The following is a 72,089-nucleotide window of genomic DNA, read 5'->3' on the forward strand; positions in this document are numbered from 1 at the left end:
CTAGATGACTTAATATTAATACTTTGGGCGGTGTTAACATTTGCCTCTTGCTTGTGATTTACTAGAAAAACATATTGAACTATATTGCAAACTTTTGTCATTTATAGAAATAGAAATTAAGTTTATTGAGTAGGATCAAGTCCAGTAAATTCGAGACCAAATAAATCCCACACGTTATGTGTGGATGTCTTCAATACGCTGGAGAACATCAACTATTTCATGATATGATGCCTACTAGTTTGTCATCAGATTGTAACACATTTTAACTAAACTCAGTAAATGCAAGCCTAAATAAATACTGAGTAAAATGAAAGATGATACTGAAGTTATTGATAAATTTCTTTAATCAGTAGAGACTTTTCATTTTATGCTGGTTTTCAGGAGTAAAATATTTTTCAAGCAACAGCCTGAAATACTCAGCCAAGAAGTGATCCAGTGACAACACTGGATGTACAGTGAAGTTCACAGTAGCTGCTTTTTTGACATTTGCACATTTTTAGCTCAGACACTGTTTGCGGTTCATGTAGTGGAATAAGTTCTTGTTCCTTTCTACTTAATAACCCTGGGGTTTCTAGCAGTGATACCTTTGAGAAGAATGTTGTGGTTGAAACTTTCAATTGCCATACTAATGCATCTCTGGTACTCATTGTAGAACTACTGTGCAATTGGAGGGAAGATAGTAACAGCTATTATTTTTAGCAGACATCTATTTGCCAAGCAAAGTGCTGATGACTAAATAATATGTTACACATGTACTGGTCCAGATTCTGCTTGTCTTTTGCAATCAAAGCTCTCCTTGATGCGCCTAGGAGAACTGAGAATGCAAGCATAGCCAATTCATTTCCCTAAACACTGAAGGACATATTTTTCTACTTTTCTACCCATTGAGTATGAATGTAACCGGGAAATAATATTTGTAAGACCAGTCACAGAGTAAAAACCATTTACTGAAAGTGAAAATTTTTCCCTTATATTTATAAAATAATAGTTCAGGCAGAAAAAGGTATTAAAACTATGAATACTCAAAACCTTCACAAAAAACAGTAACAATCCATATTATCACCTAAAAGTAAGGATGTCACAAATCCACTGCCACTCACTGTGGCAGTCAGATACTGTCAGTATCTGAGCTCAGTAACTGATTGCCATTTCTTCAATATCCACTATATCTGTCAATTTACATGTGCCAGTGGTCTTATTCATTCTTCTAAATGGAATCCAAGGACTACATCTAAATTAAATCAAACAGTATTCCCATAAGAAAGAAATCAACAGCCTCCACTATTTAAATTGCCAGAATAGTTCCTGGGATAGCTGTGTCCAAGGCCAACTAGCAATCTCCCAAGTAATTCCAGGGTGCAATCCAGGAAGAAGCATAGTCCAGAGACCACTGCAGTTTGGATTCAGCCACCATATTTTGGAGGCTGAAAACAGTAGAGATGCAGACTGTTTGATGCCAGTTTGCTTCAGTACCAAAGCATGGTCCTGTGCACAGGGATTTACTTGTATAGGCATAGCCAGCGAGAACCATGTCAGATCACAGCCTCTGTGACCTCACCCATGCACAGTGAATGTAAATGCAGTTCTTTCACCAAGAATTTCAGGATACAGGATATGACAGTCCAAATAGCATCACCCACAAGCATGAGGTTCTTTGTATTACTAGAGCAATACAAGAAGTTCCAATAACCCTCCTAATTTTCACTACAAGGGGTCTTTCACCAGAAAGCCCTCTCACCCTGACATCTGGGTTTGAGTTATGGTCCTGTGATTCATTCACTAGAGGCAACTCCATTATAGGAGGAGTGGAGTCTTTTTTTTTCTTCTATAGGAGTCATGGAGACTTTTCTCTCCTAACATCCAGACGGTTGTTGTTACAGTCAGGGGTGATCTAGCCTTCAGCTCTCACTTCTGCTTCTCTGACGCCAGTTCTGTGAGACATGTTATGAGTGTAAATGACAACATACTGTGGTTTCTTATGCTTGAGAGTGGGCTGTTAAAATGTATATATTCACCAATTTTTTCCTTTTGCTTGTGGAATTAAGCTAAAGACATATACACAGTTTCTTTGAGTTTCCACAGTAAGCAATTTCAGCACATAAGCCGTGTTCCTTCCTGGTCAAAATTTCCATCTGTGGCTTAGTTTCAGAAGCTGGAAGACAAGCAGTTGTTTTGCAAGGCAGGGCTGTTGACGTCAAAGCTGTGTTTGAGGCAGGTCTGGAGTGCAGCTTGAGATTATAACTTCCCTTATACTTTGGTCCTCTTGAGAAAAGTTGTAGTTAGATAAAAGACAGTTGATTATTTGATGTGGTTATAGATGTGTTTGTGTTCCCTGGTAAGTCTGATTCGTAGCCACTCACAATCATCTGGAAATAGTAAGATTTAAGACCTGGAGATAAGTGGGGTGGAAATTTGAAAAATGACCACATGCAATTCATTTTGGTGTCCTTCAACAATGTTAAGTTTTATAGATCCTATATCCGCATTTGACTTACCTATCTCGAAGGACACATCATGCACTTTTACATTCACTGCTCCCTTTTCCAAAAATTGCAGTTCCATGGAACAGCAAATGAGTAATAAAAAGGTAGAGGAAATATTTAATTAAAAAGACCCAAAGCTGGGACTACTGAAGTGTGGTGTGAACCATAAAAAGGGCAGATACACCTCTGATTTCTGGCTGTGCACACATGGTAAGCAATGCAGAAGCTAATCAAGCCACAGTTAGGAAGCATACAGGATCTCCTCCGTGGTGCATAGGGGATTAATCATTAATTTTTGTAAATGGAAAACTGCAACTTCTAGATTTGCAGCTCTTAGGTCTGCATCTTTTAGATTTGCCATTGTCAAATGTTTTATTTTCAAAGTGAAACATTTATTCTGAATCAAGGAAACTTAAAACTTAATTTGCCAATACCCGAGTCCGTTAACTAAGGACAACATCAGGCAGACAATAGAAGGAAGGAAAGGTTGAGGGGGTTCTGGTTTTTGTGGTTTTTGTGGTGGGTTCTTTACTGCTAAGACAGAGAAGACAGAAGCTGCTAGAGAAGTAGAAGAGATCTGGAAAACTGTGGAGATAATGAAGATTATCTGCACACAACAGTTGTGGGTTGAAAGATACCACTGGGCATTCAACAGGAGTTTGTGCCATATCAGGTCATCTGATAGGCCTTAAGGAAGAGAAGATCCAGAAATATATCTGGAGTCCACAGTGAAGCTGAGAGGCACATCATAGAGAAGAGGAAAGGAAACACAAGATTTGCAGATACATGTTGATGAGAAGACCTGAAAAACTGCTCTGTGAGTGGTAACAGTAATCTGTCAGATAACCAGGAGGAAAACACAGAAGAAAAATGAGAATTATTAGCACATTTCCTTCATTGTACAATAAAAGAAGAATCAAAAGATGGAAGAGAAAGGAGATTCTGTATGAAGAAGTAGATAAGAAATATGATGGAGCTAGTCAATGGTCACAGCTTAAGTAGAAATGATTATATTTACGAGATCATCAGGAAGAACAAAAGGTTGAGTGATACTCAGAAAGATGGGAGAATAAAAAATATGAAACTTAAAATCCATGCTAAGAAAAGGCTGGTCTGCCTTACAGAGGTGCCCTTGTTAAAGATTTATGGATGTATAATGGCAGAGAGCAGAAGGGTAGAACTGAAAGGTGAATGCAGTGTTAGTTTTGAGCCTCGGAAAAGTAGACCACCAGGCAAAAAGATCCTTGTGGGACCAGGAAAAGTCCGCAACCCATTCTTCACTTTGGGAATCATAGAATAGTTAGGGTTGGAAAGGACCTTAAGATCATCTAGTTCCCTGGCAAGGTTCCCGTTAAAACAGATGTGAATTGATTGTATCATTTTAAAGAAAATATTCACAGAAGTGCTGTAAATCAAATTTCAAAAACTAGTCATGTGGCATGAGGAGCCACCACTGATCCATCAGAAGAATTTTTTAGAATGTGGATCTGTGGGGCAGGCAGATGGTCAGAGAGAAGCTGAATGACTTCAGTGAATTTTCCAGGACGTTCAAGTCCAGATGATCTAGAGCACAGTGACAGAATGTGAGAGATCTGGAAAATCTGTTGCTCCAAATGATCTCCTACCCATCACTCTACTATTAAAACACACAAATTACACGGCTTATGCCAGGCAGAAGATCATGATCTGAAAACCGATCAAGATTAGCATCTGTTCTTGAAAAACCTTTGCATGTAGTAGCACAGATTTTTGATGCTGTTTTAAAAGATGTCAGCCTCTGAGTAATAAATACTGGAGTCTGGCTTTCAGAGAACAGGGCTTACAAACTGTGGTAAGGTCATAGATGGTACAAATACACTCAGTATTTGCCCTTTCACCGAAGAAGCTAGTAACTAACTGAACCATACGAGATTCTTTAAGATCACTGAGGACCATGGTGCAAGCTTATGAGAGCCAGCCTGGGAGGCATTGGCAAGATACACAACATCTGCGTTTGGAGACAATAAGACACACAGACCCTTGGACAAGCTGAGATCTTTATTCTCTCCCACTAATAACATTCTCAATAGGGTGCAGGTGCCTCCTGTTATTCTGAAGAATTCCATCTAGCTTCTCCTGCCAGGACTTAAGAAGCCAAATATACACAAAGTGTATCTACCCAGTGCATGCTATTACAGCCTGTAATGGTTGCAGAATGGTGGTGGATTATTCACTGGGAAGGCTGGAGGCAAGAAGGCATCATTTCCAGAGTCACTTGAATGCCAATATTATAAACACTACACATATGATGATGACCTGCTTTACCTTTTTGCAACATATGGGAAACTGGAGGTAATTTTTTTAAATGTTGGAATAATAACTGGAGACTGATGAACTCATTAGCTGATCTGAAAATCTGGAAAGGGCTCCCAAAGGCAATGCAGTCCTAGTTCAAGAGACTAGGGAAATTATGAAAGTCACACTGGAACTTTAGTGTATAGTAATGACGAATTTTTCAGGATGACTTTATGGTCAAATAGCATTTTTATAGCACCTTTTGTTATTGAAATTCTTCAAATTTTTTTCCTGCTCTCTTTTTCTGCCTTCACAGAAAAGCATGAGAAGGACAAAAAGCAACAACACCTGTTTTATTACATGAAATGTAACACATACACTTCTTTCTCCTCTGCATATATACAAAGTAAATACAGCCCATATGGCATTCTGAGTATGTATGTGTTCACATTCATGCCACACATAGTTATCCTTTCAAGAAGTCACCTGCTAACTTACATGCTATTCTGCAGACTGGAAGTGCTTCTGCTGTTACAATACTGCACTGAAGAAGATGCTGATCTGTAGGGCAGATGTTATTCCTGGTAAATTCTAAGTCTGGTAGTGTATAAAACATTGATTTTTCTGCTGAGTTAAGTATTGATTTAATTTGAGCTTTTTCTGCCTGCAATTCTGAGATCATGGAACACTATTTCTGAGGACTGTACATATTGCTTGGTGGTTCGTAATATTTCAGTAGTGTCTTGAGGCTTTCTGTTTCATTGCAATTGCATTTACAGCAATAAATTGTTCAACAAACACTGAATTTTATTAAACTGGAAAAATATGTGATAAAGAAAGCTAAACAAGCCTACAGTCAGCTGTGCCAAAAGCAAACAAGTGTTTTCTTTTAAATGCTAAAATAATGTGCAAATGAGGCTTGGCAAAACTAAAATGCAGAATAATTCCAAAACTGAAGTGTGTATAAAATTAAAGTTCAAGAAAAGAATAGTCACACCATCCAGCTGCAGTTCCACTACAGAAGGGATTCATCATTCCATGGGTACGGAAATCCTCAGCCATTTTTTCCTATCTTTGGCCACAGTGTATGGCTCCTTCAATATGGTTAACTTAAGTGAGAGACTAGATCTCTGTCCCTGAGCTGGAGCAGATGATCCTCCTTTTTTAAAGCTCTTTTGTGGTTAATTTTCACCTACCTGTACTTACTAATTGAGAACCAGAAAACTGTTGTACCAGCACAATTGAGGGCAACACTGTGTTTTCAGGGATAAGACAACAGGTCTGGACAAGAGAGCCAACTTTGTATACCAGCCTCGCTGCCTAATCTTACAGACGGCATAAGTATGGTCTACCCAGAAGAGTGAACAAATGTGAAAGAAGAGGAGACAGCCTTGGCTCCACAGTTGCTGAGCTTCTTCAGCACCCATGGAATGGCCATCAGGGTTCATCCTTTGGCCATCTGAAGCATCAGTGCCATATTGATGTTGGTTGGCAGGCAGCTCACCCCACAAAACTCCATGTATTTTCAGTGTGAAGCAAAAATAATTAATTCAGTGTTCTGTTTTAAATTAAGTACATGTAGTTTCTGCTCCTTTCTGTGTGTATCCTGTCTTGAGTATTACATAGCTACAGTTTGCATTTTACGTTTTTATCATGCCTACAAGCTAGGTAATTCAGAGGTGAGCATGAGAAGACAAAGCAATTGCAGTCATATCAGAAGGTAAGTTGTTTTCTTCTTTTTCATACAAATAGTATAGGAAGGCATAGAAACATGAAATCCACCCCCTAATGCAATTGCTCCTATTTTGTCTGGTTTTAATACCCTTCAGTGACAAAGACTCCACAATCTGCCCAAGCAGTCTTTTACAGCACTTAATTATCTTCTTTTTTTTTCCTTGGTGTCCTATCATGAAGGATAGCAGTTTTCCTGTAAGCAGGACATGGTTATGGCTGATATAAAGATCTCTTTCACTGTCAGGGCTCCATTGCTGTCTTTCAAGCTGATCATCTTTTTAGGAACATAAACTTTTCACAGGCTCCTGGCTGGCAAAGCATGGTGGCACTTCACACCAGTGAAGAACTTTCTTCAAATACACTCTTTTACAAGTCTGGTGACTGTAAAACATATACATTAACAAAGTGGGCATGACTATCTCCTTAACTCAATAACTAGATGTATAAAAACTGGCAAATGTCACTTCATTACAGTGGTAAGAGAAAGAAAAAACATCACCAGGCAAAGAAAAAAGACTCTCAGGAGCTCTTTGTGTTGAGAACCTTGATGACTCATTCCCTAGGAAAGGGAGACTTGCGAAAAGCACTTTCTCATTTTCAGTGGCTGTAGCATGGCGCAAGCAAGGATAGGATATACTCCTCTGGGGGGAGTTTATCTAACTAAACACAGACCTTGTTGTCCTGGGTTCAGCAGTAGCAGTCAGTTTTTTTTTCTCCTTCTTAGTAGCTGTTGCAGCGCTGTGTTTTTGACTTTTGGCCTGGGAACAAAAACTGATAACACCGATGTTTAGACTGACCAAGGACTGTGTGAGTCTCATGCTCTGCCAGGGAGGAGGAGGGGCCGGGAGGAAGCAGGGACAGGACACCTGACCCAGACTGGCCAAGGAGGTATTCCATACCACAGCACGTCATGCCAGGGGATGTAACTGGGAGCTACCCGGAAGGGCACGTCTCTTTTGCGGTCGGGCTGTCTTTTCCGGCGGGCGGTATCGTATTCTCTTCCCTTGTTATTTCTCTTGTCGTTGTTATTATTGGTGGCAGCAGTAATGATTTGTGTTATACCTTAGCTGCTGGACTGTCTTTATCTCAACCCATGGGAGCTGCATTCTTTTGATTCTCCTCCCCGTCCCTCCAGAAGCGGAGGGAAGAAAGGTGGGGGGGGGGGCAGTAGACTGCGTGGTTCTGATTTACAGCTTGGGCTTAAACCACGACAATTGTCAATGAAGGCATCTGCAGCTGAGCCAGTGCTCTTGATTCCCTTTACAGTTAATGGAAAGAAAGAGTTGGTTTTAGGTTGTGACTTAGGTGATGCCTTGCACACCTACTTTTGGGTGGGATGCACCCCAGAAATGCGTAATTTGCTCCACTGACTACAAATTGAACCCGAGATAGACAGCTTGTATGTAGACATTTAGACTGTATGCATTTAAAGTGAAGTGAGATGAACCCTTCTGCTGCTGACTTTTAACATGAACAGTTTCCATGGTAGAAGTCTTATTATTTGCAGGCAAAATCACAGCCTTGTTTTGATTAACTTTTTTTTTTTCCCTGAAGCTGCAGTCCATTAACATTCACTCATGCAGATTGTAATGGTGTATTGTATATTCTTTTTAAATCTTATGTAAAAGCTCCAGTGTGTAACAATGTCATGGTAATTAGAATCACAGTTTAGACTATTCTGAGGCATTTTCTGCTTGGCTTGTGCTTTTAAAATGTTATTTCTTTTCATTTGGCAGCCACACTGCCAAGGATACAGCTAGGTGAGGGAGATGTGTAAATCATCAACTAAAGTTTCTATCCCAGTGACACCCCAGGAAAGTCAGAATCCTCCTTAACTCTGTTTTCATTATCAATCCATAAGAAAACTTCAAGATCAAGCAAAGAGGGCAGAAACAGAGACTGCCTGGTAGCTCAGGGTGCAGCTGAGGCTACACTACCAAAAGCATCTGCAGAGAAACTCCCCAGGCCACCTTATGGAGCAGGTTGAGAGCATGTAGCTCTGCTTGCTGAGGGATACCTACTACTGAAGTGTCCAGGTTCTACCACTGCTCTTCTAGTCTGCTTCTGCCTTCAAAAAGAAGCCCCAGGCTGAAGAACTGGATGAAGCAATCAGTAGATTAGTGTTAGAGAACCAGCAAGTACCTCATTCAGGTTTTTGTAGCAGGGTATTTCCTCAAGGCCCTGTAATGAATTTCTTTTGATTCCCAGTTGAGCTGTTTATGTCTTTGTTGTGCTCATGGCTTTGGCAGAATAAAAGCACAGCTGAGGAGGCTGCTGCCAATACCAATGTGAGTTACTACTGCAACGGTGGTGTTCAATGTAGCTCCTCCAGACATGCCTTGTCCTTTGGATATGAACTCTACTTTTCTAACCAATGACTTGGAGTGTGAGAGCAGTTGGTTTGACTGCTAAAAATTCAGCTAGCTGGCAGTGTGGAAACTCATAAATGTTGGCCAAGCAACCTGGAACGGTTTGAAAGGAAAATGAGTGATTAAATGACAAATAACAAGATATACATTGCCACTAAGTTTCTAAGAAGCAGGAGAAGGACTGGAATACCTAGAAAAATTAATGTGGAAGTTTGACACCTCACAAACCTATCCTAATTGCAGCAGGACCTGGCAGTGTAAGTTGCGAGCAGCACATAGAATAAATGTGTGTGAGTACTGAATAGCAATATGGTTAAATCCAGGAACAAGGACTTTCAAATCGGACAACTGGATTGTGCATGAATATAGGTAAGTGCTTTGTTTTGCTTTAGCAGCTTAGCTAAGTTACATCAGCTCCCTGTATTTTGATTTTCTCATCTCTAACAATGAGATGAGAAATAGGTAGACAGGTTTCTTATTCTCCTCAGTACAAGGAGAAGCCTTGGTCAAAGAACCACATTGGAAGTAATTTCTGCCTCTGCTGAAGTGAGAATGAATTAGCTACCACCGACCAGCTGTCACCATTATTTTGCCTTGACAGGTATGATAACCAGCCCCTGTTTCCAATAGGGTTTACCTTTCCTTTTAAGGGTAGGAACACCTTAAAACACTTTATTCATGAATAAAACATGCTGCCCTACAAAGAAACCATTTCCCCTCCAAGTCCAGTGATTGTCCTGACAAATTCATCTCAGAAACATTGCAAAAATAATGAGACATAGCTGAACACAAGGACAGAACTTGGAAAAAGAACGAAGTTAATAAATAAGGATTGGGGGAAAGCACAGGAGAATTCTTTGTGAGACAGACACATCATTTAGAAATGAGAAGATCTTTAAATGGTCAAGATGTCAGGAGGGTATTAAAAAAACATTCTGAGAGCAGACTTCAGCCCAGGACAAGTACGGCAATTCCCTTAAGTTCAGTACAATTTATTTCAAGTCAGTCAAAAAGACCCCAAATGTATATGACACACTACTGCAGCTATGAGGAGATGAGTAACTGGGCTGGGAGCTGGAGAGGTGAGTGCAGGCCTACAGGCATACAGCTGTCTGCGGTGTCCCCCATCACCCTTGAAGGAAGTCCCTGCTCAGCTGCAGAACCCTGGCCCCAAGACCTCCCTCTGGCTCTTCCCCATCCCCTTCCCCTACAGCTGATGGCTCAGGAGCATTGGAACGCCCGCTGCCCTGGGAGAGGGGCCCTCTCCGGTCCCACTGCTTCTCGTCCTTGTTTCTTGTGCAAGAGAGAAGCACTCATCCCGGCAGGCACGTGGGCAAGACATTTATTTCTCCTGGTCTGTCCTTAGAGGGGTATTGCTGCTTGTTTCAGGCAAGCACAAAACTGCCAAACCCTGCTTAAGGAGAGTGGTGCATTCATGCTGCTCAGGGAGCAGAACTGGAATTGGATGAAAACTGTGGCATTAGGTCAGACGGTAATTCACACACATCGCTCCCTCCTGCGCCTGGCAGTGCTGCCGAGGAGGACTGGGGTGGCAGGGCCTGACTGTGCCCATCTCCCTGCAGGGCTGGCCCCATTCTTGGCATCCACCCATAGGCAAAGAGGCCAGTGGGTATGTGGCTTGGCCCAGCCAGATGCCCCTCCTCAGCTCCCCACCTGCCCTGGCAAAGACTACCCCTCACTGCACATTTGTTCACTTTAGCTAGAGCAAATAACAGCTTCCAGCACCAAATCTAAGCCTCTGTGGCAGATTACTATTAATGTATTCTTACATTTAATTAATGCCCACAGGATCTACTTAACACTCTATGGAACACAGATCCAAGCTTCTGAGTTCATATGATAAGGTAGTATGTGCTTAAATTTTAGGTTCTGCTAGCTGAATATATGCAAGCTTGATACTGCTGCCCCAAAACAGCTTTCTGCATGCTTAAGTAAGAATTTCCATAGAGTTCTAGAGCCTACTAGGTGATGAACATGAATGTCTCTATTTCTGCCACAGCTCATGCACAGAACTTCCATGCCTTGCTATATTGGTAAACTGTAAATCAAATTACTGTGTTCTTCTTTCTTGGTAGGTGTCATTTCTCTGAACAGCAATTCTGACTGAATTATTATTGAACTGACTGATGGGTTTCATAATAAAAGAGAACAGTTTTTTAATAGGAAACTGAGCAAAAAAGGGTATTTATTTGTTTGGTTGTTTTTTCTTTTTCATTTGGTAATATGTAGAACTAGCTGTGCTACCTACGAAAAACTCATGGTGAATTTTCTGCACTTTCAAATAGCCCCCTCAAAACACCTTGCATTTACCATTATTATGTGAGATTTGGACCACTGCATTTCTGGTTGGTTCCTGCAGAAGTGGCACAAGAGCCAAATATGACAGATCGAAAAAAAGAGATTTCACATAACTATTCCCTTTTTAGAGCATTTAAAGCGTTATTAACAAAACACTTCAAACTTTGAATTAAGTGATTGGAGCTCCTTGGCATTAGAAAACAGCCTTGAAAACCACTGTTTTAGTTTCCAAGAAGAAAAAGCTTAATACCAAAAACATTTCTGTTTCCAACTATAACAATATCTGGCATAATGGGATGTTGTAACAGTAATTCCCATCTCTTGGTGAGTGTGGATGGTTTTCTCCTCCACAGTAACAGCAGAGGAACGCAGTGGAAGGGTCAATTTTGAGCTCGGCAGAACACGGTGTATGTGATTTTAGGCAAGTCGTTCAAAACAACGTCCAAAAAAGGCAGCAGGCAACACATTGCATAACTTCAGGATCCAGTCTTCTCTTACAGCGCAGGTGAAGGGCTGCATGTCTTAGGAAGTGATCCAGCATGACCAGGGAGCTGTCTAAACCTAGCTAGGAGAGATCTGAGTTATCACTGACAGCAGTAACTGGAGCGGGCGCCTGTGAGGTACCATCTCCTGCCTTCTGCCGAGACAGAAAGCTGTGGGCAGGTGCAGAGGCACAGAGCTGGATGTCCAGGGAAGGGAAAGTCCAAGCCTCTCCCAAACACTTCAAACTCACATTTCTCAAGTTTCGGTTCCTTCTGCATTAGGTGATAGCTGACAGGGATTTTAAACAGACCAAAATTGGGGATTTATATGCTTAAAAGTTCTGTCTGCATCCCACATTAGGCATTACAGCTAGCTCAGCAATTCAGCAGCACTGAACCCTGAAAGCTAATTTCTCATTTTACCTCAGCTATTTCACTGTTACCCTGTAATGCGCAGAGCAGGTGTGTACTAAATCCTTTACGGATCTGGCACATAACCATTCTGCATTCTTCCCTTTACTTTTAAAAGAGGAGCAATAGTTCCCTACTCACAGTAGCATTGCAAGAGTAAATACATAAATGCTTTTGGAAGTGTTCAGATAACACAGACACTGGCACTGTAAAACTAGTTTGAAGTACAAGGTCTAAATAATTCAGTAGCTCAGAAGATCAAAAAACACTTTCAAGGGAAGAAAAATAAGGCACACAGTCTTTCTAGACCACCACTTTAATTCCAGTTGAGGCCTTTCAGCTGATGAACTCTACATGCAATTACGCTAGAGTGTATTAAAAACTAGTAGTTTATTCTAGTCAGAGGAAGCAACACAGAAAATACAGAAACAGTTTTCTTGATACTATGGCACATTTGTTGACTGAGCTAAGGAATTAATTTTGAGTATGGAGTCTGAGGCATTTCCAGAAGAGGTCTTGTGAGAGTTGAGTGTCAGACAATTAAGTTTCTGGTGATATTTTCTAAAGACCGGTTCCTTTAGCATACATGAAGTTAAAAACTCACCATCATCTTCTTAACAGCTTTAAGCAGAGATACCTTTATTTCTTAATGACCAGGTAGTATTGAAATCAGGAGCCAGCTTTACTAAAAAACCCTTCATCTCCATGACTTGCGGTCAGCAGAAGCCATGGTGTTGAAAAACACATGTTACAGAGGAGACAGGGGTGGGCACAGCAGGCAGCAGGACCCTGACCTGGCAGCAGGCTCTTTAGAAAAGACAGGCCTGGCAGGCAGGGAGGCGGAGTTGCCATTTATGTTAGGGATAGGCTGGAGAGTATGGAACTCTGTCTGGGGATGGGTGAGCAGTCGACAGAGAGCTTGTGGGTCAAGGTTAAAGGGAGAGCAGCGATGGGGGACATTACTGTGGGGATCTGTTACAGACCGCCTGATCAAGAGGAATCTGTGGATGAAGCACTCTAAAGACAGATAGGAACAGCCTCACACTCACAGGCCCTTGTTCTTATGGAAGACTTCAACCACCCTGACATCTGTTGGAGTGAAGGTACGGCCCGGCACAAGCAATCCAGGAGGTTCCTCGATTGTGTGGAAGACAACTTCCTTCTGCAAGTAATAGAGGAGCCGACAAGGAGAGGTGCCATGCTTGACCTCGTGCTTACCGACAGGGAAGGGCTGGTTGGAAATGTGACACTCCAGGGCAGCCTTGGTTGCAGCGATCATGAGATGGTCAAGTTCCAGATCCTCAGGACAGTGAGAAGAGCGTGCAGCAAGCTCACTGCCCTGGACTTCAAGAGAGCAGACTTTGGCCTCTTCAGGAGCCTGCTTAGTAAGGTTCCATGGGACACAGCCCTAGAGGGCAGGGAGGCCCTAGACTCTTGGTTGTTATTCAAGGATCACCTGCTCCAAGCTCAGGAGTGTTGCATCCCAACTAGAAGGAAGTGCAGCAGGAGGGCCAGGAGGCCTCCTTGGATGGATAAGGAGCTGCTGAGGAAAATTCAAAGGAAAAAAGAGGCTTATAAAAGGTGGAAGCAGGGACAGGCGGTCTGGGAAGAATACAGGGATGCTGTCCGAGAAGCTAGGGACCAGGTGAGGAAAGCTAAGGCCCAGTTAGAATTGAACTTGGCTAGGGATGTTAAGGATAACAGAAAGGGATTCTATAGGTACATAGCGAATAAAAGATAGACCAGGGACAACGTAGGCCCCCTCTGGAAGCTATTGGGAGAACTGGCTACCCAGGATTTGGAGAAGGCTGAGGTTCTTAATGACTTCTTTGCCTCGGTCTTCACTGGCAAAGGCTCTGATTGCACCACCCAAGTCTTGGAAGGCGAACACAGGGACTGTGAGAATGAAGACCCTAGGCCCACTGTAGGAGAGGATCTGGTTCGAGACCATCTTAAAAACCTAAATGCACACAAGTCCATGGGACCTGACGAAATCCATCCACGGGTCCTGAAGGAGCTGGTGAATGAAGTTGCTAAGCCACTGGCCATCATATTTGAAAAATCATGGCAGTCAGGTGAAGTTCCCGACGACTGGAAAAAGGGAAATATAACCCCCATTTTCAAGAAGGGGAAAATGGATGACCCCGGGAATTACAGACCAGTCAGTCTCGCCTCTGTGCCTGGCAAAATCTTGGAGCAGATTCTCCTGGAAGGCATGCTAAGGCACATGAAAAACAAGGAGGTGGTTGGTGACAGCCAGCATGGCTTCACTAAGGGGAAATCCTGCCTGACAAATTTGGTGGCCTTCTATGGTGGGGCTACGGAACTGATGGACAGGGGTAGAGCTGTTGACATCATCTACCTGGGCTTGTGCAAAGCGTTCGACACTGTCCCACACGACATCCTTGACTCTAAATTGGAGAGACATCAATTTGATGGGTGGACCACTCGGTGGATAAAGAACTGGCTGGATGGCTGCACGCAAAGAGTTGTGGTCAATGGCTCAATGTCCAGCTGGAGACCGGTAACGAGTGGTGTCCCTCAGGGATCGGTGTTGGGACCGGTCTTGTTCAACATCTTTGTCGGTGACATGGACAGTGGGATTGAGTGCGCCCTCAGCAAGTTTGCCGATGACACCAAGCTGTGTGGTTCGGTTGATACGCCGGAGGGAAGGGATGCCATCCAGAGGGACCTCGACACACTTGTGAGACGGGCTGATGCCAACCTGATGAAGTTTAACCATGCCAAGTGCAAGGTCCTACACCTGGGTCGGAGCAATCCCAGGCACAGCTACAGGTTGGGCAAAGAGATTCAGAGCAGCCCTGCGGAGAAGGACTTGGGGGTGTTGGTCAATGAGAAAATGAACATGAGCCGGCTTCAGTGTGCGCTCGCAGCCCAGAAAGCCAACCGTATCCTGGGCTGCATCAAGAGGAGCGTGACCAGCAGGTCAAAGGAGGTGATCCTCCCCTCTACTCTGCTCTCATGAGACCTCACTTGGAGTATTGTGTGCAGTTCTGGTGTCCTCAACATAAAAAGGACATGGAGCTGTTGGAACAAGTCCAGAGGAGGGCCACGAGGATGATCAGGGGACTGGAGCACCTCCCGTATGGAGACAGGCTGAGAAAGTTGGGTCTGTTCAGCCTGGAGAAGAGAAGGCTGCGTGGAGACCTCATAGCAGCCTTCCAGTATCTGAAGGGGGCCTACAAGGATGCTGGGGAGGGACTCTTCATCAGGGACTGTAGTGATAGGACAAGGGGTGATGGGTTCAAACTTCAACAGGGGAAGTTTAGATTGGATCTAAGGAAGAAATTCTTTATTGTGAGGGTGGTGAGGCACTGGAATGGGTTGCCCAGGGAGGTTGTGAATGCTCCATCCCTGGTGGTGTTCAAGGCCAGGCTGGGCAAGGCCTTGGGTGGCATGGTTTAGTGTGAGATGTCCCTGCCCAAGGCAGGGGGGTTGGAACTAGATGATCTTAAGGTCCTTTCCAACCCTAACTATTCTATGATTCTATGACCCTGCTCTGTGCTCTAGGACCCTCAGCGCTTCTCTGACACACATCTAATTTGTGGAATGTGATGGCCACATACAGTTGCCATAGCAAAAAGATGAGTAATGGATGGTTCATCCCTGATGGCTCATCCCCATCTCAAGGATACCGAGGGCCTGACAGGCACCGGCAGCTACCAAGCTGAACACAAATGAAAGCAGGCACCTCCTCACAGGCATGTATTCACATTGTGCCATGCAAAGTGGACGTGGAAAGTGTATGTGGGTTGTAATACAGGAGAAATCAATCTATCGGCCTCAGTGCCATCTCTGGTTTAAGCTCTGTGCACTGCAATTCAGCCCAGCCAGGCCTCTCTGGCCGCGGGCAGGACCAGCGCAGGGTAACGGGTTTAAGCTCCCGCCTGGGGCGTTAGCGTGACGAACAGAACCGGACGTTGTGAACTCGCGGCATCCCCGGCAGCATTGCGCGAGGCGAGCCCGCTTCCCCGCCCGCCCCGCCGCCAATGAGGGCCAGGGCCGTCACGGCAGCGCGTCACGTGGGCGGCCGCCAAGATGGCGAAGGTGTCGGAGATGTACGACGTGACTTGGGAAGGTAACAACGCGCCCGCCGTGGCCGGGCCCGGCCCGACTGACAAACCCCTGGGCGCAGGGTGAGGGTGGCCGAGCCCCCTCAGCCCCGTTGTGCGGCGGGGACGAGCAGGCCGCCGCTTTCTCCAGGCAGCCGGAGCCGGGCGGTGGCGGGGCCCTGGCTTGGTCGGTGGCTCCGCGGGCTGTGGGTGGCCGGGCGCACAAGCGGAGCTGGCGGCCCGTGCTCAGCCCCGCGGTGACCGCGGCTCCGCCGGTGGTGACGCGCACAGAGCCCGGAGAACGGAGCCGCCGGCGACTGCCCCCATGGCTGGGGGTCCATTTCCCTGCGGAATGGGGGTGTCTCTCCACACACACCGGTGCGGCGGGGCCCAGCAGCTGCCTCTGCTCCGTGCTGACGGAGCCGCGTTTCTCTAGAGCCCGACGGCGGGTTCTCTCGGCCTGGCTTCCGACCCCACAAATACTGATGTAGCGCGTACAAGAACGTAGGGCTTCTTGTTTGGTTCAGCAGTTTGTGTCAGTTCACCTCCGGAAGCGCCCGAAAATTACCTGATGTTTTCCAGAAATTCCATGGTTTGCGTTTGTTCAGAGCTCTCCCAGGAGCTCTGAACTGACATGAAAGCTCTTGAAAATCCTGCTCCCCCACTCTTTGTAGCATTCACATGTTTAATCCTAATGATTAATTATAGCAGTACATTTTGAGGTTTACCTGACATTCCCAGTGGCTCTTCTCTCATAAGCAGTACATGTACAGATAACGAGTTCATTCAGCACTCAAGCCTATTACCTGTCTCCTATCAAGAACAAATTCATGCTTCTCCATTAGCTAGGTGGTCCCACATGTTACAAACATACTGTAGAGAAGATAATGCAGAGAAGCTGTGTGATCTTTGTTTATATATATATAGTTTATATATATATAGTTTATATATATATATTCTGCCAGTCTGTGAAGAAATAAATGAGAAAATAATTCCCAGATTATAGATTATTGGTTAGTTTAGGTTTATAGATTGTGGATAAGAGGAGGAACATTGTAAAATACATGGGATGTATTTTAGCAGATGCCAGTAGCTTGCCCATCAGAAATAGTGGCCATACTGTCTTTCCTGCATCTTTTTTGTAGGACTCTGAAGCAAGACAAAATGGAATTTCAGCTACTTAGTTTTCAGGTCAAATTGCATTAATCTCAGAAAATATTTTAGCGCGTGTTGAAGAAAATAGTGTTGTAGCTGAATGGTTAAGGATGAAGAATAGGGCTTTCTTGTCAGTATGTTTTGTGATCGGTTTACAGGTAGTTTTGCTCTGAAATCTGGTTGCATCACTGTGATGTCATTCGAATAACATAGGACTTTGGGAAAAGCTTGGTTGCTTGTTTGTATGTCTCTTGTGAGGAGGTACAGCGGTAGTGAAGCTCAGTTTGGGTAGAGTGCAGGCAGGCCACTGTTTGGGCAGGGAAGTTGTATGGAGTGTTCCTGATGTTATTGTTGGGCTTTCTCAGAAGTTGCCCTAAAACGGCTTGTGTAAAGAACTTTTGCAGTTTTTATTTTGCTTGAACATACATTTTTGTAAAACCCAGAGATTTACTTTTTTGTTTTGTTTTTAACCTGTTGTTCTCAGGTGTCAGAGATTAGAAAGATAAATGAGATTTTTCATGGGATAGGTGCATGCATTGTGGGTATGTTTCTGTACGTTTAGCCCTAGATTGTTTTAGCTGAGAGTATTGCAGAGTTGGTGTCTTTAACTTCTAGTGTAAAGGCTGGGTATAGAGTGCTCAAGTTTGCTGGATTGGGACTTGGCTAATTCATACTGGAGATGAACATCCTACTCTTAGAAATAACCGAGATATTCTATTTCCAAGAGTCTTGATGGACATCTGTGGCATTGTGCTATGTGCAATAGTTTCTGCATATTGAAAGAGAAATTTTTGGGGACCAGCTGGGGAGTTTTGCCATATCAGCTTCTCAGTTGGTATATGCCATTTTACGTCCAATTATAGGAATTGGGGTGTAGGGGAAGATCTGTGTCGGTACAAGGGGTTGTGTCTGCTTTAGAAGGATGTGTTTGAAAAATTTTGTATTTTTTCCTCGATTTTAAGAGATGCAGAATATAGTGAAAATGAGTGGAGTCCTGCAACAGACCATGCGGAGACTCTTCTCAGGAGGAAGGCTTAAGTTTCTTCAGTTTTGTGGATCATTAAATTAGTATTGTGGTTTTTTTTCTTCTACCTTTTACTTAAAATGAGGTATTTCTACAACCAACAAGTCTCTCAATAAAGCCACATTAATGAGAACATTTATTTTACCTTGTTTTTCTGTCATCAGCTGATACACTGTTCTCTGTTCTGCAGTTTTTTTCCATCACTGTAAATTCTGTGCTTGGGTGATGAATGCTAGATGTGCATTCTGTTAATACATGATTCAGACACTTTTCCATTTGGAATCACACTGTAATGGAGGCATTGATAATTTCCAAGTAAATGAGTGGGTAGAAATCAGACAGCTTATTTATTTTTATGCATTTAGCTTGTCAGCTTTCGTGAATGTGTGTGTTCTCTCACATTCTTTCTGTCTAACTTTGGATTTCCACGGACCATCATGTGTCTAGAACCATTTTACTTTACCCATGCATATGAAATGTAACCCTGTGGTGGTTTTGGTTGAATTTCAAAATACAAAATGTAGCACAATAACAGTCTTATGAGCGATCTGAGATGGCTTCAGGTAGATGGAAGAAAGTTCGATGCTTAATTTTTAGCTTTCAGTTATGTTAACTATGTGTTTTGAAGTGCAAGAAAAACTGACAGTGTTTAGATCTGTGGTTGTGTTTGGTTTTCCAGCTGTTTTTTTAGTTTGTTAAAAAATATTGGTAATAGTTATCGTGGTACCTTCATATTAGTAAAGCCACTATCTAGTAATGAAACCTATTTTCCGTAAGTTTCTTCAAAATTTATTCTTGCATGTGGAGCATCTACATGTATATAAATGCATATGTGTATATAAAATCAGATTCTTAGCAATTTCCTCATCCAGAGGATAAATAAAACCTGGGCTAGGTAGTGCTCTCTAGCTGACTTCATGAGTATGAGCTGGCTGTCTTGGATATCTGATCCATAGTAAAATGTAAACTTGAAACACAAATCCTAATGCTAAAATAAACTGTCTTTTTTATCTGACCTAGATAAACAGTGGTAATTTTTATACCTTTGGGCACTTCCCTGATGTAGACAGCCTTCACTTCCATGTCTGCCTTTCTTGAGGCTCCTTTCCATAGGAATGTGTAGATTGTTTTTTAAGAGTGGAAGCTCGCAGCATTTTGCTTACCCTGATAAACATTAGCAGTGATTGAATTATCATGGTTTTAATAATACTTCAACTGAAAATTTCTTCAGTAAAATTTATCCACCTGGAGCAGAAAAGCAATTTTAGTACTGTTTGTAAATGTAAGTGTGAAACTACTTGGGAGAAATCTCTTGTAGCGTATTTTTCCTCAGCAGGGGGAATGTCCATTAACTTTTATTGTTTATTGGATAACTAGGTATAAGGGCTTTTTACTGTATATATTAATAACCTGAGAGACCATAAACTTGGAAGTTGAATCGATAATATTAGAGCATGAGCAAAGTTTGTGGGACATCGTTTCGGAAGTCTGGTATAGCTATCTGTTCTCTAGTAGTTTTCTAGTATCTGTAGAAGTCACTTTCTTAAATCTAGTGCTCTCTCTACCTGTTCTCCATATGCATATTTTCTGGAAATAAAATTAAAATTCCATTAGTGTCTGGAAGTCTCAATATTTTCTTTTTATTTATTTCTCCCTTTTGCTCCAGATATGCGTGATAAAATGAGGAAATGGAGGGAAGAAAACTACCGGAACAGTGAACAGATAGTGGATGTTGGAGAAGAGTTAATTAATGAATATGCATCTAAACTTGGAGATGACAGTAAGTAAACAGTCATTATTTTCAAAACTTCCATTGTCTGATTTTGTTTTCTCTTTTTAGTCTCTATTTTGTACTTATGTGTTGCCTTTCTGTATCTACTTATGTTGATGGAATGTATATTACTTTCCGAGTCTAATAGGCTGCCAGAATTCCTAGATTTTATTTCTTTCCCACATATGGGCTGCAGTGAAAATAGATGGAAAAACTCTTTACTATAGGCATAAAATAAGTGTAATAAAGTGCTGTCAAGACTGAATAGGTTTGCATATTAATCTTACATGGGTTTTTACTTTAATGCTCATTCTTCTTTTTTTCTCTTTTTTATATTCCAGGCAATTTAATATAGATATTCTTTAATACATTTCTCTTGTTGTGCTTTAATTTTATTAACTGCTGTTATATAGGCACAAGGGGATTTTGGCAGCCACAGGAGTGCATTCTATTTACTAATAACGGTTACAGTATTGCGTATGATTAACTTTATTCATTTATTAACTTGGTCAGTTAGTTTAGTAAACGAACTTTAATTTCAAATCCCTAACTCCATGTTCATGGAGTTAAAATCCACATAGTTATTTCACGAAGACTGCCTCCCTCAGGTGAGGAATCTTTCAGTATTGATTTTGGGGTTCTGAAAATAGAATTTGTTTTATATCGATGCTTTGCTTTGGTTCTGTCTTGTACCCTCTCAGCTGCAATTGTGTTCTGGACTTCTTTCCATTCTAAGGGGCTTGGCCACTGCAAATGTTGTACTTTTTTTGGATATAAATACATGGGTTGTCTACCCAAAGTATCACGTGTTGAAGACACCTCTGCACGTAGCAGTGAGTCATGAAGTGCTCTTTGAGGTCCAGTGTTTGAAGGAGATACTGCACTTGTGTGGGGGTCTTGCATTGTAGCTGTGAGAAGCATGCTTGGTTTTAGACTGGGTAAGCTTAATACACCCACCTACAAGAGAATTGTTGTAGGTTGCTACTGCTTTAGAAGAACTTTGAGAGCTAACTTTGATTTTACTTTCTTCTTACCATGTTGCTTAGTAATTTATGAGAGTTGTATTTTAGTAAGGAATTGTTGAGGAATTTGATATTCCTCTCAGATCTTGCTGATGCCTTTTTGAAACACTGTTCTCAGTAATAAGGGCTGAGTTATTTCTTTCTTGTCAGGGTTGGGTTTGTCCTTCTTTTCAAGTGTCATGGATATATGTTATCTATATTTTGTCTGTATCTGTGTATGTATTTTTACATTCCTAGAAAAAATGGATACATTACATAATAAAGATAGAATATGTATTTTACAAATAGTTCCAATGAAGAGGGTTGACAGGCAAATTAATGCCTGTTTTTTTTCTTTTATATACCTAGCAAGAAATAGTATTTTCTTAAAAAAGTAGTGAAAATTCTCATCATAGAAACTACGTTTTAAAATGAGAGGACTTTTGTTATTGCTATTTCTATATTGTATTGTATTTTTATTTTAGATTTTTGTTTTGGAAGACATTTGTTTCTGTTTCATTTCTGTAACATATTGAGTGCACCTGATTAGATTTGCATGAGTTCAAAGCACTTAGTACTTCTAATACTTGCATCGCGTGTTTCCCTCTACCATAACCTTTCTTTTCTGCAGCTTGTAAAGCCATGCTGTTAAGTTCTTTACATTCAAGAACTTGGTAGGCCTAGAACAGAAATAATGTAATCTGTCATTGATTTAGAGAAGTTGTTCAACTCCAGGAAGAAGACGACATTTGTGGGACTTCAGCAGTGAAACAGTTAAGGGAAATTTGTTTTCTTTTTAGCCCAAATGGCTGTTCTCCAGGTCTGATCAGAGAGCAAGTCCTAATGGGGATCTGTTTAGAAGACTGCAGCTCTAGTGTTAGGAAAAGTAGAGAATTAGAGCCTTTTTGCCTTTCAAGATGTCAAAAGGTACTTTGTTACTAAAAGCAATAAAATTGCTTCAATGCCTTTTTAATTAATTCCAGCAGTTTCTTAAAATGTCTCTGTTTCAGTAGTGATCCACGGGAGTAGAAGGGAGAAAATACACAGACAGAATTCATTAATCTTATTTACATTGTAGGTGTTTCCCATTATCTTAAAAAAAATCACTTATCTGCATGTAATGTCTTTTTTGTGTCCAGTTTGGATAATATATGAACAAGTGATGATTGCTGCCCTGGACTGCAGTCGAGATGATTTGGCATTGGTAAGTTTTCAAGTTGACTTTTCTCTTCAAACCTTAAAGTTTTCCTCCTGAGTGTCTCTTGCAGCTAGTTCCTTGGACAGTTACAGGATATTCTGAACTTCATAGCTTGGACTTCTAGCATATCTATTGAGAAGTACATTGCTGGGAAGAAACTACCACCACCTACCTCTTCTCATGTGTAAATTTTGTTTAGACAGATCATGTCTCTTCCAATAGCCATGAAAATATTTACAGTTACTCCAGTATGGGCTAGATGTCAAGAATAATATTGAAGTTTCCATGTTGTACAGAGAATGTTTGTTTATTGGAAACCTCTCAAGTTATATTGGAGTTTTTGAGTGTTTTGAAGTAAAACGTCCTGTCATGCATGTCATATTATGTGTTGTATTGGCTATCATCAAAGAAAGTCCTTGACATACTGAGGCAAATCTTCAAGATGAGTGAGGGGCTGGACTGCATAATGCATAAGGAAAGGCTTGAGGGATCTAGGTTTGTTAGGTCTTGAGAAAGCTAAGAAGGGATTTTATTGCTATCTTCGGATATGTACTAATGAAAAGGTATAAAGAAGGTGGACAGATTTTGGTAGATTTGCAGCAAAAGATAAGTGTGAGAGACATAAGCTGCAACAATGGAAATTACAATTAGATCCTAGGAAAAAGTTTTTAACAGTGTGGTTAGCTAGTGAACGCTTTGCGACAAATGCTCTGGCATCTCATTTGGAGATGCCGAGAAATGGACTGGGAGATGGCCCTGTGCTCACTTGGAAGCTGTCTCTGTTTTGAGTGGGGATTTGGAGCAGGTGACCTCCAAAGATCTGCTACAGTCCAAATTATTCAGCGATTCTTGATAAAAAATATTGTTAATGGATATTAGGGCTTAGTCAATTTGTATGGAAATTTATTTGAATCATGCAAATAACAATTTAAATTAAATGAGTTTATTTAGAACTCTTAACACCTGTTCAGTAGATTAAAAATAGAAAAACCCACCAGAGCAAACAAAAACCCCAACTAAGTTTAGCTGATCCTTTAAAGGCAGCAACTTAAAAAGGCAAAAGTGTGTTTTTCACAAAAAATTTAATAATCTTTTCATCCCTCCTTCACAGAATGCTGGGAAAAAAAACCCCATGACCTTGTCTTGTGCCTTGAAAGCCAGCAAGCTTGAGCATATTCTGATTGAAAAGAAAGGTATTTTCAGGAGTCCAGGTCTTTTATTCTTCCAGTGCCTTGCTCTCTGTTAGATGACAAAATGCCTCATAAAGTCTCTGAGCTTCATGTGGTATCATTTGGGTGAAACTTAATGGTCTGTGATATACAAGGGGTCAGCGTAGAGGATATAGTTGGGAGAAGGGCAGTTTGAAAGTAGACAGAACTAGACAAGTTTATCTCACATCCCACATATATATGGTAAAATGGAGTGCGCTGGAAACTACAGCACAATGCTCTGAACTTGTCATGAACCCACTGAACTTTTCTTTCCTTTGTTCCTCAGAAGAAAATACTGTTGTATAGCTGCCTGTTTAAACAAAACAAATAGATTTGCTGTTTAAATAAATATTTTTCTGTGTTCTGATTTCTATCTAAACCAGTTTTGGTCTTTATTTTCAGGGTGTTTTTAGGAAGACTTTCACAAAATTGTTGAGGGAGCCAGTGTTGAAAGATCAGTTGTGAAACACTTTTTACTAATGCTGGCAGGGATTTTGCGTTTCAGTTTCTGTGCCCTCTAAGGATTATTGCTTAAATGAGAGAATGCAACATTTTATATGCGGCTCAGAAAGGAGGTTAAAAGCTTAGAGGGAAATTTAGTTTTTTATTTTATTTTATTTTAATTTAATTTGATTGATTTATAACAAAGAAGTAGTTAATTCAGACAAGTCAACATCATATGTGGCTTTTTGCTACAGCTGTGGCCTCAAAGTAGACAAACAGCTTTGGAACTTCTGTTTTTTAGCAGTGAACTTTTGACAGCTGTGATGCATTTTGCTTAGGGGGATGGGTCTCATCTGCTCTGAATGAGGAATCTGAGGTGGTTTTCAGAGTAATTTATCTGATTTTTTTCTTTTTCTTTCCTTTTTTTTCTTACTGTTGTCCTCTCTATCCTGTACAGAATGACTGTGTAAAGCATGCCCCTGCTGCAACCAGCCCATTCCACATGCCTGTTCAAGTGCAGTCACCTACTGTTGGCAGGCACTTGTGCTGCCAGTATTTCACATACTGAAGTCCAGATTTATATTTCTTTGCCTTTGTCAGACCTTTAAAATTAAAACCTGATGTGATTAAAAAAAAATAAATCAGAAAGCAAATTAACTCCAAATTAAAGTTTCACATACAAATGAGATTTACCATGGTAACTGCTGAGTTTCTGAGAGAATCTCCGACGTAGATTATTGACATAGTGCAGAATAAATCCTTAATAACATAAATGATTATAGGGATTACAAGTTAAATTTGAAAAGGGGGCATTCAGTGCTGCTGAATCCAAAATATTTTGAAAATATACCTCTTGTGGTTTATTCATGCACTTTTGTTTTCAGAGGTGTTATAGTGAGTTGGTTTTGACTGTCTCACAGCTTTTTATGTCACTTTCTGTGACTGATGTCTTAATCTACAGGAGTTTATTTTGGCCTTGTGGCTGCTGTGTTTGGTTGAATAATGATTGCATAATTGGATCTAATGTGAATAATTCTGGTCTGATAGTATTCCTGCTCTTGATTGTTACTTCATCAGCTTTTTTACATTGTCAGTGGGGATTTTCTAGATGTGAAAGTCCATCTGCAGATTCTGGAGCTTAGTAGTATTGCAAATGTTACAATTTCTGACATTTCAAAGTTTTACTGCAGAAAAGCAGTAAAAGTCCATGTTTTTATACTGAAAATCACTGCCATTCAGGATTCTCAGATCACTGGGCTACAGGGTGGATTTATTGCCTGCAAAAGTTCTTCTTTAAATCTAGAAGGTTGCTTGGATTGTAAAAGCTTGAGTGAAACTGCTTTTCTGGTGTTTGAGATAAGATTTCCTGTCTCTTAAGAATGTTCACAGATTAGTTCAGCCATCCATAATGTGCTGCTAAGTACATATAGTTTTTATGACAGTTGTCCAGTGCAGCAGCAGTTCACCTAGACGTCACTCAAAGTGCCAGTAAACTGTTCCTATACTAAACCTGAGCTTTGCTATGTGCATTGTTACAATCTTGTTTCATTGCAAGTTAAAGTGATCATCATGAAAATAGTCTGTGCTTACTTGAAGCTATGCATTATTTCCTTGATTGCTGTTTCCTTTCTCTCTTCCTTCTCTATTTTTCTGGATCTGGGAGAGATGTGACTGTTTCTCTTTGCTGTGGACTAGCAATCTGTTTCTGTACAGAAATCTGTACAGAAACAGAGAGGGAACCTACTAATTTTTACTGATTTTTTCTGTATTTTTCATTTGATCAGTGGATTTGTTAAGATGGAACAGATTATGTAGATGGGCCTCTGCTGGAACTTTAGGTCTGAAGAGCAACTTTATAAACTGAGTTCTATAACTAAGTGCTGGGAATAGAAGGTTTTTTTGTGAAGCTTTTAATGTGATTCAAACCACTGGTCTTTTAGGGAGCCTGTGGAATGTCCTGCTTCTCATCGTAATGATTCAGCTACAGGCTCTGCAGTGCTATCTAGCCACATTCATGATGGTTAGAGTTAATTTGCTCTGGGGAAGTTGTGACTCAATCCCTTTTTCACTAATCCAAAGAAATTTGCCTGTGATGAATTCTTTTTATCCAGGCCAGGTGTCTCACTGATTTCAGGAGTTAGAAGCTATGCCTCTTCTGCCAGCAGGCTCAGCCCAAGCCAGTAACAAACATTTTCTTTGGATTTCAAAGATTTATTTTAAAAATAAACACATAGCATAGTATTAGCATAGTTTGTTCCATTGTGAGATACCCATTTATTAAAGAAGTATCACATAAGCTCTTACTATCTTTGTTTTGTTTTTCTATTGTCTTCTGTTATTATGAGGGAACTAAGTAGACTTCAAGTTTTAATAGTATCAGAACTGGTTTAGTACATGAGTTTAATTTTCTGGACAAATGACTATGTCCAAGAAAGTCTGATGATCTAACAACCTGTATGGAAGATATTTCTTAGATTTAGTCTTCTAACAGAGTTTCAGTTTCTGAGCTTCTTTTTATCAATGCATTTTAGTGATTACTTCGAAAATTGCTGTTTGCTTTTACTCGGAAATGCCATTTCAGGTTGTTAAATTATCAGCCAAGGACTTTTGTTTTTTTGTGTAGATAATTGTATTCACAATAGTATCTTGGATTTTATTTGTACAGTTTTGTCTTCAGGAGCTAAGGCGGCAGTTTCCTGGGAGCCACAGAGTTAAGCGATTAACTGGAATGCGATTTGAAGCTATGGAAAGGTAAAACCTGAATTGAAAAAAATGTGCTTTCTGTCTGGAAAGATGCTTGCTATTTCTTAAAAAGGCATTCAGACACTATGGAAACATGGCAAATCCAGGCTGGGCAGTTTCTTTATAGAAAACAGTGGTGTGCGTGATCATTTTATAATGTTTAGACGTTTTTATTGCATTTTTGCATGTATTATGCAGTGTTATTTTTTTGCCATCTTCCAATCAGACTTCATAGAGTGAAAAGGTCTCTTACTCGACAGTATAAGTCGTCATACAGTACAACACTAGGCACTTTTTTGGCGAAGTCCAGGGGGTATACATTTCATCTCACAGAGCTAGAGCAGCATATGAAAATCAGTGCCAGTGGTTTTTTGCCTTCATTGTTCTCCTGTGTTCCTAATCACTGCAGGATATAGCTCTTTTCCCTTGTTTTCTGAGTGTGGATAAATCCAATAGCACTTAGTGAGGATTAAATCTATAGAGTTCATTATAGAAACAACTCAAAACCTTTACCAAATAGGATGGCAGAGCCTAAAAATTAAACTGAACATTTAGAAATATCCTGTTATAAAATACTAAGTTTAACAGGAATTATTAAAATAATGAACAGCTTAAAACTTTACAGCTTTCCAAGATCAATGACCTCATGGTTTGAGGTTGACCTTTATTGTCTGCCTTTCTCCTTGGATACATCTTTGGTATTAATATTCTGTTCTAAAGCAGTGTCAAGGCAACTAGATGTTCCACATTTCTCACTCACTTCCTGTCAAATACACATTCATGAAGAATTTCCAGTAACTTAGCTCTTTTTCCGTCTTCATTTGATATGGGGTAGGAAGACAGTGAGAGAATGGCAGTAGATTTTCTCCATTCCCAAAACCTATTCAGAATTGCAAAAGATCAGAATTCTGTTCAGGCTTATGTGACTACATTGAAGATAATACGTGGGAACAGATCTTTGTGGGAGATGAGTGCTGCACGAACATTATGCGTTATTTCAGCAATGAAGTGCTATTGAGCCACAGTTCTCCAAAAGCGCTCATAAAAATTCTTAACTACATGTCTCTGTCATGTTAGATCCTTGAGATTGGAATATCAGGGGAGCAGAGACATTGATGAAAGCTGAGGTTTCATCTTCATAGATTTTCTCCAGAAGTTAGAGAAGATGGAGGCTTCAGCTCTGTGTTGTTTTGAACAGTAACCCATCTGCAGGTGCTCTCAGCCATGGCCTGGAGAAGCCTGTTTCTCTTCCTTTGAGTGTAAATGGTGCCTAGGGAGACTTAGGCTGGAGGGTATCACATTTGCAATTGAAGAATTAAGCTTCTCATTAAATTCTAAGTGACTTCTAGGATCTAGAAGGATCATACTTTCCCCAGCAGAAACAGGAAATCGTGAAGGACATTCCTGTAGACTGAGATATCTCTGTAGATCACCTGTTAATCAAAATAATGTCTTTCTGGAAATTCACCTGTAAAGCTGGGATTACGGCCATCCTGTTCAGTCTTGTAAAAAATATTTGATAAAGTAGCAACTTACAGAGAACATGAATGCAGCATTTTACAGCATGTCTGCTAAGTCTGTAGCAGTCATCTTCTACTCATTTCTGCTTTTGTGCTTCCTTCCTCATTTGTTCTCGTACCTTATGGTAACTGGACTGGACAGCTGAGCTATGCTAATGTCAGCAGTGCTTAGGGAGCAGTGAGAATACATAAATGGTGTCGAAGGTGAGAACGGGATGTGTAGCATCAAAATCAATCAGCAGTACCTCTGAAAAACTACTTGTCAAACTACACATGAAGACACAAAATATGCCCTGGTTATGTGGTAATAGCACAACTGCTGTGTAGTCAAATGTGTTTTAAATTGAATTATTTGAATCATGTGCACAGCTGGCTGAACACATAGATTTGCTTCCTAGAAGGTTTAAAGCATTTATAGCAGGTGGAGTAACCTGTTTTGTGCATACTTCAAATAGCAGAATTAATTAATAAAACCTATGTAATGATGGTGGAGAAGATTTTTTTACAAGATTTATGGTGTGGTCAAGGGTTGGGTTCTTGTGTGAATCCTACCAGTTTACTGTAGGCAGTTGCTTATACTTTATAAAATCATAATGGAAGAAACTTACATGAAGTTTTTAATTACAACAGTGAAGTAAAAAGTCATTATTTTGGATGCCCTTTCAAATTTTGGGGGTTCTGTTTCTTGGCAAGAGTGAAAGGGAGAATTGGGATGTGATAATTGGACCTATTGGGTAAAAGAAAATGAGGGAAGAGTCAGGGAGAGCAAGATGCTGGGTATAAGATACCTAAGTTGCTGCTGAAACAGTATTCCATGAAGCAATTACTATGTACTTTTTTTTTAGCTCAATAACCTAAAATACTGCTGTTCATATTTAGCACTCAGGAGAGTTTTGTATGAGTATAGTTTGCTTAAATATATTCATTGTTAAAAGTTGCAGAAGGGTTATTAAGTATTGCAAGGACAGTCAAAAAGTCAGGAGTTCTGCCTTAGCAGAAATAAATGTGAATGATTTCTTTGAACAGGTATGATGATGCTATCCAGTTATATGATAGAATTTTACAAGAAGATTCAACTAACACAGTAAGTTCAAAATAGTTTTCTGAACTGCAGTGGTATTTTGTTTGAAATTGTGATTACATTTTGTAGGTTTCTCTGTGGGAAAAAGAGGGCCTGTATTACTGTTTTTGTTTCCTGGTATAATCTGTATTACCTTCATTAGAACAAATGAGATGTGTTTCACGATGAGAAGGCACTTAAAGTACTTAAAAACTGAGTTTAGAAGATGGGATTATAACTAGCAAACTTCCATACAGTCTTAGTAGGGTTTAGATTGGGCCTTTCAGCTTTTACATTTTCACTAAATGTTAAGTATTTAAAGGGCTAACACAGTCTGGTATGTGTCTTCTGTCTTCCTAATGCTTAATCTAGCCCAAAGATTAAGTATGAATACCCTCAGGTAGTGCTTGAATAGCAGTTATTTTGATTTATTGTCTGGGATGCTTTACTAGCTTTTGAATCAAAGTGCTCTAAAGCTTGCCAGTCATATAATACAAAATCTGAGACAGGCTGTTCTTTTCTTCTAAGCAGTTTTTGAACACTGGTTGTATAAGCCCCCTTAAGCTGTTAGATGCCAAAAATGAAAGTCTGGGGAGACTTGTAGTGATACGTTTTCATGCATTTTTTGCCACAAGGATAAAACTAGAAATATGAAGAAGCGATGGAGTTTCAAAATCTCATATCACATGTTGCAGTCAGATATTATTAATTGTCTGTTGGCGGGTATATGGTTGACTCTGTTACTTGGTTTCAAGGAACTGGTTCTCTTTACTGGGTAAAATTCCATGTAAATGTGATACTTGGGATATTGCAGATGTTTTGGCAGTCTCATGTAAACCTTCCTTGCTGGGTTTTGAACCTGTGCCTTTCTTCAGTCAGCTTATTAATGTGGTCTGCTATTCAGGAGGGGAAGACCCACAGAAACACACGTAACAAGTTAAGTAGGATGAGCCAGAGCTGGATATAGATGAAGTACTATCTCTTAAACTAAAGTGAACCACCAGAAAACAAATTTAAAACAAACCGCACCACCAACAAAAAACTACCCAAACCCAACAAACCAGAAAATTATTTTCAAGGTAACACATCTGAAAATGTTAATACCAAGTTAAGGACTTGGATGACAGTGGTAGATAAAACTGTCTTTTAGCAGTGATAGAACTCATATTTTTTTATGCAAGGTTAAAAAGAAAAATCTAAATTCTTCACTCTTGTTTTTAGCTTTCCCTAGAGCAGAACTACATAAACTGTGTTCTGTGTGACAAATGTAGGTGATCTGCAGTTGTCCTTTGAGAGTCTGTAGTTTTTGAGCAGACGTTTGAGCACAAGGTGCATAGTTGTCTGCAGTAAATGTTGGTGGATTTTATCAGTGTAGGCTCCAAAGAGTTTCAGAGACACTTAAGTCTTCAGAGTCATGTTCAAAAAGTGCATGTTTTATGACTTTTTGCTGAAGCCAGTGGAAAGTGGAGCACCATGTTACAGTGACTTCTGTGGGCCACACATCTTTGAAGTGTGCATTTTTGGTAGCTTTACTCTTCAGCTTTCTCAACATGGCTTTCATCATCTGAGTGGTTTGTTGGATGGTTTTATAAAACAAAATTATATATTTAGGTAGTATGCATGCCTATTACTTAATTTGGATTTCCTACTTAACAAAATCATAAAGATCCATACAATGGTAATATTTAGAAGCATAAGATGTAAATATTGGAACAGCTGCATGATCTCTTGGATTTCTGAAGATCTGAGAATAGAAGTGGGGAGTGTTAAACGCAAAGCAAAGGTTTCTTGCTATGTAACTACAGAATAGGTTGGCTAAGCCTTGCACGTGAAGAATACAAGTTAAATAGAAAGTTTTGATAAATTGTCATGTGCAGATGTCTTTGTGTCTTTTACCTGTTAATTATTTCCATGCGTACATGTGGCTGCTGCAGGAAAAATAAGTATTTCAAAATTTTAAAAAAGAAACCGTTGCTGAGTTTGTCTTGGCACTCACCTTACCTTATAGCAATTTCTTCTGGTCTGCTGACACATGGAGTTGTTTATGTACATAAAGCGTTTTAGCAAGTGCTGTAAGTGAAACAAAAGACATTTCTTCACATGAATCATGTAGAAATCATACTTTGCATCGACTGACAGATTCATACAGAATAATGAAGAAAGCTTTTCCAAAACATTATTTATTTCCGACACCTTATAGACTTTTCCATTATGAAAAGTAAACTTTGAAGTCAGGTTATGTAATGGACATTTACAGTTTTGGATGAGGTTTTGTTGCATGCAAAATGCTGAAATTAAGATAGCAATAATTATTTTATTTAATTTCTTAGAATAGAATTCAAAGTAATCTTTGTGTTTAAAAGATGACCATGTCTCCATGGTTTACCTCACTCTGAACCTACCTGCTGAAAGAGATGACTCATTTGACAGTGGAGCAACATTAATGTTGTCAATTCACAGATCGTGTTTCATTTTTCAAAGCATGTAGACGTTGAGTAAGAGTCTGTCCCTTCGCTGAAGAGTTTAACATTAATGAATGAAATGTGACTGCTGTGAAGAGCACAACTGGTGTGCATTTCAGTAGGATAATAATGGGAACCATTTCCATTCTTGTGCATTTTGGTTGAAATGAAGGCTTATTAGAGCTGTTGGCAGATTACTCTGTTATTAAAGCTGCATAACATCTTACGTTGTAGGGCTTTTTAATTAATTAAAATCTGATGTGTCAATTGAAAATCTTTATACTGATGCTGAACAGTGGCTGAGTTGTTTGTACATCTTCAGATAAAATGCTTAGTCTGTTTCTCAGAACAAAATACGGGAGGCATTGGGTTTTTAGTGGGATTGGTTGTAAGGACTTTTGGGTTGTGGTATTTTTTTTTGCTGTTAATGTATTTAATTGAGGAATCCTCATCCTGCTTTGCTTTGGGGGAAAGCCTTTTAATTAGATAGCTATATACTTTTGTCAGTCAGGCCCTTCTCGAAGTGTCCTGTCGAGGAGTGCAAAGAAGATTGATGATGAAAAAGGAAATTGAGTTCATGTGTTCAAGACTGAGGTTTGTGTGTGATCCACTCTACTGTCATCCTAATGCATATGCAATTTTTCCTGATTCTTCAGCTAACCATGAAGAAGATTGCAGAGCACATGGTCAACACCAGGGGAAAGTTCTGCCTTAATTCTAATCCATTGAAAATCTGATGTCTTTACTGAGATAATTCTTCTTCTGTTTTTCTTGCCGCTTTTTCAGCTGAGCTTGTAATACAAGAAGACGTTGTATATGCTTGCTTAGTTTAGGGCATGTGGATAATCTCATTAACTTTATGGGCCTAGTAATGTAATTGTGTGAACGGAGAATTAAGAATTAGACTTTTCAGAACAAGGTAGTGCTCTGGGTAAAGCTGTTCTTTCAGGCTGCATAAAAGACTTCACTAACAACTCAGTTGTTTATGGGAGTGAGCAGGAACAGCTGCATGCATATTGTCACATGAAGTTACACTTTCCCATATTATTTTGAGATTCTTTTCCTAGCGAAGCTGGACATTTTTCAGAAGAGGCACAGGAGGTGGTTGAAGACAGGTTGGAACAGTGATAATTCTTTAAAATTCCTGCAGTAGCTGTGCATTCATTTTGAATGTTCTTGCAGCTTTGTGCATTTATCTGCAGGATGCTTTAAGCTGTAAAAAAGAAAATTTCTTACCAAATGAAGTATCTACTGATGGGGAATTTTTTGGGGTGTTGTGTGTAAGTTTCATTAAATATATTGCTAGCTCTGCCAGGAAAGACACAACAAGTCCTACACTTACATATGTATAGTGGTAGTTTTAAAGGGAGTCAAATAAGATAGTTTGGCACTGTGTCTGATGCAAGATGGAGTTGGTGGGAAGTGTGAAGAGCTGCAGCTGCTGCTTCAGATAGTCTCTAAGAAGGACCAGCGGTTCAGCTGAGGATATGTTATATGGATCCTAAGGAAATGTTTTCTTCTTTGGAAATTAGAACTTCATTTGTCTTTTCTGATTTTGTCTTTTTTCACTGCTTTTTGAACTTGTATAAATTTGGGGTGCATGTGTCGGCATAATTCAGAAATGAGGTTTCAGAATTTATTCATGGAGTAGACAAATCTCCTTATTTTTGTAAAAAGTTATGTTCAGCCTTGCTACTTTTGCTGTGACGTTATCCCTAAAGAAGCAGCTTCAACTCAGCAGCTCTGTGCCTGCATAGATCCATTTGCAAGTTTTGGCCTAATCTGTCTTCCATGACTAATGTTGAAAGAACTCTTAAGTCTAATTTTTTATTGTGGTTGTAGTCAGATTATGTGGTATTTTTTGATGTTTGTAATTCCTTCCCTTTACCTTTGTTGTAGTTGTTTACAGTTTTGATTATTTATACTGCAGTTTGAAGGGAATTATTTTGATGTATCAAACCCTTTGATCAAAAATGTGTTTTCTAAAATGTGCAGTCCTTGATATTTATAAATTTATAAAATTGAAGAATTTCTTTTTAAGATGCAAAATATAATTTGTTAAACACTGCAGCAGTTACACAGGTATGAAATTTTGCCTTTCTTAGAGGTTTCAGTTCCTGAAAATTCTCCTGCTAATACTTTGCAAGCATGAAATTTAGAGCAGTCTTAAGACTCTATTTTGGTGCGTTTGACTAATCAAATGCAGAAATTGATAAATGTTCAACTTCTCACTTCACTCTGAGTCTACTTAATGCTAATTAAAAAGAATCATGACAAATGGAGGAGTAGTTCTTGTGCCAGATTAGGGATTACTAGTCTTTAAAAGAAATACCTTAGAAAGGTTCTGTGTTTAAAAAATACATGACATACTAAAGTACCTTAGTCCATACGCTACTGATTATGGTATAAGTGGCATAAAGTGGCATATATCTTTCAGTTAAGAATGCAAGATTTACAGAATCTAGTGTTTTGTTTTAAACTCTGGAAAACTGATAGGGGGAATTCCACATCATAGGTTCTGCATGGTCTTGTTGCAGCACTGAAAGTTTTGTCTTTTCCTTTTGATTTAAGGTGGAAGGAGGAAGGAGCTTGAGTTCATTTTTGTATTAGGCTTATTCTTAAAAATCGCACTGTGATGTAAAGAACCAAAATGTAACTCTTGAACATTATTTTTTATCTTTATTAACAGAATTGTCAAAGCTTTCTTAGAATGCTTCATAGATTTCAAATAATCTCAAATCTTGTAGTTAAAATTAAGTTTCTTATTAATATTTTCAGTGGACTTTAAATGAATGATTGAACAGATCGGTGCTCTGCAATTTGCAGTTTTGTAGTATCTTGCAATAGGTCTCCTGAAAGTGAGCTTATATTTTGAAATGCGAGATTTGTATTAAAAAGGGCCTGAAACATAATAAGATGTGAAATTGTCTGGTTTTCTTGTATCAGCTGAAACTAAGGCTGGTAATAAATTGGATATATGAGATAAATGCTAGGTAAAGTTTCTGTAGAATTGATACGAGTTCCTTTTCAAGTAACTATTTTTTGTCTGCTGAAGTGGTTGTTAGTATTGGCAGCGGTTCTGCACGGTAAAACATTTTGTTTAATTTGATAGAAATAAAACTTGATGCTATGTATGTAAATGGTGGTTAGCTATGCTGCTGTCCTCAGGATACTCAGTAAGCATGCTGAGTGCAAGTCCCAGCTCACTGAGGAGGAAGATGATAAACACAGGGAGCTAGAGAGGGCTTCAGGAAAGATATAAATCAGAACAAGAATTAAGATGTTTACAGTGCTCAAAATGGCCTATGTCTTGATTTTAGTACAGACTTTTTCATATATGGTTTTGTTAAATTATTGACTACTGGAGTCACTGGATTTCAGTTTTCATTTAAAAAAATATTGATAGTTTGTATGATCCAAAGATAAACTAGAAAGTCAGATGGAGGAGTAGTCTGTGAATACAGATAAAAGCAATAGTGGTTTGTTTTTCATGTCTTTTTTTTTAGCCTGTCTTGCTACTCCTAGGTATCACAGATCTGAACACTTCAGATCGACTGAATGCCTATGTGTATGTCTGTCAGCAATGCGTTCAGAATATTTGTGTTACAGTTTTATTTGGAATGGAAAAATGTTAGCAGTTACTTTAAATAACCCACTACATCTTCACTGACTTCTTCCCAGTAGTTTTAAAGACACTTTTGAAAACTTTATGCTACCATACAGCATTGAGTATCAGCACTGTTCTGAGTAGCTGAGCCTCTTTTTAGTGAAGTGAGGGTTCTCTGTAAATAAACTTACCCATCACTTTTACAGGTTTGTTTGAGGGTGATGGGAGTGCAGATTTCAAGCCTTTTTTTTCTGGTGATAAGTATGGTGGATAAAAAGGTTTTAAATACTATTTTTCCTCAAATAAGAAACAAGAAATGTAATTTTGCAGCAATTTTGTGGGATTTAGTGTAGTTTAGATGCAGATAAATTCTGTCAAATGTACATGTAATTCATTTAACGTGAACATGTTAATTATGTCTAATCCTTTTATCCTCATTATTTGATTGCATGAGGTGACGTGCTTATTATAGACAAACATCAGTTAATGTTTGTGACTAGTTGTAGCTTTTCATAAATAAATTTGTCTTGAGGTTCCAGTGATTTATGTTACTTGGGAGTGCTGTGGTTAAGAAATAAAGCAGCCATAGAGAAAATATGTTTCCAGGCTCTTTTGGAGGACTGACTTGCATGCAATTGAAGGAGTTGCATTAGAAACTAAAAAGGAGGGTGGCTTACGTACACTGTGGCTGTTTGCTATTGCAAATTAAGATGTCAAGTGCATTGATTGATTTTAATATATGAAACAGATGATTTCCGTTCTCTAGCAGTTCAGTTTTGATCAGTCTCTAGATTGCTTTTTTTCTTTATGTTTTCAAAATAACAGCTTATTTTTTAATCCAAAAGCTAAATTTTATAGTAGATAGTCTGTTACCTGCAAAAAACCTTCTGTCATCGTAAGCCATAATTGCATGAGACGCTCCTTTGACTGTGCATGCTGTTATCCCCACTTTCCCTTCTTTCATGTTTTGGGCTCAGGGGGCAGGTCACTGGGCTGTGTATAATACTGGCTTTGGGTACTGAGTTTAACACTGCCCTGGTGTCCCCACCATAAGCATGCGGACCTGCTTTACAAAATGCTTTGGGACCTTTTCTTAAATTGTAATGGAGAACAATGGTTTTGGTTAGGTTTTTTTGTTTTGTATTTTTGTTTAGTAATAGTAGCAGTGTGATAAGCATGTGGAATTAGTCTTATATTTTTTAAAAAGTTTAATTATGCTGTTAATCTTTATTTTAAAAACTCAAAAATAAAATGAACAGTGTGTGTTATTGTTATAGTGATAAATGTGGTCAGCAGTTAAAATTTCCAGAGCCAGTTATGGCTTTTAGCCAAATGTCTCCCAGTAAAAGTACAATGATGAATGTAACTTCACAGGTTGCAGTTTGACAAAAAAGCAGTGGAAAACGAAATGACTGTGGGTGAACCCCTCAGCTGCCTGTGTCCTAATTTGTCTCCTGATTGTTCTGATGATTTTTCTCTGCCTGTGCCTTGCATTTAAGCAGAAGAATGAAATGCTTTTTCCACTCTTGAGTAATTATCACTGAATTTTAATGAAATATATGGTTCTGAGGGAAGCAAAGGGGATGATCTCAAAGGGAAGAATAAACTTATAGTTAGTGTTAATAGTGTTTCTGGCTGTGTTGTTTTGGTAGTTTGAACTAGTTTATTTAGATGCTGTGCTGTTCTCTTCTTCTGGAAGCAATTAATTTGTTCAAGTGATGATCAGAGGATAGGAAATTAATGAAGAGAATAGTTATGTTTAAAATACTGTAAAAATACAGGAACTCTTTTGGGGTGTATGTGACTGTGATCTTAGGAAGGTACATCATGAAGAAACAAATTTCAGAGCTATGTTAAAGTCAAAGATTAAAATTGTTTAAGGTTTTGTTGAGGAGTTGTCAAGGCTTCCATAAGGTGATACTCAACTGTATAACCTCTTTATAAGGTATGAAATGGCATGAGAGCAAGCAGGGGAATGAGCAGTGGGACTTCATTACTGGAAAAGTGTATTTTTTTTTCCCATTAATATTAACTCATGCAGAAATTACATCTATACGTGTGTGTGTGTGTGTGTACACTCAGACACATCACAGACACCAGACCATCTGTCTTCTCATGTCTGACTACAGTGGTTGTGGTCAGGCAGGAGGGCATAACAGGAGTTATAGGCTGATGGTGTTGACTCTTCGAGCCAACTTTGTTAACGCTGGAATTTGGTTTCACTTTCATTCTGTGAGATTCCCAAACTGAAATCGTTTCTTGAAGTACAGAATCATCAACTATTAAGATTCTGTATATCTTTTCTCCTGGTGGTCTGCAACAACTTTTATAGAGTTCAAAATTTAAATACATTTTACTTATAACTTGTTCTTATATTGTTTATGTTGAAATACATTTTCCATCTACATATCAAAGTACTGCTCAGTTCTGCCATTGAAATAGCTATTTTCTATTGCCTTTACACTGAAGAGCCTACTTTGTGCTCTGGGAGTGATGAGAGACTTGTTTATGAAATTGGTGTGTGTTTAACATTAATTAAAGATGGCATTCAGCACACCAACAGGAATCTTGAAAAATGGCTGAAAGCCATATTCATACAGTGGCAATCAAGATGCATCTGTGAGATTCTCTAAGACTCAGTCCCCATCTCTCCTCTATAGTCATGGATCTTGTGAATGACAAGGTGGGGGTCTTTGGAATGGCTGAAGATTAACATCCCCCGCTGTTTTGTAATTATCAGAACCTGGACAGTTGTTTATTTGAATGAAATAATGCATACAGTTTGTGCTTCCAAAGAAAAGCATACATAATGTGATTGTATGAAGAGGTTTTCAGTCTCTCAGTGGGATGTCATAGGGTATGTTTATAAACTTCAACCTAGCAGTTTCTCTGCAGTGGAATTCCACTGGTATTGAGATAATAATTTGCACAGTCAAATTGCTTTCTTTACAAAAACCCAGGGAATTATGAGACCCTAATCCTTTATTAATGTCAATCCATAGGCAGCAAGAAAGCGTAAGATTGCCATTCGAAAAGCCCAGGGGAAAAATCTTGAGGCCATCCGAGAGCTGAATGAGTATCTGGAACAGTGAGTGTCTTACAAGAATACGGATTGTGTTTTGCTATTCTAATAAATCTTTTTAATTAAAATGGAATTTGCATTTGATTTACGCTTTTGCTTCCACTTACAGAATCCCTCGCACATTCTTTTCTTTTTTTCCTTTTCTCCTCTCATGTCTTCTTTGTACAGATTTGTTGGAGACCAAGAAGCTTGGCATGAACTTGCAGAACTTTACATCAATGAACATGAGTAAGTTGTTTGCTAAGTCCACATAAAAACTGTTAAATTGAAACCTTCTCTGTGTAAGTCAAAGACCTCAGTGATTTTTTTTTTTGAAGGACTAGTGTTAGAAAGTATGCTGTCTCATTTCCAATATAACAGGCATCAACAGGAAATAACTGCTAACCTTATTTGAGTATCAAATGCTGTAAGAAGGCGTTTGATTTTAAAACAGAAACAGTTTATTTAATTACCTGTATGTTTCAGTCATGTTTTTTTTAAGATCTGATGTTTTAAAAGAAGTGGTTTGTATGTAGCAGGGAACAGCACCTTTTTCCCTATATTTTTTCATTCAAGTGATTTTTTGACTAGTTATAGATCTTAAATTCTTTCCTTCTAAAATCAGTTATCAATAGCAACTGATACTTTTCTGATTTTCTGTTACCTTGCCTCTGCAAGAACTTTAGTAACCTTAAAAAACCACCAACAAAACAAAACGTGGGTCTAGAGTTAGAGGCATTAGGTCGCCTGGGTACAAACCCCAGTGCAATCAAGAATGCTGCATGTTGTAGTAACTTGCTTATTGGATATTTAATGTTTTTGTTAGCTTTTTCTTATTGCTATAGTGACAGGAGGAAATCCCAGTGTGAGAGGATTAGCTCAAAGCCTTAGTGCAAGTTTTCTAATATCACAGCATTAATTCTAACCTCCACCCAAAGGCATATCTTTTTTCCCCCCTTTCTTTAGTTCTTCAGCCCAGCCTGAATTATGTCACATTGTTTCCTTCCTTCCTTTCCAGAGAGTAGTAAAAGAATCAGATTCTCAAGGAAGAAATAGTAATTCTCACTGTGACAATTTTTTTTTTCCCCCATCATTTCTCTTTCCACACGGTTCTCAAAGAAAATAATTATTAAACTCTTTCAAATGCTGACTTAAAGAATAATTTAGAATTTAGATATCCAGATGGTTTGTATTGTCTCATAATTGCTAAATTACTTCTAGTCCAATATTAAATATCTATCCACATTCTTTATAAACACTGCATCTCTGAAATTTGTAAGCCCGTCACGTAAACTGTGTGCAACATTGCTGTCACATATCTGTAGAAGATACAAATTCTGCAGGAAACTCTTGTTAGTTGAAAGATTACAAATCTGAGATTTCTGCAATTAAATAAACCTTCATTTTGAGCTTGACTTCTTAATTCTCTCTGAAACCTTTCATTTAAAGAACAAGTATTAGCCTTTTCTAATGGTAAGTTGCTGCCTGTTTGGACTAGTATAATGCTATCTTCACATATAGATTTGAACAATTTGATTTTCAGACTGTTCTTAGTATGGGTTTTTTTATCTCAATTCTGTGGTCTGTAGCTTGGTTTGTGAATCCTTAAGCAGCTGAATTTTCTTGTAGAAAAAAATTAATTCTTTTATGTTCCGAGTTCAGTGTCTTAGTACCAAATGCCTGTTTCTACTCATCATTCTTCTTGAGAAGAGATAGTACTTATTAATGGGAAATGAGTATATTAAATGTTTCCATGAGCTCTACCACATACATAGATTATAAAATTTTGTGTATTTTTCATCATAATTCAGAAATAATAACTTGAGGTTTCAAACATTGTTTAAAAAGAAAACATCTTCCTTAATTGTGAATCATGTGAAGTAATGGGCAAAAAGCATGGCTTTATTTATTATGTTGTAAAGACACTAAAAAAACGACCTGTATTTTCTGTTTCATTTTGTCACTTTTGTTTTTATATTCTTCAGCTATGCAAAGGCAGCCTTCTGCTTAGAGGAGCTTATGATGACTAATCCACACAACCACTTATATTGTCAGCAATATGCTGAAGTAGGTATTTTCAGAAGAATCAATTATGTTTGGATGCATATTCTGTTTTTGTGTTACTGAAGTGGTGAAAATAGAATAAAAATGGTTTAATTTTTCCCCAGGAGGTTTAAGAGAGTACACAGACAATGTTAACATCTCATAGAACTTAACGTTAATAAAACTGATTTCTTACTTGCTAAGTAGAAGAGTAAGAGCAGGAATTATTGAAGATAAAAATTCATTTTAAATGAGCTGTTCTTGTTGAAGTGTTTATGCACTTTTCAAATTAAGTCCATGAGAAGTTAAACTTTACCACTGCAATGCTGCCTAGGAGGTTATGATATATTGCCTGTTACTGTGGAGCCAGATCTTGGAATACACATAGAAAATTTTGTGTGAAAGAGCACTGGGGGGAAGAGAGAGCCCTTAGCAGTTTTAGCTCAAGGTTTTTAGGCATTTGCACTCTTTTTTTCAGATATATATGATTTTTTCCTAAATTATACTGTTAACTGCTTAGAATGGATTTTATTTGTTTTGTTAATGTGGATAAAATTGGGTTAACATTAAAACTTGAAAGTCTAAATACCTTTCCAGTAGAAAGACTGTAATGCATGTCTTCTAGGATTTATCCCTCCTTTTGTTGATCTAATAACAAGAAAAAATAATAGACAATGGAGTAATATTCTAAACTTTGTGCACTGTTTTGCAGTGAGTAGATAATGAAAGGCATTGTGGTGCCTTTTGTATACTGATGTAACGCATGCTGGTTAATATGGATTTATAGTAGTAAGAATTTAGCTTTAGATTTAAAGTTCATTTTACTTTGCCGAAGAGGCTATAAGGTTGTAAGTATGTACAGGTGCAAAATAATAACTTTTCATTCTTGTAGCAATAAATTAAGTTAATGCTGCCTTTTTTCCTCCTATAGTTAAATATTTAAAAACTTATATATTGAAAAGAGCTCAGATTTCTCCAAAACCAGTATTTGGCCTTTGGTAGGACTCACTTGATTTGAAATATCATGTGAAAACCTGAAGTGAAGTTTCATAATATCTTTGCTTCAAGAGTGAATGCCTCAGGTACAGATGACGTGCAAGTTTCAGGAGCTTATAATTTTTGCAGGTTAAATACACTCAAGGGGGGCTTGAAAACCTTGAGCTATCAAGAAAGTATTTTGCGCAAGCACTGAAGCTTAACAACCGAAATATGAGAGCTTTGTTTGGACTTTACATGGTAAGCACAATTACATATTTTCCAGGTTGTCATTTTTATGTTGTATGTTTTTATACATGTATATTATCCTTTATCATTTTGGCTTGTTTGGGTGGGGTTTTTTTTTCTGTTGGTTTAACGGATCATTAACACTGTTTTTAAATACTGACAGGACAATCTTATGCCTGTAAATACTCCTTACTTGAAGTGCTCTTAACCTTTAAGTCTTGCCTGTGTTTTCAAAGAGTTACAATTATTGGCACGTGTAGGAAACTTCATGAATAAGGATTTAAAGCTATACTCCTCTCTACAGGATGGTGAGCTGCTGAAGAGTACCAGTACAGTGTGATGGCTGCTTTTTTTTTATTATTATTTTTAATTTTTAAGCAGCCTTTTTAGTCTACCCTTTGGCTCCTTATTTCTTTGTAATACTGTTTCCAGACTTTAGGATCTGGTTTTGTGTGGCTGCTGCTTTTGTACTTGACAGACGTGCCCTATGTTCATAGTCCCCCAAAGAATGTCCATAACCCTGGTAAATGCTCCACAAAGGCTTTCAGCTGTATATGCCAAGGAAACTGGTCAGTACTTCATCAAATTCAGGAAACCAGAGAGAATGATGCCCCATCTTAGGTCCCTGACCTTGCACTATATCACAAATTCAATTCATGTGGGCACGGCTTTGGAGGATGCATTCCCGAGTTTGTGGAGGCTGCTTCTCTGACAGTCTTGCTCCTTTCCTGTTTCTGCAGGTAGTTTCAGGGAAATAGCTGTAAGGGAACATTCTTTGAGTTTGAACTGTATTATTCGTGTAGCCATTTGCTTCCATGCTCCTTTTTAAAACCTTTTCTGGAGGTTCTTCATTGGTGAGTAAGAGGAGGGTTCTTGTGGTTCTTTGCATTCAAGTACTTTTGCACTCAGTTGTTGTGGGAAGGATTAGCAATGATTCCTTACAGAGTGGTTTTATTTATATAAATTAAAGTCTCTGAGATTAAAGAATCTTTTCTTATTTTCTCATTTTTTTGAGGGTTTAGTTTATGTATAGTCTTACCTGCTTTTCTGGTACAAAAAAAGTCATGGTTTTAATGGCAGTTTGAACACACAGGTGATGTATTTTATAACATCTCTGGTAACAAATTGAATGGGGAAAACTAATTCATAACCCTCACTTCAGGAAAACAAATGGGATTAGCTGATCATATCTAGGTTTGGTTCCTAACTTGGTACACAACTGAACTGAACTAAAGTCTTTATTTAGAACAAACAATTGTTAAAAAAGTTTAAGCTAATTCTCATTTGGATGCTGTTTACCAGTAACTGGGGTTTTTTTTGGCCTTTTTTTTCACTGTTGCTCTGTGTGGGGCTCTGAATGCAAAGGTGCTGAATGCTCTCAGTTAATTTCATGCACATCTATTTTATAGTTACACTGGTTTTATTTTTGTATTCCTAGTCTGCCAGCCATATTGCCTCCAATCCAAAAGCAAGTGCAAAAATGAAAAAAGATAATATGAAATATGCCAGCTGGGCAGCCAACCAAATAAATAGAGCATACCAGGTTAGTACATCAGTGTTTTTGCTTCTATCGTGCCATGTAGTTCTTTTCTGCACTTTTATCAGCTGCTGCTCAAGAGGCTAGATATGATGTGTGTAAATTGGCATAATTTGTTTGGATTTTTTATGTTCTACTTGTGTTTTGATGTCCTGGAAGCTTTAATGAATGTAAGATTGGTATGCTACAGTTATTAATTAGTATTATTTACTTATTAGCTTTAACCAGATTTCTTTTCTACTAACATTAACTGAATGGACACTAGTGCAATGCTGATCTCCAAGACTCAGTTGTACAGCTCAGTATTTTAATAAAACTCAGTGTGTCTTAATTCTTAGACTGACTTGGTCTGTTACTAGCAAACAAATAAAAATTCTAAAATTTTATTTTCCTTCAGTTTATTCCGACCTTTCAAAATCACACCTCTCCCCCGTCGCGTACCGCATGATCGTTTTTTTTTTTAATTTTTCTTTTTGTTTGCCTTAGTCAACGAGGAATGGGTTAGGGACCAGTTGAGCAATCTGGACATCCATAAATCCATGGGTCCAGATGGGATGCACCCGCGGGTGCTGAGGGAACTGGCGGAAGTCATTGCTGGACCACTCTCCATCATCTTTACCAAGTCTTGGGAAACGGGAGAGGTGCCTGAGGACTGGAGGAAAGCAAATGTCACTCCAGTCTTCAAAAAGGGCAAGAAGGAGGACCCAGGTAACTATAGAGCGGTCAGCCTCACCTCCATCCCTGGGAAAGTGATGGAGCACCTTATCCTTGGTGCCATCTTAAGGCATGTCAAGGATAAGAGGGTTATGAGGGGCAGTCAACATGGCTTTACCAAGGGGAAGTCATGCTTGACCAACCTCATAGCCTTTTATGAGGAAATAACATTGTGGATGGATGATGGCAGAGCGGTGGACGTGGTCTACCTTGACTTCAGCAAAGCATTTGACACAGTCTCCCACAGCATCCTCATAGCTAAGCTGAGGAAGTGTGGTCTGGATGATCAGGTAGTGAGGTGGACTGCGAACTGGCTGAAGGACAGAAGCCAGAGAGTTGTAGTCTATGGGGCAGAGTCTAGTTGGAGGCCTGTATCTAGTGGAGTGCCTCAAGGGTCAGTACTGGGACCAGTATTATTTAATATATTCATCAATGATTTAGATGAGGGAATTGAGTGTACTATCAGCAAGTTTGCTGATGACACTAAGCTGGGAGGAGTGGCTGACACGCCAGAAGGCTGTGCTGCCATCCAGCGAGACCTGGACAGGCTGGAGAGTTGGGCAGGGAGTAACTTGATGAAATATAACAAGGGAAAGTGTAGAGTCCTGCATCTGGGCAGGAACAACCCCATGTTCCAATATAGGTTGGGGAACGACCTGTTAGAGAGCAGTGTAGGGGAGAGGGACCTGGGGGTCCTAGTGGATGGCAGGATGACCATGAGCCAACACTGTGCCCTTGTGGCCAAGAAGGCCAATGGCATCCTGGGGTGTATTAAAAGGGGGGTGGTCAGTAGGTCGAGAGAGGTCCTCCTTCCCCTCTACTCTGCCCTGGCGAGACCGCATCGGGAATATTGTGTCCAGTTCTGGGCCCTTCAGTTCAAGAAGGACAGGGACCTGCTGGAGAGAGTCCAGCGCAGGGCGACAAAGATGATTAAGGGAGTGGAGCATGTCCCTTATGAGGAAAGGCTGAGGGAGCTGGGTCTCTATAGTTTGGAGAAGAGGAGACTGCGGGGGGACCTTATTAGTGTATATAAATATATAAAGGGGGAGTGTCATGAGGATGGAGCCAGGCTCTTCTCAATGGCAAACGATAGGACAAGCGGTAATGGGTATAAACTGGAACACAAGAGGTTCCACTTAAACTTGAGAAGAAACTTCTTCTCAGTGAGGGTGACAGAACACTGGAACAGGCTGCCCAGGGAGGTTGTGGAGTCTCCTTCTCTGGAGACATTCAAAACCCGCCTGGACACATTCCTGTGTAACCTTATCTAGGTGTTCCAGCCCTGGCAGGGGGATTGGACTAGATGATCTTTTGAGGTCCCTTCCAATCTCTAACATACTGTGTGATACTGTGATATTTAATGTTGTTCCTAATAATTATTTTAATAATTGTGACTGAAGTTGGCTTTGCATAGTTTTATAGAAAAATGCCCGTTGATTTGTGAAAATGTAGACTTTGTAGGCCACAATCAATACTTACTGAACTCATGAGGAGGCTTTTCAGCTATTTGCAGAGTTATGCATAAATAGCTATTTTGCTTTTGCATTATAAGTCTGTATATTTTTTCTATAACTATGAATGAAAACAGGTTTTTGCTCATAGGTTCTGCTGTCCATGCATCCCAGACATAGTATGTCTGACTCCCTTACATCTGTTCTTTATGACCTAGCAGTCAAAGTTCATGTATAGGTAATCCTGAACATCAGCATCATACTGTCATGTTCTCCTCATAACTTTTTCTGAGCAAAAATGTTGGTATTAAATGCAGAGACTTTATATACACGTAACACTCCTTTCCTTCTGTAATATTTCAGTATCAGAACCCAATATTTAATCTTTCTCTTGCTGCTACCATTTCACAGTTAATGCTACCAAGTGGCCTTTTGACCAGCTCCATCTATTATGGAATTAAATTAGATTTTCTTTTATGGCCAATGCAGTTAAGTCTTAATACAGTATTACAGTTTATTGCCAGGAATGCAGCTTCTTGTGGCTGATGTGGTTCTGATGTATTGCAATTTTGAAGTATTTTCCATTTCCCCTGATTGGCCCTGTAACTTCTGACTGTACTTTACAGTGAAGAATATCGTATCTCTGAGGACATAATTAAGCATTTTATACTTGTGTGCCTGAAGTTTATTTCTCTGGTTTTCTCTTTAAAATGACTCCCTGCTTTTCTTTAATTTACCTGCTCACGACAGTAAGGTGTGTATGAATTACCAACTTTGTCTGATGTCCCATAAATAAGTGGGACTTCTTTTGGCTTCAGTATGTCTGATATTTCCTGTAATGGAAAACTCAAGTTTGACTCAAGTCAAAAACACAACAAAACAAACAAGCAAAAACCAAACCCTTGAAGAACAGAGTAGATGATGGATTCACCGTTGATAGAACAAAACAGGTTTTAAAAGATGTGTGAATTTTGAAAACAGTGAAAACTATTATTCATGCTTTACATCTCAATAAAATGAACTGTTAGAGTGGTTCTGAACACGTATTGCAAGTGAATATTATGACTGAAGTTTCCAGTTCCAGTTCTACCACCAGTAGACATTTGCTAGCACTTCTGGGAAACAGCCCAAAGAATGCATCAGGATGTAAGCGTAGAACCAGTGTTGCCTATGGAATGTGGCGTACCAAGATTAAGACCTAGAAACAGGAATCTCCTGATTCTAAGTGTAATGAAAGTTTAACTATGACAGTTAAACAGTTAAACTATGACAGTATTGTAGTTACATGACTTGCAGCCAGATAAGCTTGCCTCTCTTTTCTTTTTCCCTCCACATGGCTTCCTGTTAACGTCGCAACATTTCTAACAAAACAGGACTTGTACTGGGGGGCGGAGGAGGTTTCTGGCTGTGGGGGGTTTTGAGGAGTTTGGTCTTGCTGGGGTTTTTTTACTGCAAAGTGCAATTCCACTGTTTCTGTGAAGCTCTTTTGAATTCTGCATTAAGCATTTTTGGTTGATGCTTCCCAGAACAGCTCACATTAACACAACTAACATATATTTGAAACATATGTCATAGCTTCTTTGTGACTTCATACTTTCATGATATGTTGCGTACTTCAGCTGCTCTTTTTAGCTGCTTTGGACATAAAGTGATGAACACCCTATCTGACTGTAATCACAGGGGGAATTTTGCTGTAGAGAAGATGTAAGTGCTCAAGCTAGGATTTGGTGTCCAAATGGTGTGAACACCCCTGTCTTCTTAGAAGTACCGCAAGAAGCTCTAGTGAGTACAGCTGGACGGGGCTGCCCTAGCTCAGCCCTACTGAGCTTGTTACATGACAGCAGAAAGGTTTGGCCACTCCAGTGTGTATGTCAGGTACCACATACAGCTGCTGCAGCAAATGGTGTTTGGTGATGTAGTAGGAGGCAGTTTCCTCTATGAGTCCGTATTGATTTGTTGCTCCCTTAGCATGCTGAGCAGTTGAAAATTGTTATCTCTTGGACCTAAGGATGAAGCCTTGGTTGCTTATGCCAGTCGAAACACTTACAGCATTCCTCCATTAGTGAAGAGTTGTCTAACCAGGTTTTAAGCAAGATACTTAATATTATCTCTGTAAATCCTCCCCACTTTCCTTCATTATCCAAAGCACTTTCTAAGGCGTAATAAAAGCCTTAAGAGCTTGTTGAGTTTGGCATTGACTTGTTTTATTAGCTAGACCTTCTTACTGTTAAAATGCAGTTTTTCCAGTATTCATGTTCTAGAGAATGAGATGCATTTAGAATCCTGACTTGAGTGCCTAGACAAATGATACCTATTTGTGACCTTAAAATATGAAGTTATTAATTCAAAAAGTCACAAGCAAGCAGTTGGCTTGCAGTGAGATCTTTCCCATTTTCTTTTTCAGTCTGGATTTAAACTTGAATTACCAGCAGTTTGCTCAGTAATTTTGGAAAACTGCTTTTATTTTTTCAAATTCAGCACTGGCTATAGTTGCATTTTAATTTTATATGCAATTTGCTTAAAATATTTTCACTGGTCCCCTTCTTTCAGTTTTTCATTCAGGCAGTTTGCTGTGGCGCTTGATTTTTGCTTTTGCTGTGCATTTCTGTATGAAATCAGAGGAACTTTTTACATTTATTGTAGATTAAGGAAAACAATCTTTGGGTATGAAAGAGAAAGCCTTACTGTTGCTAGTGTTGCTTAGACTGTGCAGCAGTTTGTTTACCAGGACACATGAGGCTAAAGGACAGTTGAATGAAATAACTTTCTTAAAAGTACTGATATTTGATGCTTCATCTGGTTAATATACTTATTTGAATGTTAAATGTGCTGATTAGTACTTCTTATCTGTGCCTAATCTAGGAGAAGTGTAAGCTTTTGCAGGAAGACAGGTTTTGTAGCAAGGGCTGCTTATGGAGCTGGAATTCCTGGCTGCTGGCACATGCGCTAAAAGAAAGGTCATTATTCTCTGGGCCACTTAAGTTTAACTGACTGGGTAGGAAAAAAAATATTAATCTTTCATTTCAGATGTTAGAGAAATACTCATTATTCAAAGAATTATTTTAAGTTTATTATTATTATAAGCTCAGTTTTGCCTTATCACTGGGAAACCAGATTCTTTTCTCTGTGTGGACCCTATGAAGAAATGTGTTTCTGTTCTGACTGAGGACATGAGTCACAGTTTAACATCGAAACAAAATATGGCTACCTAGTGCTCTTCAATTAGGTAATTGGTTTAGCATGTCCTCTGGTAGAAGCGTTTCAGCAGAGGCAAGCGAGTTTGATTAATGCTCATGAAAATCTTTAATGTGATCCTACTCATAGTAATTTTCCAGATACATGCTTCTTGAGTACATTGCTAAATTCTTCTGTGTTAGCAATCCACATGTTATTTATGGTCGGAGAGAGGTGATTTTGTTATAAACCATTTGGGAAACAGAAAATTAAATCATGATTTTAAGAAATGGATTCCGGCTCAATCAGTCAAATTGCTGTGTAATGGCAGAATAGACAAAATAATTGTTCGTCAGGGCAAATTTGAAGTGATTACATTTCCAAGTATACTCCTGTTTGTTATGACGCAGAGTTTGGTTTTATTTGTTCAGCTTCAAGTACATGTCAGTATCATGAAGGCAACCACTCTTGAAATTAGCAAGTAACATTTTTTAAACTAATGTCTTCTGTCAGTTTTGCTTTCAGTGTCCCTGAAGAGAGGTAAAATGAAATTCTTCTGACTTTGAAGCTTTCCTCTGCATGCTTTCTCTGTCTTGCCAGGCGTGATTTTTGACCGCAATATATTCTGGCTTCTGTGCTTTGTATTGAAATCTCTGAATGCTTTGAATTGGAAACAATTTTTCAGTGGAGGACTTTGAGCTCTGTTTTATCATTTTCTTGTTTTTCTGAAGACTCCTCAGGTATCTGCTTGAGCCAATTCATGTTTAGAGCGAACAAAGAGTATTGAGTCAGATCTAAGCAATAGTTACTTTCTCCTACATGGGAGAGTGTTTAAGAATTTGATTTTCCTCTGACATTGATGTCTGCAGGTCACTCTGGAGACTGCACAACCTGAAGAATGGGTTTATACATACTGCTAAAGTCAAAACACAGCACATCACTTCATCATCCAGAAATATGAAATACGAAAATACAGTGGGTTTAGTATGTCTCTTAACTATAAAGTGTTGTCACAAACCCAACATTTCATTCTTAGTGACTTCATTCTCTTAGTGACTTTGAAATAGCTTTTCATTTATTGTGCCAAAACTACTTTTGTAAAAACTCAGTACTGATTGAGAGTCCCAGTGTTAGATTGTAGCCTGGGGGTCAAAATCAGGTTAACAGGTCCTGCAGCTTGTTGCTGGTGTGATATTACCTGGGTTTGATGACTTAATCTTTCTTAACAGGTCATGAAGAGTTTGCTAAATTAAGTTAATTACAAGAGAGAAGGGACACATTATAAATCAAGGACTAACTATGTGAGACACCAGTGGTATTTGAAATAAAAAACATTAAATCGAAAATTTATTGAGTGTTTAGATGTTAACATTTAGGTAGAGAATAGGCTGTTTCACTAGCAGCAAGTTATAGTTACTGCTTCTGTAATTTCTTTATCACCCCTCCCAACCCAAAATACAAAACTTTTAATGCAAGTTTATTAAAAATCGTTGAGAGTTTCATTGGAGCAAAGACCAACCTAGTCAATAAATCCACTGTGTTAGATGTGGATGATGAGTGATGAGAATCGTCAGTACTGTTAGAAAAACTGTTTTGAGGTCAGTGTGGGGTGGTCAATGTCTCCTACCCTTCTGCCTCTTTCTTTCCCAAACATGGCTGCATGTGTCTTAGGGAATCTAAAGCCATTAATAGTATTTATTAAGCTGTACTTTGTTATCAAGACAGACTCCCTGAAATTGCTGCTGTAACAGGAGGTTACATTCAAATACAAGGTCATTACTCACAGTTACTTTGAACCATAAAATATGATTATGTGATGACTGGATTATTTTATAGGAGATTTTGATAAGTAGCACTGTCTCGCTGTAACAAAAATAGAAAATAGATTAGCTTCAGTAACAGGTCCAAGTCTTACTACTATTAAATTATGAACGTTTAGTATATAATATGTAATTTGGATCACATTAAAAAATCGAGGCTGAAGTAAAAATTATGTTAAAGTTTACGAGGCAAGCAAATCAGCAGAAATATCTCACTTCAGATAAATGTTCAGTTTCAAAGTGGAATATTTACTAGTGCTGAATATTCAAATTCAGAGCACCTGGGTGAAATTAAGGAGTTCTGTTGTATTTTCCGGTACATATTAGAGGAAAGGTGATATAGCTTGTAAAAATACTGAGGTTGAGTGAAACAATAAATAAGCTGTGCTTTTAAGTTTGTAGTCAATAGAGTTAATTTTTGGTACTTAATGCTTAGAACTGTTATTTGCACAGGATTTCTGATATGTGACAAGTAACAATCTTTTTTTGTTGTTGTTGTTTAGTTTGCAGGTCGCAGTAAGAAAGAAACTAAATACTCTTTGAAGGCAGTAGAAGACATGTTGGAGACTCTGCAAATTACTCAGTCTTAGGTGGGCACAGAGATCCAATATTAAATTTTCCAATTCCATGATCAGCCTGCAATGACCTAGGGGTTATGTTAATCTAATGCTGTTAAATGCTAATTTTGTATTGATTAACCTGCTATCTAAAATAATGTTTTATGGAAAGTAAAATATCTATTTATTGCTGCTATGAGAAATGTGATGAATGCCTACTGAAATGAGTAAATTATCCACTTGGACAACATAAAGAAATGACACGTGCTGCACATCAGTCTTTTCAGATTTTTGTATCTATAGTACCTGCTTCTAAATCACAATTTGTAGAAATAAACTTGTTAAATGATTTATAAAAATGGTGGTGACCATTTATTGGACTTGCAAATGGAAATGACGAATTTATGTACGTAGATGAATGACAAATGTTAGAAATGTGTGTCTTATTCGCATATTTAGAAGTGAAAGCATGCATGCTACAGATGTACATTTTCTGGCAAATGTTTACCATACAGCAAGGAGTGATTATAAATACATTTTATTAGAGAAAAAAAGTTGACGTTCATGTTTTTATTAATGATTTGATATCCAGTATTGAAGAAATGGAGAAGACTTATTTGTGTACTTTGCTTCTGAGGTGCTCTTGTACTGGCTTCAGGCCAAAGACTTTCTCCTCTGTGGCTTTGTGTCCATGTTAATGCTTCCATGTCCACATAGTTCTCCAATCAGTACATGCATGTGCACTTTTTTTGTTCCTTCTGTGTGTCCTTTGTTGTACATGTGTTCCACATCATGAATTTCAAAACCATCTGAAGGCAGGGCTGCATGCTGGTCTGTACTAGTTTTTGTACCTACAGTATGGGTGCCCTTTCACTGTGGTGTAAGCTGTGGTATGTTAGCTTCTCCACAGTAGCCAAATGTTACTACACTGAGAGGATGAGAGAGCTTGTTCACCTGCCTTGTACTTGCTGGAGGATACAGTGTTTTTACACCATTAGCATGAAGCATCTAGAACACTGTAAATCAGCATTGTATTCGTCTTCAGGCATGAGATTATTTACCGAGATAATTAGTCAAACACTAATTTATGCATTTTGTAGTTCTGATCACTCTGGAAGTTGTTCAGGTATACGCTATGGCAGTTCTGTTGCACAGCTATCGTTTCATTCATTACGGCTTTAGTAAGATTGCATAACAGCAGCAACATACCCTTGACAAACTGCAATAAAAATATTCCAATGTCATTTTCATGACTGTCACCACCATCCCAGCTGATTCTTATGCTGCCTACACTATGTAGATGGGTAGATTAAAGGCTGTGTATTAAAATGGCCTTTTTATGATGTGGACTTGATGTAATAAACCAAAGCTGAGCTCCTGCTTAAAAACAAAGCAGCAACAAAAGCTTCCTTTTGTAAGTTCAAAGCTTAAAAACGTGTGTAACTAAACTGATTGTTGCATGAGACTGTGCCTTTACAAAGCATGTAAGGTCTCATTCCCATTATCCGTGAAGTAGGTTGGAGTATGATAGCGTGGTGGGATGGGTGCTATGCCATGAGAATTGACTGTATATGGAGTCATAAATTAACTTAATTCAGTACTGTTGAAATAAAAAACTGCAAATTCTGCAGAGTATTATTAAACCACCCAGTTCTAACTTGAGGAAATAGTGCAGATCCTTCTAAATGCTAATGCACAACCCAGCTCAGAACAGTATTTGCTGATAGATTATGTATGTTTCAGGTGGAAAACCCCAGAAAATATCCTGGGTGACTGTATGTATTTCTGTTCAGATTTATAGTCTTTTACTGTATGAGTGTGCCACCTAGAGTTGTAAATGGTCATTAGTCTTTTTATTTTACCTACATCTCATATAATTTGGTTGCATTATGAAATTAAGAATGGTGGGAAGCTGTACTGTAGACCAAAATTACTTAGTGGGGCATAACATTTTACCTCCAAGGTATTAAAAACCAGCAGTGCAGTATCCCTGTGCAGCTGTGGCATCTATACTGCTGGAAAGTGTCAGATATAATGTTTTATTGAGAAGCAACTTTTAACATAATGATGTCCAACTTGGGCACATAATATATCAGTTTCACTCTATGGAAGTTTGTTCTGTTTCTTGTTTTCAGTGATCTGATGACAAATTTTGCCTCATTTGGCTGCTTAGAACTTTCTTTTCACTACTGCTTAGCATCTTTTTGAAATTACTATTCAACACTCTGATTTTTGCTTGTATTTTGGCGTAATCTCCACATAGTATAGGTTAAAAACTAACCTAGCAAGTATTTCTGACAAATTTGTATTTACTTCAAAGGTAAAATAAATTATTACTCCTATGAAAATACATGGACAGTCTTTGATAGAACTACTGAATCATAGCAATGGAAATTCAGGGTATTTTTCGTATTCAAATGAAAACCAAAATCCTATGTCTGCAGGAGAAGTAACTATATGAAATGTCCTGCACTGTCAGCAAGCAAAGGGTACAGAAGATAAACTTTGATATAATGTGATCTTTATTAAAGTAATTTTCAGTTCTAGTAATTGATTTTGTAATATATCACTGACGCTGTCTTGCATTAAAAAGAGGTTTTCAAAGAGTGGGTTACGTAGTTGACAAATGAACTTGATTATGCTCTGTATTGTGCTCTGACAGTGACAAATACTACACAAAAATAATAGTAACAAGCAAGCAGTGTCCTCTTTTCAAAATAAAAGGCTTTGTTTTAATTTTTCAGTCAACAGCAAAAACTTGAGACCTTTGCAATGCCAAACTCTGTAGCAATGACTTGTGTCTTTATTTTTTGCAGTCATAAGTTGATAATAGGCTTGACAGGGAGACCTTATTGTTACCTGTTTAAGTAAAGGTCATTGAACAGCCACCAAACCTTCTGATTCTGCCTTTGTTCTCAAGTTACTGGTGACTTCTTAAAAACCTTTTGTCCAAATGTTATACAGTTCATATTCTGTAGCTACAAAAAGCACATCTTGTGTAGAATATATCCCTAAATCTCTTCAGTTCAGTGCCCAGAATATCTTGCATTTGCTATTGGAAACTGTTATTAGTCAACGGAGGACTTCCTCTTGGCAGCACTGTATTTTTGATGGCATCCATGTTTGCTAGTCACTGCTTTTACAGTGGAACTTGTATTTCAGCCAGCTTAGAAGGGAGGGGAAAAGGAAAGCAAATTAAACTTGACATACTGGCATGAATTTGTTAGCTTCTTGTTACTTGCACCCTCATCTTCCAAGAACACCGACTGTAGCTGTAGTCAGGTTTGCAATAATAATTCTTCTTGTAACTCAAGAGCTTCCATATATTAAACTCTAAAACCAACACTCCATTAAAATCTAAACCATACAGGTTCCAGAATAGCAGTGCTATGCAGTGTGCATGTACCCCCGTATGCAGGGAGAATACGGTTCTCCCACCCTCCCTCAAGTTGGTGTCAGAGTAAAGGAGTGATAGGGCAGTTCTGGAATATGATTTTGTCTAGAAAATGAATGCTGCTTAATATGGCTGGAGATAGTGCTTATTTCTTATTTATTATTGCTTGGGGCATGAATAGAGTTTTAGAACTAACTATGGCTTAACTATAGGTACTTGAGCCTACTTGGAGAATAAAGTGCTTGAAATTAGTTATTAGTCTTATTTGGGATGACTGTGCAGCCTTATAGATCCGTATCCTCTTGATAGGCACTGACTGGAAGTTGGATTCAGCCCAGAGACTGGTTTTCAGAAATAAATGGTCATTAATCCACCGCCTCTTAAAAAAAAATCATCCAAATAAAAAAACCCCAAGAGCAACCCCCCAAACAAACAAAACCCCAACAAAACACCCCAAAAAACAACCCCAGAAAAACCCAAGCAGCACCCTACAAACCAATCAAACAAAAATGCAACCCTCCAGAACCCACCTCTCATAAAGGAAGTTGTTTTTCAGCTGCTGGATGTGAAATGGAAAACATTTATCAGTGTACTTCATAGGTGAGTTTATTTTGTTCTGTGATGAGGAAATCCCCTGTATAAAGCAGTGCAATCCTTAATGCTTGTCTGAATGGAAGAAAGGCTGCAGAGTAGCACAAAGGGCTGTTCAACCCATATGGCATAGTAGGACTTTGTGTGCCAAGCTGCAAAGAAAACGCTGTTCATCTGTGCTAAGGTCCCAGAGGTGAGCATCCATGGTGGGCAGGCACAATTACAGCTGAAAAGGGCTGCATAAGAGCAGACCAGCATGGCCTGGAGCCTGCAGAGCAGGGACTTGGGTACATGTACCTAGAGACCCAATACAGATGTGAGTTTCCACCAGCTGTTGGTAGGCTCCGTGTTGGTGTGGATCTGCCTGCAGGATTTTGCCCCTGCAAGGGACTGTGCTCTGTATTTTGCTTTTCTCCCCTTGGCCTCTGCACAGCAGGAATCTCACAGATCTGTGCCCATGTGGTACCCTAGGAGTTCTGTTGGAGCTCAGTGTGGAGGTGAGGATAGGGATGGATCAATTTGTTGGATTGATCCTGACCTGTAAAGGTTTTGCACATTCTTAGCTTCAGTGCACTGAGTGCGCACCTAAAGGTCAGCATAAGGACCTTTACCTTGGACTGAAAGGATGTCAGACAGCATCTGCAGTCTGCGTAGCTCCTTTGTGGGAGCTTGACAATGTAAGAGGGTGGATGTTACCCACACCGAACGACATGCCAGTGTATAAATAAATCACTCATGGTATCATGGTGGCTGCAGCTTAGTTCTCACAGCCACTGGGCCTTTTTGTATGTGTGTGGAAAAGCATGGAGTGAATAGCTTCGGGAAAACACTTCCAGATGGGAGGCCCTTGAGCCAGGGTCAAAGGGATGGCTGGAGAGAGGAAGAGCCAGCCACCTTTCAGCTCGCGTGAGTCAGCATAGGTCCAGTAGTTCTCTTCCCTGCACAAGATGACAAAATATGCTCTGCTTTTGCATTGCATAAATAATGAGGTCTAAGACTGTGTTTAAAACAAAATAATATGTGTAATTGTAGTGCAAAAAATGTTTTTCTCCTCATCCCTATGTGTTTTAACTGCTTTCAATGTCACCATGTTGATGTTAAGGTTCCTCCTGCCATGTGGTGATCATATGGGCATCTGCCTCAGGGCTACCAGGGGATGAAGACATGTTTAGAGTGACTGTTCACTTAGGAAATGTGCCTGATGGGCTTCCACTAGGGCAGATCACAACCTACCTGCACCGGCAATGGAAACACCACTTATCCCACAAATGGGCCTTGCTTAAATAGGATTCCTGTTAGGATCAGTGCTAATTTCCCCTAAATAATGGAGAATCTTTTCCTGAATTTACACAGTTTTTCTGTAGCAAGCTTTTAGGTTTTGGACATGATGTTTGGAAGTGAAACTTTAAACCAGGCAGATGTAATCCTCCTGGGAAGAGACGGCAAAAATCCACACTGAGGCAGTTTCAACAAAAGCAGCCAGTAAAATTAACCATTACCTCTGTTTATTTAGGTAATTGAGCTTGACACAGTGGTGTGTCTGACAAGTTGGTTTGTGTTTTTTATTCTATTAAATACAGCTACGACACCTAAAGCTGTCACTGCCCGTCTGAGGGTATTTGTTTCAGTTTAGAGTTTGGAAATGGTGTAAATGTGGATAGATCATAATGTGGGCAGAAGCATAAGAAAAGTACCCAGTAGAACAGGATCTCTTTCCCTGGACAGCTGCTGCAGTTCATTCTGTTGTAAGTTAGAATCAACAATGAAAACCATGAAAAATTATTAATAGGTCTATTAAAAGTAAGTAGCTGAGTAGCTGCTGCATGCTTTTGATTCTGTAATCAGTGGTGTTATTCCTTTGCTCTTTTTTTGAACTGAGGGATTATTGTGGGGGCTGTTTGGGCGTTATTAGCAGGCTTTATTGTAATCTGGGAATATGAAAGATTCAAAATGAGGGTGAAACTTCTGCAAAGCCTATAAATCCCTTGGTCTCGCTGACTGCAATTGAGATAAATTGTATAGAAAATGAGCACAGAATTTCTTTTAAATATATCAAGAACATTTAGTGACTTATAACAATATTGTAATTGTAGCCATGCCAAGCCTTTTCAGCAAAACTTCCCAGAAATGTGATGTCTGTATGAAGCCAAAAGCTCTAATAAGCTTTTAAGTAAACTTCGATTTAGTTAAGTGTAGGCACCACCCAGACTGAGAAAGGAGCCTTTGCTCACACAGATAGTTTACTCCTCTTGGGAAGCTCCCATATTCAGGTAACGTAGAGCCTGATTAGCTACGTGAAAGAAACAGCTACGCCTATTATCCAAGCAGTTTCAAGGAACATCAAGGCTTTTCCACATACAAACCATCTTCTCAGTAAAGCAGAGATGTAGATTGGTCATTGGGGAGCAGCTTTGAGAGCAGATGGATACGTGACACCATCACTTCAGGAGGGAACTGGATAATGAAGCCTTGCAAGAGGTTTATGTCTGGTTTTCTGTCAGCCCTTCTTTTTAATGTGAAGTTTGCTGAAGAAAAAGCCCTCTGCAGAGAAGGTTCATGAGGCTGTCTGGTGCCTGTGTGTCAGCTGCATAACAGAAAGTGGACTTTTAGGGGTATGAGCCTGTTATGCTGGTGGGGGGCTGGAGTTCATGTGAGGAGCCGTGTCTTATGTGGGTTCAGGTTGAGAGCACATGGGCCTCTTACCCAGTTCTACCAGCTGTCCTCTGGACAAGAGCAACCTTTCTGTGTTCCTTCACTGCCCGACTCTCATATGCAATCGTCTGAATGCCTGTGTAATATGAATAATGCTTTTATAAAATTCCAGAGATTTGCCATTCAGAGGGGATCAGTGATCCTGTTTATTCCCTCCAGCTCTAGCCAGCGTACATACAAATATTTTGCTTAAAATGAGCTCCTGGGCCCTATTCCTGGATTGCTATTTAGGCAACAAAATAAGGGATGGAATTCTCCAAGTCATCACCTCCCATTTGGCCTTGCTGGCACTTTTTTGATGCCAAATTTTTTTGAACATCAGGCCACATATTTAAGTGGTTAAGTGCTTAGACATGGATTCGATTCTTAAATTTAGGCACCAACTTCTTTTCTGTCCTTCATTTGCCAGACTCCTAAGTGGAAGCAGAATAGATAGTTGTCTAAATCACCCTGGCAGTGTGTTTGTAAGCAAGTGAAAAGTCCCTTTTCATATTGTGGCCATCTATTTGTAAAATCATAGGAAGAAAGTGACTGTGGACTAATGCAGTAAGAGCAACGTTTTAAACAAAAAGAATGCAAGAAAAGCTGCAGTGGCTGGAAGTGTTAGAAGTTAGTGAGGTGAAGGTCTGCTTGGAATGAAGATGTAACAAAGCCTGGGCTCTACTGGGCTGTGGAGCTGCATAGTGTTTTCCTCATGCTCCATCCATTCCCGCAGTCTCTAGTCTGTCACCTCCCACCACCTACATCTTCCACAGTGGTTCTTTGGGGCAGGGTTTCTGTCCATATGCTGTGGCCAACTGTGACACACATGAGAACTGAGGGATGACATCTGGTCACGCTGGGGTGGTGGTGGTTCTGTCCTGTTCTGGTTTTGGTGGTGGGTGAGAACGGCAGGTGTGTTCTTTGACAGTGAACCAAAAATGCCAGAACTGGCTTAGATATTGGCCATGTTGACTCATTTCTGGTCACTTCAGGTAAGTGAAACAGAAATCAAGGTGTCAGGAGGATGTCTGTCTGCTGTCAGGTCCGCAGTGGTCTGAAGTAAGCTGTGGATTAGTATGTGTCTTTATTGTGGCACTTATATGCCACCATGACAGTGGAAGGCAGGGAAGCAGGAATACCATGGATGAAGACAACTGTTTAAATGGGAAGTGATATTCCTGAGGACTGGCCAGAATGCAAGAATTCTATTTTACAATAAAATTGAGGTTTGAATTCTGGTTTTGTTCCATATTAGAAAAAAACTGAAACCTTTTCCCTGCTGAAAAAGCCATAGCCACAAGGCTGACTCCACGCTGGATTACCAGTAACCTAATGACTGAGTCATTTCACTGGGTTGTAGGAGACGGATGTTTATGTTTTCTACCTGATTGAGAGAGAGACTTTGAACTTGAGTTACTCATATTCCCAGCAAGTGACCTAACCATCATGTTGCTGAGTCAGTCTCTGGCCCATGTATGCTTGGGAAAATGGGAGAATTCAACAGGAGATTGGCCAGTTAGCTTTGATAGGTTGGGTTTCTCCCTCATTAAAATTCACTAAAACAACCCCAACCTTGAGAAGGCTCCAGTGAAACAAATGCTTTTCTGTGGAAAGCCCTTTGCATTTATGGCTCCTAATGACTACATGATTAATTGCAATCTTTCACAACCAGGACATGGGTTTACCTTTTATTTAATATACAGTAACTTGCATCTTTTTCAGCTAACAAACCTGGAACTTTACAGGGAAAAGAAAATATGAATCTGCTTTTGGCGCTTGCTCCCTTTCTTTGCTTACTAATGGACTTTGTGTTGTGTGGATGTGGATGGTTTTGCTGAGCTTCAAAGCAGGCAACTGCTCAGGATAGACAGTTTTATGGAGCTTTGCCTGTGTCTAAAAAGGCAAAGGTGAGCTGGTTTATCCAAGCAGCCTGTCTGCCTTCTCTGTGCACAGCTCCCTTTTCCAACAGACTCCAGTGAGGAAAGGGCAGGGCTCACATGGGGGCTTGGGCAGCTTTGATCCCTATAGACTTTCCCAGCCTCCTTTCTAGCTCACTGTAAGAGCAGCACCAGGCTGCTTGTCCTGGCCATCTTTTCCTCTCTGGAGGAAGAGACTCCTGGGCTGTGGCTGGGAGAAGGCACCTCACTTGGAGTATTGTGTGCAGTTCTGGTGTCCTCAACATAAAAAGGACATGGAACTGTTGGAACAAGTCCAGAGGAGGGCCACGAGGATGATCAGGGGACTGGAGCACCTCCCGTATGGAGACAGGCTGAGAAAGTTGGGGCTGTTCAGCCTGGAGAAGAGAAGGCTGCGTGGAGACCTCCTAGCAGCCTTCCAGTATCTGAAGGGGGCCTACAAGGATGCTGGGGAGGGACTCTTCATCAGGGACTGTAGTGACAGGACAAGGGGTAACGGGTTCAAACTTAAACAGGGGAAGTTTAGATTGGATCTAAGGAAGAAATTCTTTACTGAGAGGGTGGTGAGGCACTGGAATGGGTTGCCCAGGGAAGTTGTGAATGCTCCATCCTTGGCAGTGTTCAAGGCCAGGTTGGATGAGGCCTTGGGTGACATGGTTTAGTGTGGGGTGTCCCTGGCCATGGCAGGGGGGTTGGAACTACATGATCTTAAGGTCCTTTCCAACCCTAACTATTCTATGATTCTGTGATTCTATGAGGGAAAGCATCACTTCTCTGTAAAGAGTGGAGGCAGGAGGGAGCGGTGATTGGTGAGAAGAAGCTCATGCACAGCTGGTTCTGTTCTGAAGAGCAAGTGAAGGAGGGAGCCCCAGGTGACAATCTGATATGTCAGTACAGACTCTGCTGCCCATAGGGACCAAATTCAGCCCATGCTCCTGAAGTGCAGATAAATCAGGTAAAGAAATGTCTGGAATCCTTGCTGTCTCTGCAGGGCCGGGTTCTCAGCTTTATCCACTGATGGGTGCCAAAGAAAGTCATTACACATGCAGACATTTGCAGGGGCACACTGCAGCTCAGGAAATGGCCATGGGAAAAGGGAGAAGCCAGGAAGTAGGTTGGCCTGGCAGAGGTTTCTGTTTAAGGAGGAGCATTGAAAAAAAAAAAGCTTAAATTATTTTGGTGCTTCTGATAATTTTAGTTCTGTATTCTGTAAACAAAATATGGAAAATTACTTCTAAGAAGCTTAAAAGAAGATAAAGGTGAGAACAAGAAGTCCTTGCTTCTGTATGAGTCAGCCAGAGCTGGAGATGGGCCAACCTAGTTAAGTCTTGCTTCTTTTGGCAGTCTGAAAGGAGAAGAAACCTTGCTTAGACACTTTGCCTTTCTTTCATGAAGAACTTCATATATCAGCGAACTACTGAAGTGATAACTGAGCTTGAATAAGATGAATTATCTTTCAGGCATACAGATGCATCTTCACTTCTTTATAGTGAATTAACTTAGCACATTGCTTGGTTCAGGGTACAAATGGTGTAACTTGTGCTGTTAAGGAATCATAGAATCACAGAATGGTTTGAGTTGGAAGGGACCTTAAAGATCATCTAGTTCTACACCCCTGCCATTTCAGCAGAGACTGGTCTCACATCAGTTTATTTTTCTCGCCTGATCAAGGTGGGTTTTGGTTTTGTGTATGATTTTAGCAGTGTTGAGTAGGTTGCTTGCCTTGATATGCTGATCTTTCTCTAAAAGAGACCTGTAAATGCTGATCTTTGTGTTACCAATAACATGTCTGATCTCCTGCATCATCCAGTCGGGGGGTTATTCCTTTTTTTATTCCCCTTAAGTATTTTGAAGTGTCTCTGATGAAATCAGTATGCATCAAATAGGTAAGTTTATTGGAAATTATCTTTGATTAATAATTTCCCCCCCATGGAATGGAAAGGGAGTTACTCAGTCTGTTACAATGAGAGAAATCTTGCTAAAACATGAGCAATGGTATAGCTTTGTGACCAGCATGACTGTTACTGACTTGGCTCTGCAATATGATACAATTTGTTAATTTAGGATTTTTCTGCTTCAGGTTTCTCAGATGTAAAATAGGATCAAGGGAATCTGTTGTGCCCAAAAAATCACTGCTCATTGGTGTCACCATGAATTAATACAGTGCTTATCTGTTTTACCCTGCTTAACTTCATAAATATTACATTGCTAGTTGGTTGATCAGCCAGTTACATCTGTCTGGGGAAAGAAGCAATTTCTGTGTCATTTCTCTCAGGTAGAAAGAAATTTATGTCACGTGGGTCACCCCAGTCAGTGCTTCGGGTGACAGGAAAGTGTAGGGTAAATTGGCAGAATTCATGTATGTTTTATACTGGCTCCAGATGTTTTAAGCATTCCACACATTCATTTTGAAAATGGTGGTTTAATATTTGAGGTAGGTATTAATTTTTTTTCTCAAGTTGAACTTTAATATGAATAGTTGATGTATAAGCTAGTGTGCCTTGCTAACCTTAAACTGTCATTAATTATTCATGGGTTATTTTATTCATGTCAAGAGCTTTTGATTCTTCATTGAGTTTGTAAGGGATAATCTGCCGTCTAGGTTAACAGAAGAAATGTAATCAAAGTATGTTGTATGTGGAATTTTTATATGATCATCTGCAAAACGATAGATCAGACAGTAAAGGAATTTGGACTAAAGTATAAAAAAAGTGCCTGAAGGAAAAAAGGAGAGGTGGTTCTCAGTGTTAGAGAGGTCACAGGTAATCCTGAGGTGAATTATTCTGTATAGTGAGAGTTGGATTCAGCTCTGACTTAACTCAGCAGGAGGTTTTATTTTGATCTAAAATTGAACTTGGTGGTTTGAGTTTTAGGTCAATGATTGTATTTCACTAAAATACTAATTTGTATTTTATAAATAAATTTTAGACCATTTTACTTTATAGCCATAGTTTTCTGTATCTTCAAAGTGCTATATTGCAAGTAGCTTACACTGAACCCAACACGTAACAGTTCGAGTGTTCAAAGTGCATGATAAAATAAGAAACTGATCTAAAATTTTCTCTTATTTTTAAACTCTTTTTCTGTCACAAGTCTGGAAAGTAAGAGACTGAATTTTTTTGATTATCATTAGGCTGCTCTAGTATAATTTATGTTAAGAGGTTTTGGCCTGTTTATGTGTGCTGGAATTTGCCAAAATTAGTAATGCAATATTCCATCTTTAGCAAGCCTATAGAGCAATAAATAATGACACATGACTGTATGTGAGTGTTGTTAGTTTAATTTTTCTTGTGGTGTTCATGAAATGCAACGATCTTCCAACCCAAATTCTGCAGTATTAGGCAGCAAGTTGTACTCTGAACTAAACCAGATGCTGATCAGCTCTGTTCCTATTATCGACTTGGGGCAGAGATGGTAACCAGACCTTATTTGCAATGTTAACATTTGGAACAGATTAACAGCAGTTAGGCTGAAATGAGAAACCTCCACTTTACTGAAAAGGTTCAAAACATGTAATGCTGTAAAAATCAGGACGTCTGTAGTATGTTAGATAGGAATAAATAAGTTAACTGTAGGCCACACTTTCTCCTTTGCAGGATGTGTTGTTTCCAGTTTACAAGGGGCTCTTTGAAAGGACATGTTTATGAGGTATAGTCAGGTTTAAATCCTGATAAACCATCTACCTGATGCGGTATAGTATATCCAAACTTGCTGGGCTTGCTCATTGTGAGACAGCCCTCCCCACAGCCAAGCTGTAACGAAGATTTCTTTCTGGGGGACAAATCCCACATGCGCTCATGAAGCTCAGAGACCCAGGATGCTTTGGAAAATCAGCTTTCTGCTACATTCAAAGGAATGTTCAGAGGAACATCCCACAGAGGTGCCCAGCGGAGGATGTGGAGCATGTGGTGGCCCATACACTGCATGCTGGGCTGAAGATGTTTCTCTGTGCCTGCTCATGGTGTAACACGGGATTCAGCAGAAACTGGAAGGGTTCAACAGGAGCGCAGTGAAGGCCCAATGATTTTTAGGCTAAAATTGGGCTAAACCTCTTCACCAATTTGTGAAGGTTGTACAGATATTGCTGCCAACCATAAAAGTCTACAGTGAGTTATTTGTGGTGCTGTATTACCTTCCTTCTCCTATCCTGTATTTTTTTACTGGGAACATTGCTTTAGCAGGAGTTGAATAGTAGGCTTCAGGTCTAAGGTCAGTCAGAGATGTTGCTGGGTTCTCATTGTGCTGTATGTTTTTTCATTGTGACTGGTTTGAAAATACAGTGTTCATGTTTGCAGAAAATAAAAGCTTTTTGAAAACTCACATGCCAGGCTGCTACTGAAATGTAGTTATTAACCACTGTAGGTATGGATGTTGAGAGAGATGAAGCTAGGACATTACTTATCCTGGCAATCTGATCAAATTGTTCATACGGCAGCCAGGTCAGCTGAGGAAATCACCCATCACAGCTGCACACACAGAGAGCTACAATTGGAGAAGACACAGCAGCAAGGTGTCCATTCATGGGTAGAGGCTGTAGTGGTGGTGCTGAGCGCTCGCTGTGGTAAGCTACAATGGGAAATTAAACCTAATCTGCTGTAATTACATTGGGTAAACTACTGCGTGGGTTTCAGTTCAGTTTATGTTGACTTGAAACAGGTCTTGGTTAGGCACATGGTGCTGCTGGAGGTATGGATGAGAGCAGTAGCTGTGGTTTGGCTATGACTTGAGTTGTTACATGTGACTTTCTACAGGTGAAAGTTATATCCTTCTTGGAGGGAGTGGAAAAAGCCACTCCTCTCTTTTGGGAAGGAGCAAATGTGAAATTACAGGGACCTCCCCTGTATTTCTGTGGCTGGAGGACAAGCCAAGAGGTACAGGTTTGGTGTTCTCCTTTGTAGGACAGTGAGAGGAGCCAAGGTGTGGCCAGGTGGAGGAAGAACAGTGCTGGGATGAGCAGCATGGTCAGGAAGGTAGCTAAGAAAACACCAAGACGTGGAAAACTTGCTCCATGCAAGCTGGTTAGAGATATGATCTAAACCATCTCTAACCATGAACAGCAAATGAAAGGATCCTGGAAGCACACAGGATGACTGCTGGTTTGTAATGCTGTGTCCACATGCTACAGGGACACACGCTAGTGCACAGTTTGACCCACACTACTGAGAGCCCAGAGTTCTGCTCCTGAAGATCAGTCACAACAAAACTCATTGCCTCCTACCTTCAGCTTGCTTATGTCCACGCAGCATAGTTGTGAGGTACACTCAGGGCTGTAAGCAGGTTCAGGCATGCCTGGGATGTATGCTATAGAGGTATGCTGGTTTTCCCTCCAGTAGCCCACAGCTGCATCTTGTAGCTCCTGAGTGAATCCACTTACAGGTCACCCAGGGATGTGAGTTTATATCATTTTTAAGCCTTCTAAAATTTACTGTAGAAAGTATATTTGCCTTTTTCCTCACCTTCTAGGTATTTGGGCCTTATGAAAACTGATCAAGCTTTTCTTGAATTACAGGTCAGTGTGAAGCCACCCCTGGCTGTGGTGTTACTTAGAAGCTGGCATGAATTTCAGGTTGTAGCTGGATGTCTTCCATACTCCCTGTATTTCAAATCAGGAAGAATATTTTCAGATGGAGACAAAAAGCTGCAAAAAGCCGCACGCAAAGAGTTGTGGTCAATGGCTCGATGTCCAGCTGGAGACCGGTAACGAGTGGTGTCCCTCAGGGATCGGTGTTGGGACCGGTCTTGTTCAACATCTTTGTTGGTGACATGGACAGTGGGATTGAGTGCGCCCTCAGCAAGTTTGCCGATGACACCAAGCTGTGTGGTTCGGTTGATACGCCGGAGGGAAGGGATGCCATCCAGAGGGACCTCGACACACTTGTGAGACGGGCTGATGCCAACCTGATGAAGTTTAACCATGCCAAGTGCAAGGTCCTACACCTGGGTCGGAGCAATCCCAGGCACAGCTACAGGTTGGGCAGAGAAGAGATTCAAAGCAGCCCTGCGGAGAAGGACTTGGGGGTGTTGGTTGATGAGAAAATGAACATGAGCTGGCTTCAGTGTGCGCTCGCAGCCCAGAAAGCCAACTGTATCCTGGGCTGCATCAAGAGGAGCATGACCAGCAGGTCGAAGGAGGTGATCCTGCCCCTCTACTCTGCTCTTGTGAGACCTCACTTGGAATATTGTGTGCAGTTCTGGTGTCCTCAACATAAAAAGGACATGGAACTGTTGGAACAAGTCCAGAGGAGGGCCACGAGGATGATCAGGGGAGTGGAGCACCTCCCGTATGAAGAGAGGCTGAGAAAGTTGGGGCTGTTCAGCCTGGAGAAGAGAAGGCTGCGTGGAGACCTCATAGCAGCCTTCCAGTATCTGAAGGGGGCCTACAAGGATGCTGGGGAGGGACTCTTCATCAGGGACTGTAGTGACAGGACAAGGGGTAACGGGTTCAAACTTCAACAGGGGAAGTTTAGATTGGATCTAAGGAAGAAATTCTTTATTGTGAGGGTGGTGAGGCACTGGAATGGGTTGCCCAGGGAAGTTGTGAATGCTCCATCCCTGGTAGTGTTCAAGGCCAGGTTGGATGAGGCCTTGGGTGACATGGTTTAGTGTGGGGTGTCCCTGGCCATAGCAGGGGGTGTTGGAACTTGATTATCTTAAGGTCCTTTCCAACCCTAGCTATTCTATGATTCTATGATTCTAAGTCCTTTGCAAGTAATAGTATTTTCCATGTAAAAGTGAAAAAATAGTGAAATAATAAGCTGTTAGTATTTTAAGATGTGACTCCTTTAGATAGTGTATATGGGAGCTCAAAGGAGGGATGAATTCCCACCCCCCACCATTGCAGAGGAAGGTTGGAGGGAAGCAGCTTGCTTACAGCACTGGCACTGCAGAAGCAAGCAGGTAGGCAGCTCTGCGGCTCAGTGGGAGTAGCTGTGTCTCTCTGCTTAAGGAAGATTTTGATGTTAAAGTGTCCAGCATATGTGCACAGTGTAAGATGGTGAAGCAAGAGGATAATGTTAGCAAATCTGTGGCTCAGCATACTACTACACACTGCTACGTGGCTGTTGTGTTAGTATCTTCCACACTGAAATGGCTGCAACCATTTCATAAAGCAGGAGCTTTACTTCAACCAAGAGAGGCAGAGTGCAGAAAACTTGCGGTGACACTGTTGCACAGAAAGTTTTTGTGCCCTGTCTTTCACCTTTAATACCCTTCAGCTCCCTGCATTTCTTCATCTCTTAGCCAGTGGATATAAGAAGGCACTGCTCAGCTGAGACTGTTACCAAGTCTCATTTCTTGATAGTAAAATTTTTCCTCATCCTTTACCCTGGGCACTGGAAAGGTTTTGCTGGGCAGTACTATTTCTACCTCTGGCATTTTGATTTCTCCCTGCTTTACCTTTGCAATGAGCATTCCTATGGTAAAGAGTCCTGCAACCCTTTTTAAACCCTTTTTAATATAAACCACTGCTGTTAGAGGTCTATTTTGCCTATTGTAAGAAATCTGTCATATTGGAATTACTGGCTGAGTTTTAAATACAGAGTTGATATAATATAAAATCTCAGTTGCAGTTTGCAATAAATTAAGTTTTAAATGGAGCAAAAAATGTAATTGTGGGATAAAAACTGGCGATGTTCACAGCCTAGGAATTATGTTTCAGACTTTGGAAGGAAAATGGTTTGGCTTATTTTTTTCCATTTTCAGGAGCACTGTTATTTGCTGACTTAATGGTTTCAGATGCTGTTAAATGAAAAAAAGTATTTCTGGAGTAAATGTATTTTGCAGGTGCTTTGTCCTGGGGTATCTCTCGGAGTTTTATATTGTGACTCTTTGTGAAGGCAACGGGTAGCAAACCTTCATAAAGTGGCTTCCGGCCAGCTAGGAGTGAGCAGATGTGATTGCTGGTGTGCGTATGTACCGCTCCTCTCACAAGGTGCCACCAGCCCAACCTTTTGCCTCACTGGGTGGCTGCAGCAGATGACAGCATGTGGTGATTCCTTGGGAAAAAAGCGTCTTGTATTGCTTGCAGAGAAGAAGAAGAAGGATCCAGTTCTGGTAGCCTCAAGGACTACTTGACCGGTGCACATGTGCAGCCCAGTTTTAACTGAGGTATTGACTGGACTTAATTACCACAACTGGAACTTAGCTGGGCACCCAAACTAGTGGTTAGCTGGGGGAGGTCTGCTTTCAGGAGGAACCCATGGGCCTGTCAGGTGATGAGTAAGAGAGAATGAGATTTTTTTTTTGTTTATATATGTACATATGTGTTATATTTACATATTTCAATTGAGACCAGAACAGCACAGCCAGGGGTGGCTTCACACTGACCTGTAATTCAAGAAAAGCTTCCAGTACCTAAAGGGGACCTACAAGAAATCTGAAGAGCGGCTTTTTACAAGAGCGTGTTGTGACAAGACAAGGGGGGAATGGCTTTAAGCTGACAGAGGGGAAATTTAGATTAGATATGAGGAAGAAAAATCTTCCCTGTGAGAGTAGTGAGGCACTGGCACAGGGTGCCCAGAGAAACTGTGGCTGCCCCATCCCTGGCAGTGCTCCAGGACGAGGCTTGGAGCAAGCTCGTCTAGTGGAAGGTGTCCCTGGCCCTGACAGGAGGTTGGAACTGGATGAGCTTTAAGATTCATTCCAAACCAAACCTTTCTATGATTCTATGATATAACAATATATTATTCTTATTGTCTAAGTTGCTGTGTGGACATACATGTGATATGTGACTTTTCCCGGAGCATTTCTATTTAAGACAGCATGCAACAGGGAAATGTAACGAACATTTGGAGAGAGGAATGGAGATCAGGTTGACTGTAACAAACACACAAGTGGGCACTGGCCATTGTTCCCAAGAGTGTTTATAATTACTTTGGAGTTCTTTAGCTATTGTTTTTAGAAAATGTGCAAATATACATTTTGGCACTGGAGTTGGCCAGAAACAGATGGTGATAAACTTTAGCCTCTGCTGCCTCCCTTCCACCATTGACATCCTTGCTCACCATGCAGTATGTGCCCAGGGTGGGGATCAGGAAAGCATCTCTTTTCCTCTGGCTTTTGCTCTTATCTATGGGAAGGTGATTTTATGGCTTCACAAAAGAAAGCACTGTCGTGTTATTACACTAGTATGGAAAAATACAGAGACAATGATGGCAGACATTGCTTGTACATTATCATTTACAGAAAAGTCTTTTCTGAAAACTTTGTGTAAAAAATGTAAGTGTTTAAATTCAGCAATGACTAGATTGATGTATATCAGCACTTCATACCAAGTAAACAGTTTCTGAAGTCATCTGCAGAATGTCTGTGTTGGTAACGTCCTGGGGCTGGACCAAGGTCTTAGAACTGATTTAGTTTTGGGGTTTTTTCAACTTGTTAAACATGAAAAGGAGGCAGGAGAAATGCTAGTCAAAGATGAAGGTTTTACAAGTATTTTTCATTCACTTGATGTAAAATAAATTCTTTACAAGCGTAGCTGGAATGTCTTTGCACATACTCCAGGTTGTACCTGGTTGCACCCAGCTTTGAGACGAGAACAGTGCCTTTCCAAATAACATACAGTTAACTTGCTGCCAACTTTACGCATAGCCTTTAGTCAGAGACGTATGTCATTTCCATTTTACAGCTGTCCAGACACACTTTTAAAATCCTAAGCCCTATACACCAGATGTTACTTAGTCCGGTGTGGTCTACCTTGGACCCCTTCCAAACCTGCCTGCATATAATTTTCAAGTCTCAACAGCCCTGCAGTGCTAGAAGATAGAAAACTGACCATAACTATACACTTTCATATTACTCAGAGCCTAGTTTTAATTATCTGAAACACTACCAGATAAATAGTTCAATCAGAAGAATTCCACCTTAACGTTAACTACTACCACATCCATTTTTTTCTAATTTGAGGCAGGTTTTGGGTTACCAGTTCTGCAGTCTGCAAAGTTCTAATCAATGATTAATATAACTATCTAGAGAGGATTTTTTTTCTTGAATTGTGAATAATGGAGTGTGTTTATGTGGCCTTACTGGGCAAGGCACTCCATGGATTTGTATGATTTAGCTTTACGTACAGATGGATGGGTTATGTGTGTGTGACTTGGACATGATATTTTAAAATTTCATGCCTTTCATTTTAAATAGAGTCACCTCCAGGAAATAATGTGATTTACAGAGCTGCTAAGCAACCACTAGTGCCGATGGTACCCTCTGAAGAAAGCACGCGTTTTCAGTCAGCAACAATTAGCATTCACTTATGGTCAAGTGAATGTTTAGGTGCTTACCTGAAATCCAAAGATGCTTTTAAATCAGTGCATTTCATGCCTGTAAAATCTTTTTCAGAGACCCAGTTCTGACTGTACACTGGCTCTGAAGAAGTATCTAGGTTTCTAGCCTTCCTGGGTGGGCCTGAGCTCTTACCCTGAAAGCACAAGGATTAGAAATACTCCAAAGTTACGTGAAGAGTCCCACTTTCTCTAGACAGAATTAAAAACGTGCCAATTATTATCTCATATTAAAACTGTATTGTAATATTAAAAATATTAGAAAAGCAGTTTAATAATTTGGTTATTTTGTAGTCATTGCTGGTTTTCGTATTATTTCCCTTTATTGGTATATAAGTTTTCTGCACTTATTGGCAGAAATTGTAAGCAATCTGTCTCATTTGTCTCTGAAGACTTTTTTTTTCTGATTTGCATTACAAAACTGTTGCTTTAGTTCTGGAGCAGAAAAAGCGTCCAGAGAAACAGCAAACTGAGGAAAATATTATTGAGCGTTTGCAAGAAGTGATGACTGATGTTCAAAATGTGTAATTATAAATTTTCATTAAAAAATTGATGGAAGCAGAAGCCACTTGGCTATGGATTTGTTTTATCAGCACACAGAAGCCAGTTTAATACCCATGTGACAAATTAGAACAAACAAGCGAGTTTGATTTTTGGGTATTAAGTATTAACCACATTCCTTTTATGAGTGAGGTATGGGTTGGCTGTTATTCCCATGGATGATGCATTACATTTCAAATATTGGTACTGCAGGGTAAATCTGAATCAGATAGAATTGTTTAATGAAGGAAATAGGTTATTCTTGCTCGCTCTGTGAACAGCTATTTTTCTTTAAGTTTTTTTTTAAATAGAAATACATCATAATAGGAAATGTTTCCAGCTAATGTGTTCTCTTTTACAGATTTCTTTTAACTTAGGTTACTTAGATCCCTTGCTTCACACATTTCTCTTTTATGATTTAGATCATCTTGCTTCAGCTTGTTTTCAACTTTCAATTTTGTGATCTCTTTCATGAGTCAGAACTACAGAGCATTGCAGATTTTTGCCCCTTTTTGACTTGCATTCTAAGAATACTTTCATTCGCCACACTGCCTCCACATTTGTGGCTATGGCTCCCTGCTCCTCTTTCTGAGAGCTCCATTTGAGCTCCTGATAGAACTGAAAGCTCTGGAGGAAACAAATCTAAGATGTCAGTGACTTAAAGCCCAGCGCTGTAAGTTTAAGATGTTTGCCTAATATCACATCACCGAAATGGAACAGATAAAGATGAAGTGTAAAGTATATGTAACGTGGCTTGCAGTTAAGTGCAGTAATTGGAGAATGCAGGCAGCAGATCTGGGAAGGTGATAAGGTAAGCAAAAGCTTCTTGGGAAAGGTAAACTGTCTGAAGAGCTGACAGTGATATGCACTGACTGGAAGGAACCCAAAATTGTTTTAGCCTTTAAGCATCCAACAGACATTGGAGTAATTGAGTAATCACACTCTCTGGGTCCAGTATTCCTGTTACTGATATCCCATGCATCTCAGTTATTGGTGTAATTTAAATCTGATAGCCACGTAATGGACCAAATTCTCTTCTCTACATTTCATAAGTTGTCCTATTGGATTCATTATGAAGAATGTTTGCTTAGGTGTGGTGAGCAGAATTTATTTTCTTTCTCTAAAGTGAGGTTTATTTTCTTTCTCTAAAGTGGTATCCTCTGCTGCATGTACTGTACAATGCCATAGAAGACGAAATACTTATTCTAAAGGAAAATACCCCAAAGCACCAAAGATTAGTTTATATTCTCAAAAAGGTGTAAACTTTTCAGTTTTTTCCAATGTTTAGACAGTTTTCCTTAATGTTCATGCCAAAAATTGTCCCCAAGTCTCTCTTACTTTTGGTTCCAGTGTTTTGAAAGCGTGTCGGATTCTGCATTGTAAAAGATGACGCCTGCTCCTACACATTTCTCAGAATGACAGCTTCTACCTTTCAGGGGTCGTTTGGGTCAGAAATTTTCATTAAAAAATATTTGAGTACAAGCCACATACCTTCTCTGTTTGTGCAATCTTAATATTTAACAAAACATATCAAGATTGCTAAGCAGCCAGATCAGAATAAGCTCACTGGAGCATGGGAACATCTTTTTGTTCTGGTTTTATACGTAGCACCTCATACACTGAGGCTCGGGGTGCATAGGCTGTACTGCAGTGCAGATAATAAATACTAGTAATAGGAGACTTTAAAGGTGTGACTTTTGCAATGAGCTTATAGCTTTGTGAAACAACCTGGCCCTAATTTTCCTGATAAGACAAG

General features: G+C 39.7%; 1 protein-coding gene across 1 annotated transcript; it reads left to right on the forward strand.

The window, feature by feature from the left end:
• The first annotated feature begins 16,109 nt into the window (after positions 1-16,109).
• On the forward strand, positions 16,110-51,187 carry EMC2 (ER membrane protein complex subunit 2). Its single transcript, XM_080611210.1, has 11 exons — positions 16,110-16,171; positions 19,991-20,104; positions 22,236-22,300; positions 26,615-26,700; positions 29,238-29,295; positions 38,343-38,428; positions 38,591-38,650; positions 40,387-40,468; positions 41,570-41,680; positions 43,107-43,211; positions 50,868-51,187. Exons 1-11 carry the CDS (start codon positions 16,132-16,134, stop codon positions 50,952-50,954), a joined length of 894 nt encoding a protein of 297 aa, XP_080467336.1. The 5' UTR covers positions 16,110-16,131; the 3' UTR covers positions 50,955-51,187.
• Positions 51,188-72,089: the final 20,902 nt, after the last annotated feature.

The sequence above is a fragment of the Psittacula echo genome, assembly GCF_963264785.1.
Source record: "Psittacula echo genome assembly, chromosome: 2".
Lineage (NCBI taxonomy): Eukaryota > Metazoa > Chordata > Aves > Psittaciformes > Psittacidae > Psittacula > Psittacula echo.

Bases quoted from the DNA above. Each gene is read 5' to 3' on its own strand.
- EMC2 (XM_080611210.1), top strand. From the start codon at position 16,132: ATGGCGAAGGTGTCGGAGATGTACGACGTGACTTGGGAAG. The intron at 22,301-26,614 runs GTAAGTTTTCAA...TTATTTGTACAG, and splicing joins GTCGAGATGATTTGGCATTG to TTTTGTCTTCAGGAGCTAAG. The intron at 38,651-40,386 runs GTAAGTTGTTTG...TATATTCTTCAG, and splicing joins CTTTACATCAATGAACATGA to CTATGCAAAGGCAGCCTTCT.